The sequence below is a fragment of the Alnus glutinosa genome, chromosome 10, assembly GCF_958979055.1.
Source record: "Alnus glutinosa chromosome 10, dhAlnGlut1.1, whole genome shotgun sequence".
NCBI classification, from domain to species: domain Eukaryota; kingdom Viridiplantae; phylum Streptophyta; class Magnoliopsida; order Fagales; family Betulaceae; genus Alnus; species Alnus glutinosa.
Genome location: NC_084895.1, coordinates 1,905,690 through 1,977,778, shown reverse-complemented (window position 1 = coordinate 1,977,778; position 72,089 = coordinate 1,905,690). Strand labels below are relative to the sequence as shown.

General features: G+C 34.1%; 3 protein-coding genes, 1 long non-coding RNA gene and 1 pseudogene across 10 annotated transcripts; 2 read left to right on the top strand and 3 right to left on the bottom strand.

Annotated features, from left to right (window-relative positions):
• The first annotated feature begins 563 nt into the window (after positions 1 to 563).
• LOC133880772 (UPF0481 protein At3g47200-like) lies at positions 564 to 4,744 on the top strand. The gene is made up of 2 exons (XM_062319771.1): positions 564 to 860; positions 3,317 to 4,744. The coding sequence occupies exon 2, from the start codon at positions 3,372 to 3,374 to the stop codon at positions 4,671 to 4,673; it is 1,302 nt and encodes a 433-aa protein (XP_062175755.1). The 5' UTR covers positions 564 to 860; positions 3,317 to 3,371; the 3' UTR covers positions 4,674 to 4,744.
• An 8,992-nt stretch (positions 4,745 to 13,736) lies between these two features.
• On the bottom strand, positions 13,737 to 26,165 carry LOC133879834 (putative disease resistance RPP13-like protein 1; annotated as a pseudogene).
• Positions 26,166 to 32,308: 6,143 nt separating this feature from the next.
• On the bottom strand, positions 32,309 to 43,243 carry LOC133879757 (putative disease resistance RPP13-like protein 1). 7 transcript variants are annotated; one of them, XM_062318523.1, is made up of 9 exons: positions 39,379 to 43,243; positions 39,121 to 39,290; positions 37,292 to 37,794; positions 37,164 to 37,214; positions 36,234 to 36,353; positions 35,561 to 35,620; positions 33,516 to 33,997; positions 33,055 to 33,144; positions 32,309 to 32,972 (listed from the first exon to the last, which is right to left on the bottom strand). In XM_062318523.1, exon 1 carries the CDS (start codon positions 43,128 to 43,130, stop codon positions 39,411 to 39,413), a length of 3,720 nt encoding a protein of 1,239 aa, XP_062174507.1. In that variant the 5' UTR covers positions 43,131 to 43,243; the 3' UTR covers positions 32,309 to 32,972; positions 33,055 to 33,144; positions 33,516 to 33,997; positions 35,561 to 35,620; positions 36,234 to 36,353; positions 37,164 to 37,214; positions 37,292 to 37,794; positions 39,121 to 39,290; positions 39,379 to 39,410. The 7 variants fall into 7 exon arrangements, with proteins under 7 accessions (XP_062174507.1, XP_062174508.1, XP_062174511.1 ...); XM_062318524.1 differs by lacking the exon at positions 35,561 to 35,620 and having other exon boundaries at positions 33,516 to 33,779; positions 33,867 to 33,997; XM_062318527.1 differs by lacking the exon at positions 35,561 to 35,620 and having other exon boundaries at positions 33,055 to 33,149.
• A 12,424-nt stretch (positions 43,244 to 55,667) lies between these two features.
• Positions 55,668 to 56,969, top strand: LOC133879833 (UPF0481 protein At3g47200-like). The gene has a single exon (XM_062318604.1). It carries the CDS (start codon positions 55,668 to 55,670, stop codon positions 56,967 to 56,969), a length of 1,302 nt encoding a protein of 433 aa, XP_062174588.1.
• A 4,382-nt stretch (positions 56,970 to 61,351) lies between these two features.
• On the bottom strand, positions 61,352 to 67,696 carry LOC133880564 (uncharacterized). The gene is made up of 3 exons (XR_009902328.1): positions 67,564 to 67,696; positions 62,325 to 62,435; positions 61,352 to 61,673 (listed from the first exon to the last, which is right to left on the bottom strand). It is a non-coding gene; the product is annotated as an uncharacterized LOC133880564 (long non-coding RNA).
• Positions 67,697 to 72,089: the final 4,393 nt, after the last annotated feature.

Genomic DNA, 72,089 nt, shown 5'->3' with positions numbered 1-72,089 from the left:
CTGTCGGGGAGAGAGGAAATCTGTTGAAACGGGACACCGGACGCCTAGAGGGACGGGACTGTACAGAGGAGAAATTTGAGAGAGAAAGAGAGAGGGGATGCGTTGGAGGGGAAATGAAATTGAAAAAAAAAAAAATAGCCTTTCCACGTCAACTGTTGTGTGGTTGTTGTGAAAAATGAGTGTAGGAATCATTTTTCAAAACAAAAAGTACACACTGGAAAATGCTAAGGATCCGGAAGATTTTTTTAGGAGAAATGGTTCCAGACCTGGAGCCATGTCTGTTAAAAAACTGTCCCTATTTGTTATTTAATAATTAAAAAAATATATATAGTTTTTTTATTTATCTTTTATGTATTTTTTAATTTTTTAATAAAATACATTTTTTAATTATTAAACAACGGACAGGACTGTCTTTCATTTCTCTGTTTCGTGTTGCAGTGAAATGTCAGGAGAGAGATGGCTGGCTGACGTGATTGGAATGCATAGAAGATTGACTTTTGTTGTTAAAAATTCAAAAGAAAAAAAAAATTCTGGACGCCATTATTCTCTCCAAGTTGCAGACAAAAATTCAGAAGAAAAAACAAAAATTCTGGACGCCATTCTCTATAAGTTGCAGACCTGCAGAAGCACAAACCCACTCTTTCTTTCATTTCACCCCAAAAGTTTTCCCTCTCACCAAAGAGCTACTCCCTCCCTCCTTAACCTCCGCCTGCCGTCCACCCCGCAGCAGCAGCAGCCGCCCACCAGCGACACCACCACCGGCAGATGAGAGTGACGCCCGCCATCTACACCACCAACAGCCCAGCACCACCGTACTGAACGGTCCGAACACCACCACCCACGACCCACCATCTAGAGGGGTAAATTTTCTCAAGGGATTTTTCCTTTTGATTTTTAACTCAGATCGTTGCTATTTTATTGAATTGATGAATTTAATGGCTTTTAATTATTATTTTATATATATATTATGATGCAAAACTGCGTTCATATACTGCGAAAGAGTTTTTTATTTGCCCAGCACATAGCCATAACATGGTTTCACGTGGTGTAAGGGATAGCTCTTTAGGAGGATTACGATTCTTTACAATTTTAAAGAAATTTAAAAATTTTAAATTATGTGAATTTTTTTACGTGACGGGAAAAATGCTAAATATTATTAGCAACAAGCCAACTTTGCCTTAAGCGGCCCACTCACAATTTCTTCTTCTTCTCCTTTCTTTCTTTTTTTTTTTTTTTTTTTATATATATATATATATATAAATATTCAGCAACAACGCCCACTTTAATGAAATGAGTCCAAATTTATGTACAACCTCGTCTCAACTATTACACAATCCTAACAACCCATGAGACTCACACATAAAGAGGCTTTTATTTATTTATTTTTATTTTTAAAGAAACAACCAGCTTTAAACAAAGAGTAGGGACCTTAAAATAAAAAAAAAACATTTGAATAAATATTCGAGACTGTTAGCGATGAATACATCATGTAGCGATTATTCATCGCAATGATTTTAAGAGAAGATACAAAGATTTTTTGAGAACAACTGAATATATTGTAAGTTATATTTATATATTTTTAAAGATAATTAAATTTTATTGCTATTGTGTTAGTTATATTTTTTAATGTTTTTAATTAATTTTTTATGAGCTTTAGATTTTTCTTTTCTATCATAAAAGAATTGAAAAATTTATTAACCCCCTCTTAACCAAAATCCTAGCTCTCTCACTGATAACAGATAGCATGCTTCAAACAATTTTCTCCAACCAACTTTTTCTCGATCACTTTAGGAAGCTGCCATTCGATCACTTTCCTTCCAACAGGAAGGTTATGTAAGCAGTCTTAATCAATCCTTTATTCCTCAACAACCCTTTCAAAGTGGAACTAAATCTCTTTCTTCTATATAAAGGACTACCTGATCTACTCTCTTTTTATTTCTGTTCATCCAGTGGATAACACATGCTCGCTCTCTCTTCTCTCTCTCTCTCTCTCTCTCTCTCTCACGGCTTTCCTCCCCTCTTCACCGACGCTAGCCTTGCTTCCCTGTTAAAACAAACGTAATGTTTTTATTTTTTATTTTTTGGCATTTTTTATTTCTCTTTCTTAGTGTCTTCTCTTTCTTAAGATTTAATTTGTGTTTACTGTCATTCTTTCTGGAGCTTCAAACTTAAATCTTTGGTTGCTTTAGAATTACATCAAAGGCCTGTTGAAAATTGGAAACCACATGCACTAAGAGAGAATGAAAAGTAAGAGAGATAATAAATTGATAGATGACTTTGTATTCTTTTATTCAACTTGATTGAAATTAACTTGCTTACATAGGTATTTATAGGTTACAAATGACCATTCTAATTTTTTCACATTAATTTCATTCATTTACATCTCATATAATTCTCCATGTAACTCGTATGTAAAATAACTCTTAAAAGACCATAAGACAACATGTAACGACCCATCCCCAATGGCACAATATAGTCCGCTTTTGGCTTCCCCAAATCAGACTTCCCAGGAGGTCACCCATCCTAATAGGTTCATGGCTATCACTACTTTAAAACACGTTGTGTCATAAGGGTGCATTTATGCATATAAGCACATTCTCATTCTCATTCTCATTCCCAGGCGATATGGGATGTCACAATCACCCCCCTTGGGACCTTGCGTCCCTGCTGGCGACCTTCATGGGATCACCCCATCCTTGGCGTCCCAGCGAGTGTCCGCTGGCAACCATCATAGGCTTGTGCACATTCCCACCATCTCAGGCTGGGTAATGGCTCTGATACCATTTGTAACGACCCACCCCCAATGATACAATATTGTCCGCTTTTGGCTCTCCCAAACCAGACTTCCTAGGAGGTCACTCATCCTGGGATTACTCTCGTAGAAGCACGCTTAACTGCGAAGTTCTAATAGGTTCATGACCATCACAGTTTTAAAACGCGTTGTGTCATAAGGGTGCATTTATATATATAAGCACATCCCCATTCCCAAGCGATGTGGGATGTCACACAACATCTTCAAGTCACCTAGTAGCTTACAAGAATAATAAAGTATTCAAATAAATGTTATTAAAATTAAGTATACTATTCTACGAGGCCCAAGGCAAGCTCTATGCATGTGTGTGTGTGTGTGTTTTTTTTGTCATTTGTTTCCTGTTCTTTACTTAGTTACATTAACAAACCATTCATAAGACAAAATATTCATTAAAACACAAAAAGTATTTTTCATTTTTATATTCCATCAAAAAATTTGGAAAATTATAAATAAATTTCTTTCATACCCTTTTTGTTTTCTTCCTTTTACTTGCTATTAAAGCAGATCTCAAAGATATTGTTTGGCATTGGCAAGAAGAAAGAATACGAAAGAACAAATCATGGCAAAAACGAGTAGTAGCAATCAAACATCCATCACTATTGGAGATATTGTAACAGAAGTGACATCTTCCATTCAAGGAAAGCTTTGCCAAAAATCTCCAATACCATCTGAATGTTCCATATTTAGAGTCCCGGATAGACTACGCAGGCATAATGAAAAGGCTTTCGAGCCAGAGTTGGTTTCAATTGGCCCATTTCACCACGGGAAGGAGAAGCTGCAAGCAATGGAAAAAATTAAGTTATGGTATTTGCATTGCCTCATCGATCGAGCACCAACTACGAGAACTACTTTGAAGTGCTTTGTAGAAGCTATTGGAAGAATTGAGCAAGAGTGTCGTGCATGTTACGCAGAAGAAATTCTTGTTCCTAAAAAAGATTTCATAGAGATGCTTGTGGTTGATGGTTGTTTCATCCTTGAATTATACCGCAAAGGTTTGGGGCAGTTGCAACCAGACATTGAAGATCCGGTGTTCTGTATGCCATGGATGTATTGGAGATTAGCAGATGACGTGATGCTACTTGAGAATCAGCTTCCTTGGTGCGTGCTTGATTGCTTGTTCTACCTAACCAAATCACATGTTGAAGAGACATCCCTACCTAATCTTGTCCTTTCGTCTAATGGATTTATATGGCCCCTTAGTGATAACCTCAAACACGATCATATACTTGATTGCCTACGAAACTCCGCAATTGGAACATCCACAGTAAAACCGGCCCCTAAAACTTTGCAAAGATACCTCATCACGTCTATGGAGCAGATTCCATCTGTGATAGAACTTGAGCAAGCAGGAGTTAAATTCAAAGCTGGAGACAGAAATAACAGCCTTCTTGATGTAACTTTCAAAGATGGAGTCATGACAATCCCACCGTTATATGTTTGGGAGGATATAAGATCTGGATACAAAAATTTCATTGCATTTGAACAATGTGATCCAAGCAAAGACTTTGAAATCACCTGTTATGCTAAGCTCCTTGCTGACCTTATTAACAATAACCAAGATGTGGATTTTCTAAAAGAGAAAGGAATTCTACGTCTCTATTTGGGCATTGAGGACGTAGCAAGTATCTTCAAGAGGCTTTATAGTGATGCTTCAGTTGGTGCTTTCCTTTACTCAGACCTCTACCGTGAAGTGAATGCATATTGTAGGCGCCCTTGCAATAGATGGCGAGCAACGTTGAAGCGTGACTATTTTGGCAACCCATGGGCGATCATATCGCTCATGGCTGCATTCTTGATTCTAGTTTTCACTTTTTCACAAACCCTTTATTCTGTCCTTTCTTACTATAAACGCCCCTCCTAATATCAGTTAAGAAATTGTAAGCTAATCTCAACGTGTGTTTCTATCAATAATAAGTCAGATTAATTATGGATGCTATTGATTTTAGATGTTCTTTTTTGCAAACTCCAAGTACTATAGATTTGTAATTGTAAGATTAATTGATCTTGCTAAATTCCACGATTGTGTCGACCCAAATCTCATTATCTTAGTAATAAAAGTCAAGTAATCACAATAACTTGTACCGTTCATACATTGATCTTGTCTCATAATTTGTTGGTTCTAATTATTGTTTGTTATTATGGTTAATCTTTGGTGGATTTTTCTTCCTGTTGCTTTTTTGGTTTTGGGATTTGCGTTGATTGTATGTTTTTGGCATATGCACATTGATCAACTGATACAACAACTGAACCTCTCTATCAATCCTTCTGTGTAAAATAACATATGTTCTCTTAGGAATTTAAAAAGAAAACGAGAATTGGAAAATAAGAAATGGAATGAAATTCTATTGAAAAGAGGCAATTCGAAGAGCCACACCCTCCGATATTCAATCTGAACAATACAGAACAATTCGATAATTCTCTCTCTTCCTTTCATTTATGCAATTTCCTATGCCTATTGCCTATCAGTAATACATTCAGTTACAACTACCAAACATAACGACTATAACGAACATAATGACTTCAGTTATTTAATTGCGTTTTACACAAATGAAAATTAAATTCAAACACTTTCAGATTTTTCTATTATAGCAAGAAATACAAAAGTAACTGTCAATGATTATTTAATAATAACCATTAGATCGTTATTAATTAATCTCAACCGTTAGATCAAATGTGATTTAACTTTACAGTTATTTTAATGATGGTCCAGTAAATCTAACCACTGGATCTGCTTAAAAAAAATCATATGGTTTAGATCAAACCATCAAAGCACTACTAGCGCCCTATAGTCTACTGCCACAACACACGTGTGTTCGGTATGAACTAGAGTATACACGTAAGTGCATACATTCAAGTATTACTTTAAATGCTTAAAGTGTGTTGGGCCTTATAAATGCCAACTACTTTTCTCTTTTTTCCATGTGGGACTATCTTTATTTAATGTTCTTTGACACATTCATTTTTAAAACATTTCCAAGACACAAAATAAATATATATACATATAATTTTGAAAATGCTTTAACAGTTCATAATGAATGATGCCTTCCAAATTCACAGGGGGCAAAATTGGTAAAACATGTAAATTGGAACCTAGTTTAGGTTTGAGCTGAGAGACATGGAAAACACTCTATTTTGGTATGTAAAGCAAAAGAGCTAGAAGCAGCATATCTAAAATAGTAATTAGGAGAGATGGTTTTAGCTATTCTATCTCTGCAGAAGAAACTATCCATCATACTCATTGAAGGGTCATAACAAACAACTGATCATAAAATGACCATCCGGAAATTTATGAGAGAAAAGAAAATAAATCTAGACGGTAGATTGCCTATTACACAACATTTTGGCTTGGCAGGAGAGATCATAAGATACTAAATAGGGATCGTAAGATACTAAATAGGGGCCACACAACAGCAATTTGCAATCATCAAAACCAAAAGGTACAACAAAATAAGCCCACCTAATCTCTCTTATAATGATATTAATTTGATTTATATTGATTATAATGGGATGAGTTGCCCGAAGAATGAGGTTATAGTATTTTTTTCAATCGGATCTTACTTTTAATGATGTTAATCTTGATTCATTTTCGATTTATGTTGGGAAAGACAAGAGGAGGAGATTTGCAAATTGGGTATTGAAATGGAGTTAGATTCATTACGATAAATATGTAAGGATGTGCTAGAATTAAATTAATTGTTATCAATACAAATGAACAACACTCAAGTCGAAGTTACAAACAAATGAACAACATTCAAAAAGCTGCTCTATTTTTCTACATTTTCAAATTACTAAAATTTCTACTCTCTCATATCTATGCTACAAAAACAATATATCAAATTGTAAGTTGAGGTACTAATAGTTCCTTCTTTTATGGAGCGTGTGAGAAGCTGAATTTGCGAACACTACATCAAACAACCTTTTTTTATAAAGCCTAGAATAAGAATATAGGAAACAAAAGAAAAACTCTCTCTTCAACATTCTTATTCATAAAACTCAACAACAATAACAACTAGGCGGTCAAGCCAATCTTATTGTGCTTAAATAGGACTCAGGTTTCAATGCTGAAAGTAAAATTAAAAATAGTCTTTATTAAAAATTGTTGCAAGTTCACTCCAGCCAATGTCGCACGAGGGTCGCACGGATTTTCTGTCCTACGATTAGTCACATTCTTGCTTGAGCAAAGGTTACGCATGATTTGTCTCCTGCAGAATCGAAAATTCCGACTCCAGAAGCCTTTCTCCTTCACCCAAGATCCTCCATGAGGGCATTTCCAAGTTGGGCTACATCACTTTTCCATTTTCACAAAATTTTCGTTGTACTCCCAGCACCTGAGCACCAATAATTCAACATTCAGGGATTGACTTCCACACTGTTGTTCCTCGGAAGATCACCATATGGTAATGTTTCTTGTACTTTGTTAAGCTGAAAACGAATGTGGAAAGAACATGTACCTCATCTTGGTCTAATAAAACCAAATTTTGTCCATGTTGGCTCGGCTTCATCAGTTGCTGGAAGAACATGGTTCTCAATGCAAGTCAACAAGGATTGTAAGGAATCCTAAAACGTTCATCAATTTAGAATAGGTGCCAAAATCCAAAAAAGAAAAAGGAAGCATCCCATCAGTAGATGAAATTACCTGTCCATGACAATTCGTATCTGTTGCTACTATGTGAGAATATGCATATGTTGTACCCTGCACAATTAATGATGCAACGAGTTATCTCATCATTGTCAAAACTAACTTCATATGATTTGATCTTTTAGATGCTTGCTGTAATGTCTGGAACATTATTTAATAATTAAAGTGTAAAATTTGAGTAATTAATTGATTAAAAAAAATTAGTGCTATTAAAAATACAAAATAATATTTTTAAAGTTCAAATAAATAGAAAAGAATAGAAAATAGATAAAATAGTTAGAAAAGAAATACAAATAATAAAATAGTAGATGAGATAGAATGAATAATAAAAGAGAAGGAAATAATAAAAATAGAAAATAAGAAAAGAAATTGAAAATAGAAAATAAAAAGGAAAAAAAAATAATTAAGAAAAAATAAAAGCAAACTTGATGGCTGGCTATCAAAAGGTTGAACGACCATCATGTGACAAATTGGGCCGCAACTAGAATTCATTCTAGCTGCATTTCCATCATTTTCCCTCTATCCGTATCTTTTCCTCAATGTTTTAGAAAAGGCTTTCCCTCCACCTTCGTTATTCCATAAGTTTTTTTATTTTTTATTTTTGTTTCTTTTGGTTTCTTTGCAATGTACTCGAAAAAAAAGAAAAAAAAAAAAGAAAAAGAAAAAGAAAAAGAAAAAGAAAAAGAAAGAAAGAAGCTGAACGTCTATTTAGAAAAGCAATGGCCAAATGGCCATTTAAAATAATAATAAAAAGGGGCAAAATGGGAAAGACATAGAACATAAAATAGTAAAAGAAAAGGTGGATGAGTTGGTGCGTGGAAAGAAATCAAACAAAGAAAAACAATAAGGTAATGCTTGGGAGAAGGAAAATTTCCGGATGAAAGAATGCCACTGTAAAGCCAAATTTTCGGATGAAATCCAGAAATTTTCCTTCTCCGTAGCACTGCTCAAAACAATAAAGCAATGAATAAAAGACAAACAATATTAGTATGGGTGTTAAACAAGGAGCAGGTCTTGTCCTTTATGTAAGCACATGCCACGCATTAAAAGGAGGCAGAGCCTCTTTTCTCTCGGCTACTCTAGAAAAACGGTGATTTTCTCTCATTTTCTCTTCGGTTCTTCTTAGAAAAATGCCGATCTACAAAAATCTAACCGTTCAATTTTAAATCCGACTTCGGCAACGTGATCCTTGAAACTCGATCTACGTTTTGACCGAACGTTTTGAGGTAAATCGCTAAACTTGCATTTTTGGAAATTTTTTATAAATCTTGTAGAAATGAGTTTAACTTGGTGTTTTCTCTAGATTTTGTGTGGTTTAGAGTTGTTAGGAGCTTCCTGAGCATTTGATTTGCAAATTTTTAGTAAGTTTTTCATAGACATTAGTTTTGAGTGTTTTGTTAAAATGCTTTTTTAATGTGATTAACCTTTAATAAATGCTATGGGTTAATAATATTGTGTTTGGAGTAGTGATTTATAAATTATGGATAAGATTGGAAATCCTAATTTTTTGGGTTAAATTAATTTGATGGTTTTAAGTAATTAAAATCTAAATTGTTAAACTATGTTAAAAAGTTAGTAATTGTTGTAAAATGATTAATGAACATAATATTAGAGTTAATGATATTGAGAAAATGTTAGTGAGAAATAATCTAGAGATTAGTGAATATAATTTTGGGGCTAATATTATTATAAAAGTGTTAGTGAAAATAATGTATGGGTTAGTGGAATTAATTACGGGTTAGCAATTAATGTTATAGGTAAATAATTAAATAGTGATTCTAATATCTAACCCTTAGTGAATACTTTGGGTTAGTGTTAATTGAATTTAGCTAGTGTTTAGGACTATGGGTAAATATTTGAAAACCCTAGAAATATTATGGGTTTTCCATGGGTTAACTCTTAAGCAATTTAGAAACTGAATGTGAGTCCAATATTAGAAGTTGTCAATAATGTGCAATGTATTGTTTTTACAGTAATGCATGGCATGGTGGTGTCTAGGAAACCTAGTGCTTAATATCCGCGTAGCCAAGGTGAATATTCTACTCACTGAGTGGGTTAAGTTATGCAGACTGTTTAAGAAATGACATGTTGAATCGATTATGTTTTTATAAATAAAGCATGTGTCAAAAGCATGATTCATGAAATGAAATGTATATTGTTTTAAGGCATAAGACATAAGCATATGAACGCTAAACGTACATCAAAGTGAGGTTTACAACTCACGGGAAACGACAAGCCTTTAATCGGCAAGTAGTATCGAGTGCTACTTGGTCGATGTAAAACTCTAATCGACGGATAGTACTGGGTGCTATTTGGTGTAACGACCCACCCTTAATGACATAATATTGTCCGCTTTTGGCTCCCCCAAACCAGACTTCCCAGGAGGTCATCAATCCTGGTACTACTCTCACAAAAGCACGCTTAATTGCGAAGTTCTAATAGGTTCATTGCCATCACGGCTTTAAAACGTGTTGTGTAAAGAATGGTGTGTTTATACATATAAGCACATCTTCATTCCCAGGCGATGTGGGACGTCACATTCTGTTGATGTAAAACTTTAATCGGCAAAGAGTGCTACTTGGTCGATGTAAAACTCTAATCAGCGAGTAGTTCGCTATTCGGTCGATATAAAACTTTAATCGGCAAATAGTATCGGGTGCTACTTGGTCGATGTAAAACTCTAATTGGCGAGTAGTTCACTATTCGGTCGATGTAAAACTTTAATTGGTGGGTAGTTCACTATCCAGTCGATGTAAAACAAATAAACCTTGTATGAGGATGTATAACATTGTTTTTATGAGTGATGTTTTTATGTTGTGAGTGGTTTCGCCAAACGTATTAGTATGCATAAGAGTCTCAATGGAAAAGAACTTACGTATATTTGTATCAGATGGTTGCATCATTTAAATGCCATTGTTTTCTATAACGAAACTTCTACATATAATTTCAGCTACCTGGTATGTTTAAATGATTTCTAATAGTCGGCGTTTGCTGTATCAGCTATGAGAGTTTTCAAATAAAGGTTTATAAAATTGGTGGTTGTTATAGTGTATGCATGACTAAAAAGGAAAAGTTGGTTCTTTGGAAAAACTCAGTGAATAATATACCTCTAAGGTCTTAGTGTATTTACTTATGCTACCTGTGCGGATGCGGCAACCCCCACAATCGTGTAGACGTTCATACTTTGGTTGCAGGTTTTGCGGATATAGATATTGACAAGTCCACCTAGCGTATGAGATGCTATGATTGAAGCATATCGCGACAGTAATAAGTCACAGACTCATGGGTAATTTGTATTTTGGGGCATTTTATTTATGACTCGTCCTACGTGGCACATGTATTTGTTGAGCCTATATTTTGGTACGTAATTAGTATAATGTGTTTTATAAGCCTTAAAAAGATAGACTTGTAAATGACTCTGGTTGTTGATAACAGTTATGTATTAGATGTAATTCCGCTATTGATATGTGTTTCGCTGTACATTGATATTTATATTCCGCTGTGTTAGATGTAACTCTGAATATCAGGTACATGTTATGGAACATGTACATTATGTTGGCTGAGTGACAAGTAGCCGTGCCATTGTGAAGATTCGTTTATATGTTTTCCAAAAAAAAAAAAAAAAAAACTGGTCGTCATACTTACTATAATGGAAAATCATTTTTTTCTTTCACATGCAATGGAAAATCACCTGTATATATACTAACATAGCAATTACAATCTCTCATATGGAAAATGGCAACATACTCTAAAAGCAACTATCTTGTATCAACATTCAGGAACAATCTCTCATATAAAGAGGCTAATTCAATTCCAATATTTAAGACCCCTCCATCTTGTATCAACATTCAGGAACAAGTCTGGAAACTTTTGATCTCCACAAACTACAAAATTTAACAAAGTAGAATGAATTTTGTTGTAATCCATGCAACAAAACAACTTCTGTTTTGGCAATTCGTGGTAGATAAATCTAGTTAACATTTTCAGTTCAAATAAACAAAAAAAGTAATTCTTGTGGCAATAGAACTGCAAAATATAACAGGAAAAATTCTCACTGTAAGGTCTTCCATATGGTGATTCTACAAACAGCTAATGTGGTATTCTTTTGCACATTTTGGGAACAATACACGTGAATTAATTGAATATAAACTACCTGTAATAGAAAGTAATTGCGCGAGGACCGAAATTTATGTTGAAATTATGGACTAAGCAAGCATTTTCATATTAGTATGAGATTATACACAAAATGTGAAATTTTAATGAGCAAAGGTCATCATTTTCATAGGTAGACAATTGACAACCTTTAGACACAGAATATAAACAATTCATGGCGTGGCACTCTGTTAGAGTTATCATTCTATTGATGCTGACGTGGCACACTAACAGAATTCGTCAAGTGTTTTTGACGGAAATTGACTGCATGGACTAAATTATTATTTTGGCCTATCTCGAAAACCTTTGAATTATTTTTTATACTATAGAGAGCGATTTATAATTTAGGCCAACTACATGGACTAATTTTGCATTTATCCAAAAAAAAAATAGTTGTATTAATCCACCCCTTTGGATTTTTTTTTCTTTTTTTTTTTTTTTGTATAAAAAAATAGTTTAGTTTAGTTTATTTTATTTTATTAATTTTTTTATTTTAGTTTTTAAGAGAATAAGGGTATAATAAGAATATAATAAAAAATGGCATTTTTGACACACCTTGGTAGTTTGATGTATCACTTTAGCACATTTATCACTTCATGAGGTTATTTTAAAAATGGTTGTTCGTTCATGAGACTATTTTATATTTTTTTCCAAATAAAATCAATCTCTAGCATGATATTCAAACAGAACATCAGTTCCAATAGAAGCAAATTTACCTCACTGTTGAAGCAAGTAGAAAAGATTCTATTATTTCCATATCCCTTTTTGTAAGGGACTAACAATTTCTGCCCACAACATATCAGTACTCAGAAAAGCAAATCCAATTAATTAAATAAAACAATTGGCTTATTGATAATCTTATTTGTAAAGACAAAGAAAAATAAATTGGAAAATTTCGCATTTATAAATTATATTTATTAATTGGATAAGACTAATAATTATATTTTAGGTAATAATATTTATACTACGTAAATATAGAGAGTTAAGATAAAATAATTGAGTTAAAATAAATAAGGGTTAAGCACCTTTTTAATCCGTGAGTTTTGGAAACTTTATTTTTTAGTGCCTGAATTTCAATTTACATCACAGATGATACATAAGTTTTGGGAAATGACCAAATTAGTACCTCGATTAACTTCTCCGTTCAAAAATTAACGGCCCGCCACATCAATGACACTTAGCACCATTAGAAAGTCGACACCTATCCAGTCATTTGGGTGATTTGGAATTTAAGTGGATGCTGGCGTGTCTGACTGAACAGGTGTCGACTTTCTAGTGGTGCTAAGTGTCAGTGACATGGCGGGCCGTTAGTTTTTGGACGGAGAAGTTAACCGAAGTACTAATTTGGTGATTTTCCAAAACTTATGTATCATCTGTAATGCAAATTGAAACTCAGAGACTAAGAAATAAAGTTTCTAAAACTTAGGGACTAGAGGAATACTTAACCCAATAAATAATTACTTGTAAACCAAGAATATCACCATTGCCGCACTAGAATACCACCAAAACACTGTACCAGACCACTGACAGAAACCAGCCAGATCACAGGAAGCCACCAGATCGCCAACAGCACCTAACCAGAGCAACGAAACCACGCCGGCTACTCCACGTGCACCGCACCAGAATCGCTCAACACAATCGTCAGCCGCTCAGAACATCACAGAATCACGGGACAACACCTCACCAGAACCCCCGACTGCTCATTAGAACCGTCGATTGGAACCGCGCCTCACCACTCTTCTGCATTGCACCAGGACTGCTGACCGCTCACCAGGACCGCCGACCGCTCACCAGAAACACCAGGTCACTAGAAACCGCCGAATAGCAGTGTAGAACTCATCATAATTATCGATAACTTCCTCTGAAGTGACCGACCCCCAAAGAAATAATAGCCAAAAAAAAAAAAAAACTAGAACCCTAATTTAGATGATTTTGGCTCTGATACTATGTCAGTTTGACTGAATACCTCTCTTTGTGAGGGTTGTCATATTATATAGAAAAGAAACCGTAATTAAAATGCTGAATATCAACAATTACATGATTCTAGGAAATCAAATTAGGCAAGTATAATTACAAAATATATACAATATCAAATATATCAAATATCTGCTAATATGGTATGAAATATATATGCTAACAATGATCAATTGATGAATCCCATAATTCACTGTTTAATATCTTATCCCATTCATCAACATCTCGTTTAGAACTTAATAAAGCATCAATTGTCTTGATTGCTAATGGAAGGCCTCCACACTTTTTGATGATTTTTCTACCTATTACTTCTAACTCTCCATGTGCATTAGAGTTGCCATCATAGAATGCATGTGTTTGCAAATATTGACCAGCAATCTTCTTCTGGTAACTCCATTAGACGATGAAACATTGCTCTAACAACTCATACAACACAATCACTACGAGTTGTTACAATTACCTTACTTCCTTGTGCCACATATTTGAAGGGTTTGCATAGTGCCCCCCAGTAATCATAAGTCTCATTCCAAACATCATCTAAAACAAATAGAAACTTCTTTCTCATTAAACACTCATTTAGTTGAAGTTGAAGCTGATTTAGATCCTTAATATTAGAAATTGACGAAGTTATTGCCTCCACAATTGTTTTTGTTACCTTGAACACGTCAAATTGTTCTGAAACACAAACCCATGCATCAATGTTAAAGTGATCCTTCACCTTGTCGTTATTGCATACAGACTGAGTAAGGGTGGTCTTGCTAATTCCTCCCATGCTGACCATGGCAGTTACACACATCTCATTGTTGCTTACATCATCTGAGAGCAACATTTTAATGATTGTTTCCTTGTCATCATTCCTACCACAAATATCAGATTCTTCAACTAAAGAAGTTGTGGGAAATCTTTCAGATGATTTACCTCCAACACCTTCTTTCAGACCTATAAGATCATTTTGTTGTGCTAGAGATTCTAGTCTGCCAAGTATCTCTTTTATCTTTGGCTCTATTCGTTGGACAAAAGAATTACGAAAAGCAGAGATGGATTAGTTTCGTACCTTGCTTGCAGTGGTTTGAAATTTAGCATTCAACTCGCTCAGCAAGGCTTCAATAGCTATCTCATCCAAGACGTGTTTTGCATCATAGATTGCATCTTTCAGCTCATCAAGCCACGCTTTCACAGCAGGCTTCGTAACTTGCAACTCTTCCACATCTTTAAACACTGCATTGAGGGCCAGGAATGTTGTCTTCAACTCCTTTAGGAGTCTATCAGAGAGTTTTTGTCGCCGAAAGAAGTCAACAAACTCCCCAGATTGCAATCTTTCGAAACGCTTGGAGGAAAGGAGAGAGAAAAATGGTTGCAATTTCAGCCATGTTTTCTTCTTTGGAAATCAAAGGAGATGAATGAAGGGGAATGCAAAATGCAGAGCAAAAGCAGATACGAAGGTGTGTTTTGGTCTAACAAGGAAGAAGTGGAGTTATATTGATTGTACAGGGAAAAGGAAAGCCTATCGGAGACTAGAGTTATGGACCCACGTGGGCAAGGGCAGTGGCACGTGATGGTACCAGTAACGGTCCACTTTATTTCTTTTTTCCAGCCTGACAAACTTGACTTCTCTTTTAGATAACGAAAAGAGAGAGCATTGGCACTTGTGGTGGACTCCACACCATCTCAGTATCTCACTAATGAACAAATGGAAGAATGGGAGGCTCAAAGCTAGTAGTAGGAGTGGAACAGGGGCTATATGATAATAAGTTTGTTGATTAATCATATGTCTACTTGGTTAGTTTGAGTTTAGGATTTGAAAAGTTTTATCGTAAAATGTGTTATTTAGAAAAGTGATTTTTAAAAACGTAGTTAGATATTTAATAAAATTAAGGGTTTAATAGAAACTTGCCCCTTATGGTTTGCAAACTTTATTTTTTGCTCCCTAAGTTTTACTTTTTATCATAGGTGGTACCTGTGGTATGTGAAAAAACGGAAATGGTACCTCCGTCTAATTTTCCATCCAAAACTAACGTCTAGCCACATCATCCTACAGGTGTCGACGTGCATGCGCGACATCTGTCCCCGTGATACACTTCAACGTTGACGTGGCTATCATTTTTCTTTATTATTATTTTAATGATTTCTTTTATATATATATATATATATATATATATATATATATATATATATATATATATGTCTCAGCCACTCCTTTGGGCCATATGGGGGTGGCCGAAACCACCCCCAAGGGCCAAGGTTTTTCTCACTTTGGCCCTTGGGGGTGGCCGAACCACCCCCATGGGCCATATGGGGGTGGCCGAAACCACCCCCAAGGGCCAAGGTTTTTCTCACTTTGGCCCTTGGGGGTGGCCGAACCACCCCCATGGGCCACGGGGGTGGTTCGGCGACCCCCAGGCCAAATGGTAGTGGCCGGCCACCCCATGTGGCCCAAAGCCACCCCTACAATTATTATTTTTTTTAAAAAAAAAAAAATCTTTATATATATATATATATATATATATATATATATATATATATATATATATATGGTACAAAATATATTTATTTTATTTTATATTATTTTTTGACATATCCGCACAAGAGGAGGAGAGAAGATTCAAACTAGTAACCTCAATTTCATGTGGCATAGTCCCTAGTCAATTGAGCTACCCCTTGGGGACAAAAATATATTAATTGTGTACAAAGTACCATGTGTGATATATTTATAAAACCAAGGTACCATTTCTAGTAATTATTTAAACCACAAAGACCACATCATGAAATCTATAAAACCACAGGGGTATACATTGGGAAAAAAAATTGTGTTTAAGTAACAAACATTTGGTCATTTTTTGGGTTATATCAATTGGCCACGCAGATTATTTTATGTTTCCAATTGTTACACAGGTTTAATAGCATATTTTTTATTTTTATTTTTTTATGAAGGGTTCAATACTTGTCAACATATTTTTTTGATACACGACAGGCATATAGGTTGCTTTTGGTTCAAAATAGGTATACCAAATATACTAAATATTGTTTGTGTACAAAGTACCATTTATGATATAATTACAAAAACAAAGTATTATTTTTGGTACTTATTAAAACCATATGGGGCACATCGTGAAATTTATAAAACTACAGGGGATTTTTGTCCCACATGATACTTTGTACACAATTAATATATTTTTGCCTCAAACGGTAGCTCAATCGATTGGGGACCACACCACATGTACTAATTTGAATCCTCCCTCCTCTTCTTATGCGGATATGTTAAAAAATAAAATAAAATAAAATCATTATATTTTGTACCATATATATATATATATATATATATATATATTATTTTAAAGATTTTTTTAAAAAAAAAATTGTAGGAGTGGCTCGGGCCACATGGGGTGGCCGACCACCACCATTTGGCCTGGGGGTGGCTCGGCCACCTCCAGACCGGCCGAGCTACCCCCAAGGGCCAAAGTGAGAAAAACCTTGGCCCTTGGGGGTGGCTGAACCACCCCCACGGGCCACAGAGGTGGCCAAGCGCCCCCCAGGCCTAATGGGGGTGGCCGAGCCACCCCCAAGCCAAATGGGGGTGGTTTCGGCCACCCTCATTTTGGCCCTTGGGTGTGGCTGGCCAGTAAGGGGGTGGCAGAGCCACCCCCAGGCCTAATAAGCCACCCCCCAAAAATGGCCTTTAGCCACCCCCTTGGCCAAAATGGGGGTGGCCAGCCACCCCCATGTGGCCCAAAGGGGTGGCTGAGCCATCCAGAATTTATATATATATATAAAAGAAATCATTAAAATAATAATAATAAATAAAAATAAAGAAAATTGATAGCCATGTCAGTTCTGAAGTGTATCACGGGGACAGATGTCGCGCATGCACGCTGACACCTGTAGGATGACATGGCTAGACGTTAGTTTTGGATGGAAAATTAGACAGAGGTACTATTTTCGTCTTTTCACAAACCATAGGTACCCATATGATAACAAGTAAAACTCAGGGAGCAAAAAATAAAGTTTGCAAACCACAGGGGGCAAGTTTCTCTTTAACCCTAAAATTAAAGTTTGACTCTTAAAATTATAATTTAACCTTTAAAATTTTGCTTTTTCAAAAAAATACTTATTTGCCTGCTTGCAATTTGAAATAATAAATTTTCTGTGTTTTCGAATTATAATTTTTTAAAAACGTAATTATAAACGATTCATTTTTTTAATTAAATTTAAAATTATATTTTTTGTACGTCTATAAAATCACAATCTCAAACGCACACATTGATCCATTGATTTACTTGGAGAGAAAGGGAGGGAGTGCATGTTGTCATAATAACTATCATAAGGGTGTTCATGGCCTACCACTAAAAGTAGGAAAAAGAAGACAAAATAGAAAGAGACAAACTTCAATGGAGCCATTTCCTTTGAAAAAGAGAGATGACAATTTAGAAGTGCAAAATTACCAACATATCCTCAATCAATAATTGTGCAAGTGGACTATATTATCTTGTTCAAGTGGAAAATATCGCTTGCAATAATGTCATCATTGTCATGTAATAGGACTACATAATCGTGGGAGATACGAAGCTGTAACAACTGGAGTTTCAATTCGGTGGGAGAAATACCATTTATTTATTTATTAAATAACCTTTATGTTGTGGAAAGCTAATCTAACTACATCCACATTTTCATTATATATAAGATATATTTAATTAAATTCATTAGAACAACATCATTTTAAATTTGATAAATTTAGAGCCTTTTAGATTGTGTTAGGTTTTTTTTACCATCATCTCAAAGTCTTACCTCACTATATATATATATATTTTTTTTCTTTTATTTGGGTAATCCAAATCTCGATTACTCTATGGACAATGAACATTTTTGACTAATAATCGTGAATTGTATAACAAGTAAAATCTTAATTTATTTAAGCTTGCAAATAGTAATAAGCGCATTATTTAATATTGCATATAGATTTAGATAGTAATTTAAAACGTTCATTACCTTGTATGCAGATAGCGGATAATAACCATATTTAATAACTGCACAGATGATGATACAAATACCTAAAAAGTGATAACCATATTATGTAGATGCAGATATTACTAATAACCGCATTCACATTTTCACCCCTACTTGATACCTCATAAGCAATTTTCATTTCCAAAAAAAAAAAAATTGTTAAAAAGTTATTTGAGAGTAAGTATCATTAACAACTCTGCACCACTTGATTTCCTGAGAGAAATTGTTTGAATGTGCATATGGTAGATCAAGTATGAGGGGCGGATAAATAGTCATTGCTAAAAATGAGGTTATGGTAAGTTCTCAAAGGTAAATATTTGAACCAACTTTAGGTAAGGTGAAGGGATCATCTTAAAGTATCGATCCCACATGCTTTACTAAAAGAGGCACCGCCAATGAGATTTGATTTATAGGTCACCTTTTTTCTGACTTCTCCTGCAGGAATGACCTATTACTTGTCTGATCATAACCAAGAACTAATTTAGTCACCATAAGCTGTTACATTTTATGAATTTCAACCTTTACTTTGATTTGTTCTACTATAGTGGAATGCTGATAAATAAACTAGATTCAGAGATATTATGAAGTTGTGCTAGCTATATTATGAGTAGGGCTTTTTCTTTTTCTTTTTTCTTTTTAATATGAATTTGATGCCTTTTCTCTCCTATCTTCTTGGTGAATTTGAATTGGTTGTAGTTGCTACTGTCATAGAAGTTGTTACTGCTGTCTAAAGTTGATTAACACCTCCCGGCAAGCTCATGGGGGATGGAGGAAGCCTAATCATATTCAATTGCTTCGCAGATTAAATGGAAATAATTGCTACTAAGGGGGAAAATGTTAAATTGGTATTTGTTGTTTGGAGTTACGACAAATAGTTCTCTAAGTTTTAAAAAGTGACTAGACATTCTATGATATAAGCCAAAAAAACAAACAAGTTCAGTTCGGATTTTGTTAATTTTTATGACGGTAGTGATTTTTTTTTTCTTACCACGACGAGTGTTTATTCACACTTTAAACTCCAAATACCAATTTCATCAGGGCACACTACATGAACCAATTTAACAAAACAAAAGAAAGGTTCCTCACATGTGTGGATCAGTAATGCTAAGTTTTTTTTTTTTTTTTTTTTCTATTTTTTTGACAAGCCAAATGAATATATAATATAATGAATTCAGGCCTTGAAGTACACAATATATTCCTAATAACTACAGGGTATAATAGTGATTAAGAACCAAATGTTGCACTTGCCAAGAAAGAAGATAATTAATAAAGCGTTAACATTAAATTAGTCTAGAAAAAAGGAGAGGCATTAACATTCATCCAATTTATTGAATGTCAAAGTAGTCGGAAATGGCCAAGAAAGAAGTCGGTAAGTTCAGTCATGTTGTGTAGGTTGGGTGGGGGGGTTGAAGCCTTGAAGGAGAAGGGAGAGACTCAAAGAGGAAGGCTGCAGCCGAGTCGTCGAGGAAGAAATAGGCCCAGGGGCAATAGCAGTACTATTCCTCAAATCACGTGGCTTGGGACCTACCAGAATTGGCCACGTTCAATCAACCCACAAATTAAAGCTCTCTCTCTTTCAAAACCCTTTCTCTCTCTGGGACTTCTCTCTCTACCCTCTCCAGAGAACACCCCCAGGAAGGCTTGCTTGCCGGGGGAGGGAGGCTACCTTCCTCCCCCCGGCCCCTTTTGTGCCCCTTAGTCATCTTGGACTAAGGTGTCTTTTGTTCCCTCCCTGAGTTTTTTTCTCAGTGGAGGTTGATTTCTCCCAGCCTCTATGCTGTGGAGCTTTGTTCCCCCGGCAAGTCCGGTGGTGGCTGTTTTCCCCTAGCCTCTAGAGGCTATGGTGGCTTTGTTGTTTGTGTTGGTTTTTTCTTCCTTTCTTTTGTCTGGCAGTAAAGCTGAAAGCATGGTGCCCAGCGCGGGGATATGGTGGTGTTTCGTGTCTCCTAGCGGTGGTTTTTGGCCTGTATTTCAAGGGTTACTTCGATTTTTTGGAGCCAGATCTACTCCACCCCGCTGTTTTTCTCAAGACACGCGCCGCTCAGCCTTGTCCTCCGTCGCCGTCCGTTCCCGCTGCCGGAAGCACGTGTCACGTCGTTCGTCGGTGACCGGCGCATGGCCTGCACACGCCAGAGAGGCCTTTGCTCTTTGGTGCGCGTGAAGGCCACGTTCCACCATTTTTTGGCCGTGCTCGTTGGGGATGGGGGCTACGGTGGCGGATCTACGGCTGGGTGCAGCTAGTGATGGCGCGTGTTTCCCACGCGCCGCCATCTCCGGCGGATTCAGTCTCTGTCTCCTCTGCCGGTTGCTGTGTTTGTTGGTCTTTTCTGCATTGTGTTGTTATGTATCCTCTTGTTGCTATGTACAGTTTGACTGTGTATTACTCAGACTTTATTAGAATTTTTGATGGTTAGATGCTAGATCGGCCCTCTTTTATATGAGTGTGAGCGTTAATGTAAGAGAGGCCAAAATGTAATTCTAGTAGGGTTTGATAATTCTGCATAGGCAGCTGTTTTTTAAGTCAGATCCTTCTGACTTAGAGTGTAAAGGGGTCTTGTCCCTTTATTTCTCATGATGTATGTTCTGCAGCTTTTATAATAGCATATGCTATTTGTTTGTTCAAAAAAAAAAAAAAAAAAAAAAAAGCTCTCTCTCTTTCACCACGTAAAGGGCCAAAGGCAAGGAAAGAGGCAAAGAAAAAATGGACATGTGGATCCCGCAAAATAAGTAACGATCAATTTGAAAATTAGTTGTATTGGTAAGTGATGAATTTGTATTGTTTTTCAAGAAAAGTATTTTCAGTATCAAATAAAGTCTGAGTGGACTCTTTCCTATCTAATTAATATAACCCAGTTTTTTCAATTTTTTTTTTTTGGGTGTAAATGCAAAATATAGCTTTCAATATGATTGCAAAAGATAGATATCCATAACGTAGACAGAAATCACTAATGAATTAGAATACATTGTAAATTTCTAAAAATTTGAAATAAGATTGAAAAAGTAGTCAAATTTGTTCAAAGATCAACCTACTATCTTTGGTGGATCCGGCTTCCATGCCGTAAAAAAAAAGTAACGGTCCCGATTCATTTCAACATATTTTTACCCTCACATGACACGACGTCGTGGAAAAGCGTTCGATGAAAAACACCTTAATGCCGTTTCAAATGGAAGTAAAAAAACGCCACGCCACGCTCTTCCCGGTCTGCAAGTTCCTAGCGTGGTACACTTGGCAAAAATACTGTGACCCAGAAGCCGACAACTTTCAATGCATGTCTAAGCGTCAAGGTAGCTCTTTTAGTTATCCTTTAAAACTCACAAAAAACGTAGAAACAGACAATTGTGGTTGGCTCTCAGGCCTAAGCTCCCAAACCAAGTCTGAATGAATTTGCTCTCAATTCTTGTTACTCCACAATCTCACTTGTCTCCATAGAGATCCAAGAGATAGGAGTTGACCATGACCGGTCCAAGCCAAGCAGGATTCAAATCCAAGCTATCCCATTTCTTGAACCAGACCCTAAACCGAGTTCGCGGAATTAAAAGGCAAGCCCTGCTACCACTACCGGAGGAAGAGAGACCTGTGGTGCGTACATCTTTTACGTACCCGCATTGACAAGGGACGTGAAGCAGGAAGCTCCAGCTTCATGGGTGGCCTCTGTTTAGATTGTGAAGAACAGGGGAGAACAGAGTGAAGTTGTGGAAGGAGGCAACGTGGATGTGTTTTTTTTTATCCTCCTTTGAAATTGTGTTAAGGTGTTTTTCATCAAAACCTTTTTTTCCACGACGTTGTTTGAGTTAAAATATGTTAAGATTTAGTTTTTCTACTCTTGTGTTTTTTTATTTTATTGTGGAGACTTTCTTTTTGGCTCGGCTTCAGCCTTTTTCGGTATCTGCTCAGTTGCTGTGCTCTTTGCAATGGCTCCTTCTACTTCTAGAACCCTTTGCTTTCCCACTGTTAGCAGCCTCTGAAGCCACTTCTGTTCTCTTGATGGGCCGGGTCATGTAATTGACCCATTCTCGACTATTCTCTAATCTCTATCATTTCCTTGTTGCACCCGGTGGCGGAGCCAGGATTCTTGCCCAGGGGGGTCAAGATTTAATTTTTATTTTTATATAAGAAAAAAAGAATAAAGTTAAATATAAATTAATTTTTAAATAAATATAGCTAAAAAAAATTCAATTATTGCTTAAAACATATAAATGTAACATACAATTTATTCTATTACGTATTGCCTAGCCTGTAACTTTATTCAATTATCTTTGACGAGTCTTCATAATTGGTTGACAAACTGAAGAAAAAAAAAATACACTTTAGAATTTCTAAAAAGTTTAAATGGCAATTCTCAATTTGTAAATTTGTTTTTCACTGTCAATGACCTTATTTTTAGCTCAGCTTTTCCTTAATTTAGGCCTTAATATACTATTTGCTTCTTCTTCTTCTTTTTTTTCTTTTTTCTTTTTTCTTTTTTTTCTTTTTTTTTTTTTTTTTTTTTTTTTTTTTTTTTTTTTTTTAAGTCAGCTATACTTGAGGCTTTTTTTTAAAGTATATATTTAGAGTTTAGACACACCATTGTTTTCTGCCTTTTGTTTTTAAGCCAACACGACCCATTGGCCCACCCCACTGACGTTTTTTTTTTTTCCTAGCCCACTAACGCAATTTACAAAAGCAAAAATAAACTAAAGAAAGAAAGAAGTTAGTCAAGGCAGTGGCCCACAGGCCACAAGGCCACAAACAAAACAGTCCAACGAATTTATTAAAACGGTGTGTTTAAGGGGCATTGTCATTCTCATCATCTTCTTCCCCATTTTCATCTGGTTCTAACCTAAACGTAAAATTCAGAAAAATTTCAAGATCTAGACGTCCTCGTAGCTGGTTTGCCCCTAAAGTTTGATGACTGGGTTTCGATTGTCCCTGATTTTGCAGTTGAGGGTGGGCAAAAAGGGCATCTAGAAGATTTCTTACCATGAGTAAGAAATATTTTTGGAGGTTGAGGGGGGGCATGTGCCCCCCCTCGACCCCCCCTAGCTCCGCCCCTGGCCGTCACTACTTGCACCATCTTTGGATTGTTTACATGTTTTTGTTGGGGTTGCCCACCTTACCTGTGTTCCTTTAATGTTATATTTCCCCATTTTTCTTCTCCCCATATTGATTAGGAAAAAAAAAAAAGTCCACCCCCAATGTTGCAAATGACTGGGTCAAATTGTGGGCTGCACCATTTGTGGTACGAGGGATTTCAAGGACAAGTGGACAACCAAACTTTAAAAGGTAAAAGTATAAAATAAATCTATAAGCACGTAAATGCGTTATTTTAATCTATTCGATGTGTTTTTAAATCTTAGTTATTCGTGATTTTTAATTGGGTTCTTTCGTTCAAAATCGTCTAAAGATATTGACATGGCATTAACGTTAGCCCGTTCATACCCATTAATGCCACGCATATTATTGCCACATTAGATATTTTTACATGTGTCTGCCATTTCAGAGCTTCATCCAATCATTGAATTTGCAAAGGTAATAATGAACTCCAACCATGAAATGGAGAAAAATATCAGATCCCATGCTAAATCCAAGAATTGCAGCACTACTTGTTCCAGGTTCATGTCAATTTAATATATCAAAATTTCGCAAGTTCGTTTCTAAAAGCTGCTCTAGTTTTCTACATTTTTCAATTATTAGAAAAGACATACTATATGTACATCTCTTTTTATGATCAACCATTAGATTTGTGGTACCTAAATTCAATAATTTATTAGAAAAAGATATGTGGGTACTACATATTTAATAATTAATTAAAAAAAAAGAGATGTATTGAAGATATATAGAAGATGGAAAAAGATATTTCTCTTACTAAAATCTCTCCACTCTCATCTCTGTGCTAAAAAAGAATATATCAGCTTGTAAGGCCAAGTAATAATATCTAGTATTTGTATACCGCTAGACAAGAACATCACATACATTTTAATGGAAAAGGCTCTGCAAAATAGAAAAACTGAATTTGCTAACACTATATTAAACAACTCTTGTATAAAGCCTAAAAAAATTCTAGGAATATAGGAAAGCAGAAGAAAAAACTTCATTTGAAGTATTTTTATTGAAACTAAACAACAATAATAACTGGGCAGCCATATGATGCAAAAGAAACCTATGCAATTCACTTATGTTACAGAAAAAAACAAAAACATTATAAATTCCATCAGATTAAGCATTATAAAAACATGTTACTGAATTATAAGTAAGATCAGAACAATCTTCATCACATGCCCCATAACTACCAGTACAACAATAGCATTATGTAACACAAGCAAGTGCCAATGATTCCATATTGAAAAACAGGGCAAAAAATCACTAATATGAAAACAACAGCTTGGCCATTCTAATTTTATCTACACGTTCCTCATTTCATCAAGCAAAGTGCACTATAATCTGTTTTGAGTCAATACTATAATCCAATTTGATAGAGAAGCAATTCATGCACCTTGCCTAATATTATTAAATGTGGTGAACCCTAAACCACCCAAATTTAAGAAAGCATTAGACATACCATAGTCCATTTGACCCAACACCTTTCTCATCACCACTATACACTTAAGTATAAGACATCCTGTACTTGTAATCTCCAAATACAACCTCAACTCCATGATGGGCCTAAGGACAATGTTTGAACTCCATTCTTCCTATGTATGTGTAACCAGTAGCTTCATTTCATGAATATGTTAATTCATTATGTGATCAAATGTTACAAACTATGGTTATAACAAACTTTATAGTTCAAGATAATAGACCAACTTAGGTCATGTTATAAATAAATTCTACCAAGCAATGCTAGAAAAGTTCACTCAGGTGACAACACATATAACCACAATAGTAGGAAATAAAACCTAACCATGCGTACACATCATTAGCGTCAAGTATTTGAGCAAGGCTAACTTGAGACTCTTTTAAGCACTCCACCCATGGTTTACATAGCAGCATAAAACTCACATTGTCAGTTTCAGGAAGATGTCCTGTAATTCATTAAACAGCCAAAGCGTCACATTTTCTAGAAAAAAAACAACTTATGTAGATGAACTTTATAACATAACAAACATGATGCAGAAGATACCTCTCCAATTTAGACTGATGGTAGATTTCTTCGAAAAGGAACAACCATTGAATTTCAGACAAACTCTTATAGCGGTCCAACGAAGCATTTACACATGCAATTCATTCATGACAGTACAGATCGAGAATGTTTCCCTTCTCCAAGAAAATATACTCTGGTAAATGTTTATTTTCACTGTCCACACATAGCTCAAACACCAATAACAACCTACAACGAACATAAAAATAAGCACACATGCAATGATTCACAAACAAACTAATAGTTCTTTTAAAACCATAATCTAAAATAGCAACGGATACCCACTTCAACTCTTTTGCATTTGCCACAAAAACACAATATCCCAGTACTTTCAATCACACCTTGCATCCCGGTTTCTCCAAGGACTCTAGCCTACAATACAAAGAGACATAACCAATACTGATCAATATCTATGTATGCATACTAGTACCGATAAAGAAAATAACCACCATTAAAAAATTACCTGCATCTCTTAGTCAACAAATAATGTCACTGTCTAAACCCAGATTCAGTTTTTCATTTCAACAAGGTATCAGAAACAACACTAGCTTCCAATTGGTTCAATGCCAGCTAGATATCAAGCAAACTACCATTTTTTTTTTTTTTTTTTTTTTATCATAAATCAAGTCAGCCACAAGAAAATCTTTTTCTATCATTGATTACCTTTTCCCTTGTAGTAACTTTCAGGAGAAAAGGTATTGAATGGTAATTCAAAGCCTACACTTCAGACAAAATAGAAAGAAACCAAAATTTCCCCGTTATTCGATTTGGCACCACACTTTTACAAGGTCCATAGGTTCCCACAAAACTTTCGGTACCTATTCATGAGAAAATAGCTGAATGTCTAAATCAACAAAGAAATAACAAATGCATAATAGATTGAAATGAAAACCTTTCTAGAGCATCTCGAGTAGTATTTGTACACTAAAAATCAGCTGCAGGACATCTGAGTAAATCAAACAAATATGCAGAATAACTGGGTGTATAAGACCAGTCGTTGACTTACTTGTCTCGGGTGTGGTTCGGTCACCTCTAATTTGGCCAAATGGAGTGGCTCGACCACTCCTTCCATTTTTTTTTCTTTTCTTTTTTGTATATATATATATATATATATTTTATTGTAAGTAAAACGTGTCACAATAATATTATTACTAATGTGACACATTTTTTTCTTATCCGGACAAGTGTTTATTCACATTTTAAACTCCAAATACTAATTTGTCATCGGGGCAAAGTACACGGACCAATTTGACAAAACAAAAGAAAGGTTCCTCACTTTGTGTAGATCAGTAATGCCAAGCGTTTTATTTATTTATTTATTTTAAGTCAAATGAATTTATAATATAATGAATTCAGGCCTTGAGGTACACAATATATTCCTAACAACTACAGGGTATAATAGTCATTAAGAACATTTTCAAAAAAACAAAAAACAAAAAATAGTCATTAAGAACCAAAAGTTGCACTTGCCGAGAAAGAACATAGTCAACAAAGCATTAAGTGCGCTTTTGCAGCTTTGCGCGAGGGTAGCACATTAGTCCTATGATTAGTTGTATTCGCTGCAGAATGCAGATGAAATGAAACATATCATCTAATCAGTATCTGTTGATACTTGAGGGAGCTCTGCCACTTTCTGCCCACATATTATAGAACATTTCAATTGACACAATTGATTCGCAGCATTATGGCCTATGCAATCATCAAGATCAATAACAATTAAAAATCTGTCAAGCTGACAATGTAAATTTAAAGTTAATAAGACAAAATAAATACCAAGGAACATGATGCAAATTTGCAAAAGAAACCTATGCAATTCACTTATGTTACAGAAAACAACAAAAACATGTTACATAATAAATTCCATTTTCTTGTACAACTTCAGATTAAGCATTATAAAAACATTTTACTGAATTACGAGTAAGATCAAAACAATCTTCATCACATGCCCCATAACTACCAGTACAACAATAGCAATTATGTAACACAAGCAAGTGCCAATGATTCCATAGTGAAAAACAAGGCAAAAAATCACTAATATGAAAACAACAGCTTGACCATTCTAATTTTATCTACACGCTCCTCATTTCATCAAGCAAAGTTCAAAGCAATTCATGCGCCTTGTCTCTTATAGTGGTCCTACTGACAACCCCTTCTCTCTTTTGCAAATTTTAAAGAAGGCTCGGTTCGAACGTGCGAAGGTTGGATCTCTGGGACTACAAGTTGGAATCCCTTTGGTGAAAAATGGTTTAGCTGGTTACAAAACTTCAATTTTGTCATATGGACAGGTAATTTATAGAATATTGCTTGACATGTCCCTTGGAGCAAAATGAATTCAATAGTTTATTTGACAACCTAACTATTCAGCCATGTGAATTCTCACTAGACCGGAAGTGGAAAGACTTGTACGATGCTTCTTGAATCTTTCAAAAGAGAGATAAAAAGCTTTGTGATAAAAAAAAAAGTAGTATAATTTCTACAGCATGGTATGGATGTAACATGGTATTTCATCCCTAAATCTTAACATTTACCCGACTACTCCTGAATATGAAATTATGTGTTTTTCCTTAATTTAAAAGATGGAGCTGTTAGTGTTCATCCATAACCCACTGAATACCCTAAGGACCTGGTGTAAACAAGGTCCTTTACATCCTCCCAATAATAACCCACCAAATTAGCTTGGAACACCAAAACACGTTGAGACAAAAATACATAATCACACATATTCTCTAAAGAGAAAACCTGATCTGAAACCATCGACCAAAAGAACACCACTAGATTTGAAACATATTCTCCCCGTTCTTCTGCCATACGCCACCGTCTTGGTGTCGCATTTGCAATTCAAAAGTTATTCTCTTCTATTGAATTGTTTACTCATGTCAATTGAAAATAATATATCATCGTTTTATAAATGCTGGCATCTTTTAAATATATTGTTTTATTAGGGTTTGGAGCCAACGACATCGTTTGGAAATAATATACCACCTTTTTTTTTTTTTTTTTTTTTTAAAAACACTGTCGAAATACCGTCATTTTTCTTAAATTTATCGGGGTCTTTTGCAAAGACTCCAATAAATTATCGGGGCTTTAAGCATATGTTTTCTTCCAAAACACAATTGGAGAGAGAGAGGTGCGGTTGCCATCTCAGCCATGTTTTCTGAGCAAATTCAGGGAGCAAGCTGCGTTTTCCTTTAACAAGGAAGAAGTGGACTTAACTATTGGAGTGATGGATCCCCCAGGGGCAGGGCAGGGGCAGGGGAAGGGGCAGTACCACGTAATAGACCGTTACCAAACTTGACTTCTCTGTAGAGTGTTTGCTGTGGTGGACTCCACACCTTGTCATTATTAAATCAATTAAATCAATGAAAAAGGGAAGCAGGAAACTTGTTGGATGTTTGTTTTCTTTTTTTTTTCCTTGCTTGCGTCCTTTTTCAATTGGGGCAGAATTATGTTGGTGTATTTTTTTTCCCAAAAAAAAAAAAAAAAAAAAATTATAAAAAAAGAAAAGAAATAAAAAAGGTATAAAAAAAAAAAAAAAAAGGCTGTTGGGGGTGTTCTGGCCAACCACCCCAGTGCCTTTTTTTTTTTTTTTTTTTCCTTCTTTTTACTTTGTATAATTTCCCAATGACTTTGACGGAAAAATTGCCGGAATTTATAGGGAATGAATTATTTGTTACACACACAAGCCACATTACCACAATGAGTGATTTGTAACTTTTAAAATCTTAAAGGGCTATTTGTCAAACAATCAAACTTCAGAACCAATTTTACAATTTTTTCAAAAACATTAAACCGCGTGTGTGAGAGACTAATATGAGATCTGCATTATGTTCGTTAGAAATCATATATCATATCATATATATATATATATAATAGAGGAATCACTCAAAACATTGCATAATATTGTGACAAGTGGCCTTTTAAAATACAGCCAAATGTCCAATTTTAAGTAAACGATGAGTTTAAGTTGGTCAATCAAACGGTTATTCATGTGACAGTAAATTCAATCCCTATTTACATGCTAAATAAAAACTGAATCCCTATTTTTTCTCTAAAAAAAAAAAACTGAACCCTATTTTTGTGTTAAACATGGGTAACCAACTCATTTATGCATCAGTTATTTTTTCCTACAAACTAACTAAAACTAAAACGTAGTGTTTCATAATAACTGTAATTGTTTACTGCACTTTCAAAATCACAACCCTTTATAAAATCGTTCTTTGTACAAAATTCAAAACTATCTACTGCCCCTTAGAGTTCGTCTTCAAATCTGATCAATCAAAAGGTTATCTCTCTGTAGATTTGTAGGCATTATATGTATTTTATTGGAGTATATATATATTGATTTACGATTATATGTTTTTTTTTAATCTGTGTTTTGTTGTGTTCCTGCAAATGATGTCCTGCTTTTCTTTGCAGTGTTTAATATTATGCATCAACTTTGTAAACAATGTTTCAACTTCTACTATTCCTTTTATATATATAATAATCCTAACTATAATCATTAATGCATGTTCTACCTAATATTAATACATGCTTAAAGGCTAAAGCACTGCAAATAACAAATAAAACATCAATCACAAAATCAAACACATTTTACATATCACAGTGTACTCTGCTTCGTCACACAGGGGATAAGACAGAACAAAAAAAATAAATAAATAAAAATAAAAACCCCTAAGAGAGACTGAAATTATCCTTAGATTTTTTTAAAGTTAATTCCTGAAATTATGCTTAGAATACTCAGAATTTATGTTTATATTTTTTTAAGTTTGTAATTAGGTTTTTAAGTTTGATAATTTCATCATATTTAGAAGTACAATTTTCTTGAAACAAAAGAAAAAATACAGAAAATTGTATATAAGATAGCACAGTAAATGTTAAACAAATAAGTCGGTTTTTGGCTTAGAATATAATACTATTTCATATTAATTAAATATCAGACCATACACAAATAACTTTAAAGAAAACCCTTGCATTCTGTTAGGCGTCAAATTTATACATGATAATATTTGAAGAAACGTTTGATTAAAAGTGTTTTAAGGAACTATTTTCTTTGAAGTTCATAAATTAAAGTGTTATATAATTATACTTTATAATAATGGTAAAAATATGATGTTAAAAATAAATATTTATTATATTATAGGGGTATGTTTTCAGTTTCTGTTTATTGTTCATTTTCATATTTTGTCTTTATTTTCTGTTCTAATTTATATATTATTTTTATTTATGATATACAAGTAGTTTCTTTTAAACGTTATATATGCAAAGGATCATCGGAAAAAATAATCTTTGTTAGACATAACTTCTTCGTATACTTATGAGACTTTAAATTTATTATAATTTGAGAAAATATACAATAAAAGAAAAATAAATTATTTTTATACTATATGAGTATTTTCATTTTTTTTTTGTTCGTTTGTCATCTGTTTTCATTTTTGGTCTTTATTTGTATGAGTTACACTTCATTTCATATTGCCCTCAATTTTAAAGGTAATAAGAAAACAATATTTATAAAAATGACAACATAATATTTGGCTCCATGTATGATGGTTTATAATATTTTAATTATTCATTATTTGATAATGGTGAGAGTGCGATTTTTTTAGTTTAAATATGTTAGTTGTTAACAAAATTTTCTTTAGGGTTTCTTTTGTAAATATTGAATACAAGTAATAGCAATGATGTGAGTACACTATTTTTTTTTTTTTTTTGTGAATTACTATATTATGTAAAAGATGTCTTGAATTAACGTTTATAAAAATTGAATAATGTGATTATTAATAAAAAAATTTAATACATGTGATTTATTTTGATTCCTTACAAGATAATTTATAATATACATTTACGTATTTTCAATATTATTCCTAAAATTTTATTTTTTTATTAAATTAAATATAACGTTCTAATTTATTATTCAATTTTAAATAGTAAAAACCCGTGCATGACGCGGGTTACATGCTAGTGATTTTAAAAGACAAATATCAAAATTTAAAAAGATGAAAAATCTGGTAGATGTCCAAACTTGGGTTGGAAATGAGAGAGAGTTTTGAGAACAACAAAGTTGTTTATGATGGCTACATTAAACTGAATTATATTGTAGCTTGGGGGAAGGAACAAAGCCAAGTCTCTTGTTTCAGACTGGTAAACATATTTGTAAGTTGAGGTAATGATAGTGGCTTCTCGATGCGGCGTGGCGTATGGCAAGCTGAATCTGCGAACACTAGATCATACTTAACTCTTCTATAAAACATATAATTGGAATATAGGAAACAGAAGAAAAATTCTCTCTGAAGTATTCTTATTGAGAAAACAGAACAACAATAACAACTTGGCAGTCAAGTTGACCTTATTGTGATTAAATAGAATTTAGGATTCAATGCAAAAAGTAAAATTACAAAAGCAGTCTTGATTAAAAATTGTTGCACATTCGCTCATTTCAATGTCACGCGAAGTTTCTATCCTATGATTAGTCTCATTCTTGCTCGTGCCAAGGTCAAGCGAAGGTCACACAAGATTTTGTTAGGAAATATGTCTTGTTTCCCAATACTCGTGAGACACGAGAAAGAAGAAAGCGGAAGAAAGATAAACATGCAATCACAAAAGAACACAAAATTTACGTGGTTCACCTCTAAGGGCTACGTCTACAGAGTTGCGGCAGATTTCACTATAATGGAGAAAATAATACAAGAGACTTTTACAATTCATAAACATTGATTAAACTATTCAACTCTCTAACTCCTTTATACAAAACTTAGAAAAGACGTCTCACTGTTCCGACAATTTTTCCCATAACATTAGAGACTCATAACGAATCTTTAAATAGAAAACTAGAGTTTTTACGTGACAGTGTCCGGACGCTACTATGGTTTAGTAGCACAATGCCCCGTGTGTCCAGTCACACCAACATGCTGTCCAGACATGCCTCAACAAAAGTCGCTCTTTGGAGCTCCTGTCCGGATGAGCCGGGCTCTAGGTTGGTCCCTAGAGCTCTTGTCTGGACAGGGTTTGTAGCCTATCCGAACCCAGGCTCCATGCCCCAACAGATTTGTCTCTTGAAGAATTGCATTCCCACTCTTGAAGCCCTCCTCCACTCAAGATCCTCCATAAGGCCATTTCTAGGTTGGCTTGCATCACTTGTCTATTTGCGCAAATTTTTTGTGGTACTCCGAACAGCTAAGCACCAATAATTCAATGTGCAAGGACTGACTTGTAGGTTGTAGCACTGTTGTTCCTCAAAAGATGAGAGTATATGGTAATGTTTCTTGTACTGATTCAGCTGCAACATAGAAAGATGTACATATTAATCTAAACTTCTTTGCGCTTAGAAACCCCAAACAAAATGTTGAAAAGACGCCTACATCATCTTGCTCTAATAAAACCAAATTTTGTCCATATTGATTCAACTTCATCAGCCGCTGGCAGCACATGGTTTTCAATGCAAGTGAATCCTACACTAACAACACTGATCAATTTAGAATAGGTGGCATTGTCCCGAAAAGAAAAAAGAAAAAAAGAAAAAAAAAGCATCCCATCAATAGATGAAAATCACCTTTCCATGATAATCATTATTTGTTCACACAATGTACACTAACAAATGTGGAACATTTTAGCTGACATTGGTGTGTTATCAACAATTATTGAAAACTCGAAAAAATACTCAATAGGATCGAAAATGGCAGGAAGCAGTTTACAAGATTTGATTCCAAGCATATGACTCTAATTATTGACAATAAAAAATGAACATGTAAAAGAATCTACAAAGAATTAAGGACTGATAGCAAAATTGAGAGTTATAGAAATAAAAAAGATGAGAACATACCTTGTTGATTCGGAGCATCCCCAATTCTCTATGGAGTTCTCAACAATTTTTGGCGGTGACATGAGAGAGACTCAACTGCACAGTTATGGCATAGTGAGAGAGACTCAACTGCCCCGTTGATAACATACCAGTACCACATAGTCAACAGATGATGTCACCATCTAAATCCAGCTTCAGTTTCTCATCTCAACAATTTGATAATTGAAGGTATGAGAACCAGTACTAGCTTGCAATTGGTTTAGTGCTGGTTGGATATTAGACAGCCTGCCATTTTGTTGCCATAAATGAAGTCATCCACCTTAACAGGATCATACAATGGCCACAAGAAAATCCTCTGCTGCCATTGATTACCTTTTCCCATGTGAGGCTTTCAGGAGATCAGGTACACATCAAACAAAAGAAAAAGAAACCAAAATGCCCATGATGTCGATTTGGCACAAGACTTTCACAAGCTCCATAGGTTGCCATTGAACTTTTAGTACCTATTCATTAGAAAATAGCTAAACATCTAAATCAACTAAGAAATAACAGCACATGCATAATAAATTCAAACAGAAGATGTACACACAATAGTTTATGGTAGTGCTAATCTAGATTGCAATAAAATATTCAATGCAGTTGCTAACCTAGTTTCAAATCAATTAGAAATGTTTTGGTGTAGATTTCCAACTTGGAAGTAGATCTTCTGTTTTGGTGAATTTTCAAACTGACAGCATGGACCTTCTCTATTGTGGTTTTGTTGTCCACACTAGATTGTATTTTTAATGTGTCATCTAAAATTTCTAAATAAAAGAATGTAATGATAAAATTATAATCATGAGTATTGAGAACAATATCAATAACAATTGTAGAATATTAACTATTTTAGAGAAGCAATCCAAAATCATGAGGAAAAATCTGCCATATAGCTGTTATTAGAATTTTTGGATTAGTGAGTGTAAACAGAAGGCTTTGCATGAGTATGTAACCTTGGCTCAACTCCAAACCAGTTCACTGTCCTTAAGGAATTGAGCATTCTCACTAGAATAAAATTAAAGCAAAATAGCCAGCTCCTTAGACATGTCTTTATCAAATTATTGTGATCTTCCTTAAATTTATATACCACAACTCATTATCTAACATCAAGTGAAAAAGGTTCATACAAGGTTCCTGGAGCATAAAACAAAATAGCACCACAATTGTACAATTAACGCAACAGCCCTACTCATATTCTTATTCCCGTGACATTAAATTAAAGCATGGTAGCTAAAATAGCTCAAGTGTGAGAATAAATCTTAGGCAGCAAAAATTCCCTCCAAGTTGATAGTTTTTCTAAATTCAACTAATTTGAGTTCTATGAAATCACATGTTAAATATAACTTTCTTTTCAAGTAGAGAAGAGTTTAGTTTCTTGTTACCACTTTACTGTACATAAAGCTTAATTTTTGTTCATTGATAGTCATCAACCTAGCGGATGTTGGACAGCAGACATCATATTTCTACAATTGATTAGGAAATTTTAGGTTAAAGATTTTAGCTTTGAACTTATAAAGGATGGAAAAAATGAAATACTAGGTTTATGCTTCCAATCAGGGTGGGCAAGATTGAAATTTGAATGATTTGAATATGTATGAGCAACCATAGAAAAATATAGAGCAAACTGAGAAGTTGTGCAATAAAAATCAACTAAAGAATTGATCAAATAACATGTAAGTCATCAAACACATATGTTGAGTAACTAGGTGTATGAGGCCAATCATTCACTTACTTGACTGTCTTTCTATTCTAACAGAAAGTTAAAACTCAAAAAAAGTGGGGAATTTACAACTCAAGTCCCCATGCTTTATTATTATTATTATTGGAAGTTGCACACCTAGAGGGACATGAACTCACAACCTTATCCCCCCCACCTTTCTACAAACGAAGTACCATTTGAACTAAAGCTCATTGCTGCAAGTCCAAATGCTCTAGCGACAAATTCAGGACAGAACTCTTCAAAAGAGAAAAATCCCCAATGGGAGTGAATACAATGAATATTAATAAAAACACAAATCATGGGAGCAAACCTTGTTGATTCAAAGCATCCCCAATTTCATATGGAGTTCTCAATCATTTTTTGTGGTAACCTGAGACAGAGATAGACTCAACTGCTTATGTCCAGAATGGTGAAGCAAATGAAGAAGTAACAAGTGGGCAAAGCATTCTGTTTTATCAAACATCAAAAACTCCGACTCACTCAAATCCAGCACTGATTTAACTGAATGAAACTATTTTTTTTTTATAAATAATTGAAATATCATTAAAAGTGCAAAGCGCAACCCAAGTACACATGAAGTATACAAGAAAAACTTCTAAATAGAAGTAAACAAAAGTACAATAAAATCATTAAAACTAATCACCAAGGGAGCTAAAAACGCAATGGTCAAAGTAACTGAATGAAACTTCGAAAAACAACTAAATAACCAAATTTCGAAAAACAAAATATATGGCAACACGACTTATGAGCAACACTGAAACATCATAAAACCAGAAGTTACATCCAACAACATTCACTAATTTCTTCCAACTAACCTATCTTTCAAGCAAATTCAGGCCAACACATGAGTTAAATTTTATCAGTAGCTAGATCTAAAACCAATGCAAAGGTTATAGACAAGAATAAGCCAAGTACTAATTCTCTGGTCATAGGATATGCCATAAGCAATGATTATTAACTCTTCCTTGTCTGCTAAGAGGTACCTTGACCCGCAAAAGATTGGACGGTGATGGCAATGACCACGACCAATTATCCTTGTTAGCACAAAGCCCAACTCCTTCCCTCCATTGCAAAAGAGGATCAATTGCCCACATCAGCTGTACCTACAGCATATACACACTAACTTCAATACCCAAAAGGCCAATTAAAGGCAAGTAAAGAATCTCCTTTGGGTGCCCAGAAAACAGATTAAAATAAAAGACAACACCTAGAGATTAACGTAAATTGAAACAGAAGATCTACACTCATGTGCATCAGGTGATTTCAATAGTTTATGCATAGTGTTTTTCACACATCCTGGCACAAAAGTGCAGCAATACAAGTTTGTGGTAGTGCTAATGCAGATTCCAATAAAATATTCAATGCAGTTGCTAACCTAGTTTCAAATCAATTAGAAATGTTTTTGGGTACAAATAAAACCATGCTTTAAAAATAGCAGATTAGGCTTCATCCGCCCCTTAGTTCCAACTCACAGATTAGGTGAAATTCAACTAATTTGAGTTCTATGGTAGTCATCAAACTCGCCAATGTAGGACAGCAGCACATCATGTTTCGGCAATTAATTAGGAAATTTTAGGGGAAAGATTGTGGCTTTGAACTTATAAAGGATGGAAAAAAAGAAGAAGAAGAAAGTACTAGGTTTATGTTTCAAATCAGGTTAGGAAAGATTTCATTTTTACGGGGTTGAATATGTATGAGCAACCATAAAGAAATACAGAGGAAACCGAAAAGTACAATAAAAATCCATTAAAAGAATGATTAAAAAACAAGTTAGCCATCAAACATATATGCAAATTAACTGGGTGCATAAGGCCAATTGTTCACTTACTTGTCTCTATCTTTCTATTTGAACAAAAATTTAAAACTTGAAAAAAAATATTCAATAGAAGTGAAAGTGGCAGGAAGCAGTTTACAAGATTTGATTCCAAGCATATGACTCTTGCGATTGACAATGAAAACTGGCCCTGTAAAAGAATCCACATAGAATTAAGAATTGACAGCAAAATAGAGAGTTATATAAATACAAATGATGGGAACATACCTTCTATAGAGTTCTCAATCATTAGATGAGCAATGCTTGAAAAACACTTAGGTGTTGAAGCCCCTTCTTTACCAACCACTTCAAATTTGGAAAGCAACAATCATGCCTCTAGGAGGGACTCCGCATCTTTTGAATTGCCATTGATTGTCAAATGTCCAAGAATTGCCCCTCCCATTCAACCCGCAAAGCCTTTGTCACAAGCGTAGATGTTAATTGATTTCAAATTGGAAAGCAAACTCCTTCAGGAAACCACTCAACTTCTGGACAAATAATTACATCTACTTCAATAAGAGATGAAAGGAGTATGTGCATCTTGTCAGGAAGTGATCTTAGACTCGTTTAACTCTAATAATGCATAGCCATCACTAGCAATCTAGAAACATCTGTTTGAGCAAGGCTAGCTTGAGACTCCTTTAACTCAACACATGATTTAATAGTGGTATCGAATTCCCAATGCCAGCTTTAGGAAGATGTCTTGTAACCCATTAAACAGCTCAAACATCCTGCAATGCAAAACCAAACAATTTCTCGGTCAATCAATACCAAAGTTTAGGGGAAAGATTATATTTTGAACCGTTTGAATATGTATGAGTAGTCATTGAAGATACAGAGCAAACTAGGAAGTTTTGCAATAAAAATCAACTAAAAGCATCGATCAGATAACATTTTAGTCATCAAGCACATATGCAGAAAAATTGGGTGTATAAGGCCAATCATTCACTTGTATTTGTCTTTCTATTCTAACAATTTTTTTTTTTTTTTGATGAGTATTCTAACAAAAATTTAAAACAATAAAAAAGGAATTCACCATGCAAGTTTGCATGCTCCAGTGACAAATATGTAATATGCATAATATTAATACAATATCCATGATGTGTGCAGGTCTTGGTAGTCAAAAAGTTTGAAGTAGATTTACGCAATTTACCACTAGAAGAGTAAGCTTTGGATCAAACAAGTGCCGCACTAAGTGGATCAAATAAAAAAAATCTTATTATCATCACATTTATTATTCCTGATGCTGTTGTTGTTGTTATAAAGTCTAAAATCAGTAAATTAATATCTGCTACGCACCTCTGCACAGGGAATCGAAAGTATGTATAAATCAACAATTTCGTAGCATCTGAATAGATAAATACAAATCTATTCATGGATAGGACAGCAGCACAACATGTTTCTATGCTTAATCGGAACCAAAGTTTAGGGGATAGATTGTGGCTTTGAAGTTATTATGGAATGGAAAAAGGAAGGAGGTTGTTTATGCTTCAAATCATAAAAAAAAAATAAAAATGGAGCAAACCGAGTTGTTGTACACTAAAAATCAACATCTCAGTAAATCAAACAAATATGCAAAATAACAGGGTATATAAGGCCAATCATTGGCTTACTTGTCTTAGTCTTTCTATTCTAATAAAAAGTTAAAATCTAAAAAAAAAAAAAAAAAAAAATAGACAATTTACAGTGCAACAGCAAGTCTGCAAGCTCTGTTTGTTTACATGATTTGATTCAAAGCATATGACACTTGTTTTGCACAACAAAAAGTGATCCTATAAACAAGGAATTAAGAATTTATAGTAATATCAAGATTTATAGAAAGACAAATCATGGGAACATACCCAATTCTCTATCAATATAAGAGAACAGTTTGAAACTCACACAACCAGCAAAATGATAACTTTTTTACTGTAATGCATCTACCAATGCATAGAATGGTCTCCAATCTCCATATTTTTTTATAAATATAGTCATTTATTTATGTAAGAAAATTCACTATAATGCGAATCTAACCAAGCCAACAAAAAGAAAAGAAATCAGAACAAATCTTTTTTTACCTTTTCCAATTCCATATTGCGGCCTCGGTGGGTCCGGCAAGAGAGATTGGCTTTGTGACGCCATACTTCGCCACCGTCTGTAGCGAAGAACCGTTTGGACTCTCAGAATCCACCATTTCAGCCCAACACCAAAACAAATGAATCTAAAAGCAACGATAGACGGCGAAGTTCTGTTTTTATTAAAGATAGCAACTAAGCAAATTAGAAGAGATCGGGTAAATATATTGATAAAATTAGATGGTTGAAAAGTGCACGTACTGAAATTGGAGAAATCTTCCTTGACTTGTAGCTTATTCAATCAATTCATCATCAATCCATATTTGTTCGACGTGAGCAATCTTGCGCCATTTTTTTCCTTTTTTACTTTGCCTCTCTTTCTTCAACAAAGGACAGTTGCGGATTCGTAGAATTGAAAGGGAGGCAGGTAACCCCTGTTCTGGCATGAACTTGAGCTTAGGGCAGCTCCAGATATGCAATTCTTCAAGAGCAATGAGGTGTTGAAGTCCCTTCTTGTCCAAACATTTCAAATTTGGAAAGTCCTCGACTGAAAGAGAGGTCAGACTGGTGGGCAGCAATTGTGCCTCTGGGAAAGACTCCAAATCTTCATTTTTGCCACCGATTGACAAATGTTTAAGAATGGGCAGGTTCTGCAAACCCCATCCCATCCAACTTGCAATGAGTTTATCACAACCCATGATGTCAATTGAATTCAGATTGGAAGGCAAGCCCCCTTCAGGAAATGACTCAACTTCTAGACAGTATTTTATACGCAAATGCTGAAGAGATAGAAGGAGTATGTGCATTTTTTCAGGAAGAGATTTCAGATTCTTACAATAATTGATCGATAACGATGTAAGGTCGGGGGCACACAATCCTCCTCTTGGAAAAGATTCAAAATTAGGGCAAGAAGAGATATCAATATGCAAGGTGACTAAATCATGTTCATAATGTTTTGGAACTGTAAGAGATTCTAGATTAGTACACCTATAGATTTCGATGTGATAAAGCTTTGGGAATAAATCTAATGGAAAGGACTTGAGAGAACCACAATTCCACAAGCACAATTTTTCAAGGGATGAATAGTCCAGGTGTGTTGAGAGCTCTAGCTTCTTACATTCGAAAATACAAAGGGTTTTTAATGCAGAGCGAAGACCGCAGTCGGAGTCTATCATTCCTTTCGGTAAGGACTCCAGGGCATTAAATCCTTTAATTACGAGCTTCTCCATTCCAGTTGGCAATTCATTTAACAGCATCTCATTACAATTGCTGAGCTCCAATTCACGAATAGTAGGAGTCAATGGGAGTGGAGACACCAGCTGCGGACATTTAATAATATTAAGTTTGGATAAAGAATATAGATGTATCGGCAACTCTCCTGTTAGCTTAGGACATTCCCTAATATTAAGCTTCTCAAGTTGAGGAAAAGCTCCACCTCCATTTTTGTCACCAAAAGAAACCCATTCCTCCCACTTTGGCATGATCTCCAAACTAAGAACTTTAAGGGCAGCAAATGGCTTAACTGAAGAAGAACCGCTGCCACAAAACTCATGACCCACTCTAACAACTTCGTCAAACCCAACAATAGAGAGGTTTTGCAGAGAGGGTAGTTGCCCAAGCGGTGGCAAGCTGCTGCAATATTTACAGTTTAGATAAATAAATGATACATTAAAGAATGAAGGATGCCCTACCCAACCTGAAAAGCTTTTACCACCGTAGTATTGGATAGTGAGACTTTTCAAGTTTGTATGAGGTTGAAGACTATCGAGTACACTTCTTTGACTTTCTGAAAAATTATTTTCATATTTCCATCTCAATACCAACTTTTCGAGATACTTTTTAACCCTTAAGCTTGATGCATTCAGAACATCAGTAGGAGATTCAACATTTTGGAGCTCAAATATTGAAAGCGATCCTCGGATATTTGTAAGTTTTCCTAACTCTCCAATGCACAACCCAGTACCTTTGCCGACGATAAATTTAGTCAACGTCTGGAGGCATTTTAATCTACCGAGTTGTATTGGCATCTCTTTTATGCCAGTTTCGGTAATATCAAGATGACGTAAACTAATAAGTTTCCACATATCTCTTGGCAATGCAACGAGCTTTACACACCTTGTCAAAATCAATGTTTGCAAATTGTACAACTTACATATGGAATCAGGCAATTTTTTAACACCCGTAAAAGAAAGGTCCAAGTAACGTAGATATTTAAATTTACCAATTGAATCTGGCAATTCAGTAATGTTTTGATAGTTCGATAGAGAAAGCACCCGTAAGCATCTTAATATCGGCAACAAATCATGTACAACTTTTTTAGTCAAGTAGTAGTAGGGCCAATTGAAACTAATCATATCTAAATGTAGGAAAGTGCGCAACCTCTTAGCCTTCTGAAGGGTCTCAAAATTCTTCAAGCTATGAAACTCTTGTTTGGAAAAATAGGACATATGGCGAGTATTGTTTACAATGTCGTGAGAACAATCACCCTCAAACCTTATAATAAAATTTCCAGAAATAGATTTTGCTAAATCGCTCACAAGATCATGCATTACAAAACATAACTTGTCGTCACTTGATTTTTGGAATAATGATCTTGATTCTAGAGTGACAAAATACTCATTACCAACTTCTTCCATTGTTTTGTTTTCAGATTGCTGGAGGAAACCTTCTGCCGTCCATAACATGATTAATTGATCTTTTTTGAAAGCATAATCCTTTGGAAAGATTGAGCTGTAAGCAAAGCATCGCTTTAGATATGATGGTAGATATTTGTAGCTTAATCTTAGAGCAGGAAGAATGCCTATCTCATCAATTGACAAATCCCATAATTTACTCTTCAATATCTTATCCCATTCATCAACATCTGGTTTAGATCTTAATAGAGCACCAATTGTCTTGACTGCTAATGGAAGGCCTCCACACTTTTCGATGATTTTCCTACCTATTACTTCCAACTCTCCATGTGCATTAGAGTTGCCATCATGGAATGCATGTTTTGCAAATAGTGACCAACAATCTTCTTCAGATAACTCCTTTAGAGGATGAATTGAACTAGCACGCATAACTAATGCAACATTATGATTGCGTGTTGTTACGATGATCCGACTTCCTTGCTCTCCAAATTTAAAAGGTTTGCTTAGCTCCTCCCAGTGAACATAATTCTCATTCCAAACATCATCTAATACAAGTAGAAATTTCTTCCCCATTAAACACTCCTTTAGTCTAAGTTGAAGCTGATTTAGATCAGTGACATAACAGGGTGACGAAGTTACTGTCTCCAAAATTATTTTCGTTACCTTGAACACGTCAAATTCTTCTGAAACACAAACCCATGCATCAATGTTAAAGTGGTCATTCACCTTGTTGTTATTGAATATAGACTGAGCAAGGGTGGTCTTGCCAATTCCCCCCATGCCGACTATGGCAATTACACACATCTCATCGCTCCTTACATCATTTGAGAGCAACATTTTAATGATTGCTTCCTTTTCATCATTCCTACCACAAATTCCAGATTCTTCAACTAAAGACGTTGTGGGCAATCTTTCAGATGATTTACCTCCAACACCTTCTTTCAGACCTATAAGATCCTTTTGTTGTGCTAGAGATTCTAGTCTGTCAAGTATCTCTTTTATCTTTGGCTCTATTTGTTGGACAAAAGAATTACGAAAAGCAGAGATGGATAACTTTCGTACCTTGCTTGCAGTGGTTTGAAATTCAGCATCCAACTCGCTTATCAAGGCTTCAGTAGCAATCTCATCCAAGACGTGCTCTGCATCATAGATTGCATCTTTCAGCTCCTCAAGCCACTCTTTCACAGCAGGCTTCGTAACTTGCAACTCTTCCGCATCTTCAAACACTGCATTGAGGGTAAGGAATGTTGTCTTCAACTTTTTTAGGAGTCCAACGGAGAGTTTTTGTCGCCGAAAGAAGTCAATGAACTCCCCAGATGCCAATCTTTCGAAAAACACTTTGATTAAGGGAGAGAGTATTATGCTTGCAATCTCAGTCATGTTTCCTAGCTTCTTTGATCAAAGGAAATGAAGGAAGGCGATTGTAAACAGCGGAGCAAAATCAAAAGCAAGCTGTGTTTTGCCTTAACAAGGAACAATGGAGTTATACAAGATACATAAACAAATTTGATGAAGTAATGAGAGGTAGGGTAATAATTTATATATATATATATAAGCCCAGTAGAAGCATATTATTGATTATATTATTAATTAGTATCAACGATATCAGCATCTTCTTGCTTATAATATAATAATATCATGAGTCTCACATAGCACAAGCATCTTCTCACCTAATATCCGCATCTTCTTTCTAATAATATAGGTAAGTTATCTGATTGAGTCAATTTACTCGGCTAAGTCGACAAAAATGAGTAAATAATTGTGCAAGTGGAAACCTATTTTAATTTTTTTTTGGATGAATGAGAATTGCTTTCTTTTGAAATGCTTCATATAGCCTCATCCATATCTCCAATTCTCATCAAAGACAATTTGCTTTGAATCTTCACAATATGTCAATACCAGTGCCTATATATATCCAATGACAGAAGATAGCCGAGCATTAATTTAGCCGAGCTTTGAATCTTCACAATATGCCAATAACTCCACGAGCATTAACCTTGAGGAATGTTAACTTTTCTTTTATATATGCAATTCTAACGTTGGTCGGCCGGATGTGTTATTTTAGCTTCTGCTAATTACTTTGAATTACTAATTACGATCAAGGTCATACATTTACCATCTAATATTGTAGTAATGAAAAGGCTCAAAAACGGCAACAGCTCTCAAATAGTGTCCTAAATTTCTAATTGTTGGGTGACTTGAGCCAAGTGGTCCATGTGTCTTTGGGTATCATCACAAATACGGCCTAAAATCTTACACGTTTCATAAACTCTACAGTCTATATACATGTTCTCGATACACAAATCAACACACACTGAAATATTATTGATCGCAAAAACTATCTCTTATAGTGAAATTCTGAAGTTACAAAAGGTAATAAAATCTACTAGGAGGGAGAATAAAACAAAACAAAACAAAGAAAATTATAATAACTATGGAAAGACTTAGCCCTCAACCAATCTAACGATGAGAATCATCTAGACTGAAAAATTAGGGAAAGAGTAATGTTTCTTGGATAAATTTTTACACAAAACAATTTTTTTTTAAGATAAACCATTGATTATTTAGGGTCCACATATAAAAAAATAAATCTAATGGTTAATCATAAAAACCCTTGGAGGAAGGGAGAGAGAAAGATGCTTGCAATCTCAGCCATGTTTTCTTCTTTGGAAATCAAAGGAAATGAAGGAAGACGATTGCAAATTAGATCAGATTCCAAGCTGTGTTTTGCTTTAACAAGGAAGAAGTGGACTTATTTTGATCGTGCAGGAAACATAAAAATTAATTTGATAGAGTAATATCAGCATTATCAGCATCCATCTTCTTGCTTATAATAATAATACGATGAGTCTCACTTAAGATAAGCATCTTCTTGATTATAATATGATCCTTAATTACCTAATTTCTCACTTAATATCACCATCTTCTTGCTTATAATATAGTCATGGGGATCCGGACGAAAAAAATGTAGGGTCCAAATTTAGTCATTGGGTTTTTGTTTTTGGGAAAAATCAGATTTAGCCCTTATGTTTTTGTTTGATTTGAATTTAGTTATTGGGTTTCTAATTTTAAGAATATAGTCTTTAGGTTTTGTCCAGATTTTAAATAGGTCACTCTATCCAGGTTTTGTCTAGAATCCGTTAAAATGAATGGTTTGTTATATGTCCCGTGTATCTCAATTGACACGTTAGCGTTCATATCAACACCTAATATCAATGTCATATCATTAAGCATCAAACTATTCATATGTTAAAAAAAAAAAAAAAAAAAAAAAAAAAAAAAAAAAAAAAAGAAGCCCTAAATTCAAAACAAAAATCATAATCTTTTCTATTTTAATCTTGGGAAAAGTATACATAATTCCCTCAAACTACTGCATCATTGTCAATGTACTTCCCAAACTACCAATTGTGTCAATCTCCCCCCTTAAACTATCAGAAAATGTCAATGTTCCCCTAATGACAAAAATGTCTTTCATAAAATTATTAAAATAAAATAAAAACTAAAAAAAATTATTTAAAAAAAATATAAAATAACAAAAATTTATTCCCAAAAAAAAATTAATTTTTTTTTATTTTATTTTTTAAAAAAACAATTTTCAGTTTTTTTTTTCGTTTTTTTTTTCTTTTAAAAAAATTGTTCTTTTTTTTTTAATTTAATAAAAACAGGTTTTTTTTTTCATTTGTTTTATTTTTTTTAAAAAAAAAATCTGTTACTTTTTGTTTTTTTTTTCTTTAAAAAATTTTCGTTTTTTAATTTAATAAAAACTGGTTTTTTTTTTCATTTGTTTTATTTATTTTTTAAATAAATAAATAAATTTCAGTTATTTTTTGTTTGCTTTTTTTTTAAAAAAATATATCTTTTTTTATTTAATTTTTTTTAAATATTTCTTTTTTAATTTTTTATTTATTTTTATTATTTTTTTAAAGTTTTTTCTGTTTTTGTTTTAATTTTTTAAATTTATGAGGACATTTTTGTCTTTTTGTTGGTTGTAGGGGGACACTGACATTTTTTTGTAGTTTAGGGGTGGATATTGATATAATTGATAGTTTATGGAGTATATTGACAATTGAATGATAGTTTGAGGAGCTTATGTGTAGTTTTCCTTTTAATCTTTTAGATTTGTAGCATTAAAAAAAAAAAAAAAAAAAAAAAAAACCTTTGTCAATGAAACAGACCTTGTCGTGCCAAAAAAAAAAAAAAACACATTTAGTGTTGTGACTTGATTTCTATCTAGCCTTACCGTGAGTCCCACATCTATTAACTTACTTTTCTCTCTGCACGTGTATGAATGTCGTGGAAACTTTGGAAAGCTTCCTTCAGAAGCTTGGAAAAAGAAAAAAAGGGGCCTTTTGTTTGCTGGCTATAAAGAAGGCTGAAGGTTTTCAGTCGGTGCCCTTTATACAGTGGCCTTTTTGGTCCTGAAGAGAGTGTGCGAGCAATGGCGTTTTTTGAAGACAAGAAGAAGTAGCCGAGCTGCAGTGATACAGCAGCGTATATATAGAGAGATAAGTTCTTTTTCTTTTTTTTCTTTTTTTTTTTCTCATTTTGTATTCTCACTAAATCTATTTTATGTAAGCATGAAATAAAGGTACACTTTGTACTCCACATTTTTTTGATAGTGAAGTTCTCTCATATCGTCTCTGCCACTAGATGTATGCTTGTTAAGCGGAACCACTTAAATTTTAGTGTCCCTTATTTTGTGTTGTGATTATTTGTTATTCTGTTATTTTTCTACTTTTTTGGTGATCCTATAATATTAGTTTTGCCACAATAACACACGTGATAAATAGAAAATCGTTAACTTTGAAGGTAAAGTGATAAAGAAACCTATTTAAAATTTAGACAAAACTTAAAAGGACTATATTCTCAAAAACGAAAACCCAAAAATTAAATTCAAATCATATGAAAACTTAAGAATTAAATATTAGTTTTCCCTATAATTTTTTAAAAAAGGCACGTGTGTTGTAGTTAAAACAAGTTCAGATTAGCCGGATCCATACACATGGACAGTTGCGGATTCCGTTGGTCTGCCCCTTGTGTTGGACTTCTCACAAATCACAATGCCATCGAGCAAAGTAAGGAAAAAAAAAAAATAGTAGGAAAAAACTTCGCTTATCTATAATTTATGGATTATTAACATGTTGAAGCAACTTGAAAAGATGAAATTGACAAATATATATATATATATATATATATATATATATATATATATATATATAATGTTGAGAATGATTTCTGATTATGTCAAGAAGAAAAAATAAATTACCCGAGATGTGAGTAGCAAGATGATTGTGAGATGCACCTACTTGATTGACCGAATAAATCACATCAGATTGTGAATTTTGCTGTAACAAGGCAAATAATTGTTGAATCTATTCTTGTATGATTGACAATGTGACAAATGGAGATTCTAAGTTCTGAAACTTGATTAGCAGCATGACTTTCAACGGCAGATTTCCTCTAGTGAACTTTGAAACCACGAGGAAGATAATGTAGCTTATAACACTTTTTAATGGTGTGTCCATACACACCACAATAAGTGCATATAAGATGATCTTTACGAATTACATTCGGTTTAACATATTGAGGATTTGCAGCAACAGATCGAAATGAAGAAGATAGAGAAGAAACTTTAGCCATCAAAGTGGTTGTTGTGACAACTTTATATATATATAACAGAATTATTATAGTAGCATGATGATTAGTTATTAAGCTAATAGCAACGTAATACATTTCATAACATATGCATAATATATTAGAGATAAACATGTAGCAAAGAAACCAAATTAATTAACTCAGGAATATAAATATAACATCAGAGTCATACATCTGTTTATCTGTTTAAGGCTTAAATCAAATATTATTTACATTAGAAATGACTATATAAAATAAATATCATATACAAAATATCTGTAAAAATTAGGGACTATTTGAGTCCCACAGACATTTAAAACAACATCAGATTAGCTGATTTTTTTTTTTTTTTTTTTAAGAATAAAAAAGGAAAAAAGAAAAACAAAGAAAAAAAGAAAAATAGAGATTAGCCGGATCCATACACATGGACAGGACAGGTTAATCTAATCGAGTTACCCCTAAAAAAATGAGTAAATAATTGTACAAGTGGAAACCAACTATTTAACGTTGGCCATTGGTTTGTCATTTGTGGATTCCGTTTGTCTGCCACTTGTGTTGGACTCCTCACAAATCACAATGCCATTGAACAAATTAAGGAACAAAAAAATAATAAAAGAAAGGAATGGAATCAAATTATATATAGTTTTGTTTGTTGTTGTTCTATCCCATCAAATTACCAAACGCCAACAATATTTTATTGTGTCATGGATGTCGTCTATTTAAAAGAGAAAGCGTTTTAGCTTCTGTCAAATTAACAACATAACAACGTAAAATGCATGATATATCTTACCAAAGGATTAACTGCGTGTTGAACAATTATATTTTTGTTAATTTTACTATTTTTTCAAGAAAAATGTTTGGAATATTTAAATTTTTATTATAACTTCTTTAAAAACTCACATGGTATCCCACACATGGGTGCCACAAACGCAATATGGATAGAAAATTAAGTAATAAAATTTGATAGTCCACATGCAAGATAAAACTACATACAAACTAGGGACTATGACCCCCTCGGCTTTCAAACTTTCTTTTGAAAATTTTTATTAAGTTAAATAAATATGTATTTTTAGACTCAAAAATCTAGGTTTGACCTTTTATTTATTCTCTCTCATCTCCCCCACAATATGAAAAAAAGAAAAAAAAGAAAAAAAAAAAGAAGATAAATTAAGTCATGCATTTCCTCACATGCATTTTTTTGCTTTATAAACTGAAGAATTAAGAGGGCTATGGCAGGAGCTATAATCCTGACAGATGAAATTTTCTGCCACTATTACCCAAAGCTGGGAATAATAACAGAAAAAGAAAAGGCATTAATTTTACCTTAAATCATGGTAAAATCTACATTCTTAAATAAATACTCACATGGTACAACATATTTACACCTCAACAACAAAATATAGCTAGGACTCTCACCATATGTTTGACATATTTGAAATTGTCATAAAGAACACGTAATATAGAAATAATACGTACAATAAATTCCAAAACAAATACTTCGTAATTCAAATTTCTCCAATTTAATTCAAATTTCCCCCTACCTCAGATTCGTTTTTTTGAAGCATTAGAACACTAAATTTGACACCTCAATTTCGTATATAAACCATCAATTTAAAAACATGTATTTAACTCTACAAATTAGTAATTAGTAATGCTTTTTCACTTCAAACTCAAGGAACACGCCATTTGCCTTTTCTGAAATGAAAGTGTCTCTTAATTTAAGCGAAAGGGCCAAGCTCAGCCATAATCCACATCAACCACGGATTTTTCTTTAAGTTAAACAATCTCAAACTATCATTTTTCCGGTCACAGATCAACGACTTGATGAATTGTTTGGGGCTAAAGTGTTCTCTAGGTTGTATCTGTAGTCTGTTTATCATTGGATTGGAGTCAAATCTGAATTGATTTTGATAAGAGAAAGTGATTTGTAATTAGGCGAATTTTAAAGACCAATAATACAATTTTCCCTTGCTTTTATAATGAAGAACTGGGCTTAATTATTTCGATAGTAAAGGAAACATAAATTAATTTGATATAGTAATGAGAGGTAGGGTTAGTGGAGGCCAACAACTCATTAATATTAATTAATATAATGAGTCTCACCTAACACAAGCATCTTCTTGATTATAATATGATCCTTAATTACCTAATTTCTCACCTAATATCACAATCTTCTTGCTTATAATATATATAGACGTACATAGACAGGTTATCTAATTGAGTCAATTTAATTGGTTAACTCAAAAAGAAGAAATAGAAAAAAGAATAAATAATTATGCAAGCGGAAACCAATTAACTTTGTAACGTACGTTGTATATATGCAATTCTAACGGTTGTGATTAGTTTGTGAGTTTTGGAATTGAATTGGTGTTATTTGAATTCTAGCTCACAAACTCGACTTCAAATGTGGTGGTAGCATGGTGAGGAGTTGATCTGATTGTGCATGGTGGAGACGCCAACAATACTGGACACCGACGAAGACGAAGCAATTGATCTGCAATTCTCCTCAACAAAGATAATACAACTGGAATAAAAATCAAGGGTTTCGTGATTGTGAAATCAATCTGAAACAAATAATATGAGAAAAAAAAAATCCTGCAATCCAAGGTTGAAACAATTGGCGTTAGCTTATAGTTCTAATACCATGAAAGAAATCTAAAACCTAAAAGAAATAAAATGCGGAATAATAAAATAAGAAAGATAAGAGATTTTACGTAGTTCGATTTATGACTTACGTCTACATAGTAAAGTCCAAAGGGTTACATTATTGCTCTTACTGCTTGATTAATTTACAATAAAAATGATACATATTTATTAGAATATTGAGAGAATACAAAATAATATGTTAAAAATATAATATAATCAAATCAGAATTGAATGTATTCAAATCTCATTTGATTATAATCAATTACAATTAATAAGGATTAAATCAAATCCTTTAATATATGGAGACTACCGTAATATACGATATCAATATATTCTCTAACATAATAAAAGAATGGAAAGGAATCAAATTAGGAAAATGGTAGAAACACTCCTAGTCTACAACATCAAATTATTATGTAAGTCTTGTTTGTTGTATCCCATCAAAGCCATCCATATTTTATTGGGGGAGTGTTAAAAAAACATTCTTCACACATCCACTTTTTTATATGGTGTGGAATTCATATCATATGGACTCTATTTTATAAAAGAATGGGTGCGTTTTTTTTTTTTTTTTTTTTTTTTTTTTTTTTTTTTTTTTTTAATCTTTTGGATGTCTATCTAAAAGAGAAGAGCATTTTAGCTTCCACCAAATTACTTTGAATTATTAATGCTTTTTTACTTCAAACTCAAGGAACGTACCATCTGCCTTTTCTGAAAAACAAGTGTCTTAGTTTATGTTTTGTGCCAAGAGCTAATCTGATTTTGGTTTTTCATTTTTTGGGTGATTTCACGGGTAAAAATGTTAAATTCTTGAACTACTTGATTAATTGTTTGAGGTTAAAGTATTCTCTATGTTGGATCTACGGTCTGATTATCATTAGATTAGGGTCAAATTTGAAGATGTGCCTAAAACTGCTTTCAAAACTCTTAAGGGCCACTACGAGTTTTTAATGTTGTCGTTTGACCTCACCAATACTCCATCAACTTTTCAGGAGTTAATGAATGCCATCTTCAACCCTTTCTTACGAATTTGTAATAGCTTTTTTAACGACATCCCAGTCTACAGTAGGACTATGGGAGATCACATACTGCATTTAAGGGAATTTTAACATACTCTCAAGCATCATCAGTTGTATGCTAAGCAATCTAAATGTCATTTTAGGGTGAAGGACATTGATTATCTCGGGCATTTGATTTCACATGAAGGAGTCAAGGTCCTTTAAAAATTGATTATATGGTTAATTAATGGTCAGTACCAACAACCATTAAATCATTGAGGGGATTTATGGGGTTGACAAGCTATTATAGTTAATTTATCAGAAGTTATGGTATGATTGCTGCCCCACTCTTTGAGTTACTAAAAAAGAATTCTTTCTAGTGGTCCGAGAAAGTAACTGAAGTTTTTCATAAGCTCAAGGAGGTAAAGACTCACCCACCAGTATTGCGACTACCCAATTTTTCAATACCCTTTGTTATTGAGTGTGATGCCAAGAGCACTAGTCTAGGTGCTTTTCGATGCAATAGGGACAACCAATTGCCTTCTCTAGTCAGGCATTGAAAGGAAGGAAGGGCTCTGTTCTTATCTACCTACGAAAAAGAATTGTTTTCTTTAGTCACAATAGTACAAAGATGGAGACCTAACTTATTGGGCCTGTCTTTCAAGGTTAGAAGAGACCACCAATCATTGAAATTCTTACTAGAACATAAGGCAAGGACAGTTCTACTGCAAAGATGGGTTTTGAAACTACTGGAGTATGACTTTGTTATAGAATGCAAAAAAGGAAAAGAAAATAGGGTAGCAAATGCTCTGTCAAGAAAGTTTGAAGAGTCTACCGAGGACACTCACCTCACCTTATCCCTAATTTCTTTTCCTATACCAACTTCGGTAGAAGAACTGAAAGATAGTTACTTGGCTGACCCAATTACTAAAGCTATTCTGATTAAACTCCAACAAGGTCAGGGATTTCCTAAAGGATATACATTACCGCAGAGATTGATACTTAAGAAAGGAAGGCTATACATTGTGAAAGATTGAGATTCAAAGTCTTGGAATACATTCAAAATCTTGTAAACAATTAAGTTATTGAGCATAATGTAATCATTTGAGTTTTACTTTCTGAACGTAAGTCATAGACTGAACGACGTAAATTCTGTCTCTTTTCTCTTTCTTGCTTCTATTATATATTATTTCAGTTTTATTCTATTTTAGATTTATACACAAATCTCAACAACCATGAGGTTCCTCCAGTCGTGTATTATGATAATATTAGAGCTACGTACTCAACTTCGAATCCAGTCTTTCATTCTCTTATAAAACATATAGCAATTGATTATGATTTTGTTCTCTTCTCAATTTCTTGTCCTATGGCTTTTATCAAGATTTATTTCACCAAGTACAAGCTCAACGTTGGTAATGGACCTATCCTCCGGAAGGTATTTATAAATGCAATTGGAATGTGTCGGTTAATGTCACAGAAGGATGGGTTGCTTTGGACATAGTGGTTAGAAACTGCCATGGTTTGATTTTGGGAGCAAAATGTATAACGATGGAGATGGTGGCAGATTCTAGTTTGGCAGAGGTAATGGGTGCGTTATATGCAGTGCAATTTTGCAAAGAGGTTGGTTTTTTTGATGTTTTGTTTGAAGGGGATGCCAATACAGTAGTAAAGGAAATTAATTCCCCCCCCCCCCCCCCCCCCCTCCTCCTTTTTTTATTTTTATCTAAAATTGTGATGAGATGCAAAGCTTTAGATTGGTGAAATTCTCTTTTACGCCTAGAGAATGTAATATGGCGGTGTACACTTTAGCAAAAGAAGCAACCCTAATAACGTTGAGCAGATTTGGTTAGAAGACTTTTTGTTGAGTATTTTATCTATTGTAACTAAGGAACAACACTGTCCCTAAATCCTTTTTGTGGAATCAATTGTTTTTTCTAAGTATTGATTTTATGATATTAGAATTTTCGTTAAAAAAAAAAACGTTGGTAATGGACCAAATACAAACCTCAACGTTGGTAATCAATTGTTGGGTTTGCAAGAGCGTATTGAAACATAATTACAATAACTCAAGACATCAAACAATTCCCCTGTAATCCCTTTCCTTCATTCAGAAGATAAAAAATAAAAAACATCAAACAATAAAGCAACGTTGGAAAAGGAATTGTTGTTGATAATTAAGGTTGGAAAGGCAGAGATCGAAGTAGAAGGCGTGTAACATTAGTTAATAGACTTTTCAATATAAATAAAACGTGCACTTACGATCAAGTCCGGCCATTCCAGAGAGAGATGGGTCCATGTTCATGTGCTGTAGGTAGGAAGTTAAATTTGTTAGGTCGAAAAAAAAAAAGAAAAAGTGCACACTGGAAAATGCTACAGAACTTTGGCAAGAGAATATGGACCTTATTTGGCAAAAATTCAAAAGAAAAAAAATTCTGGACGCCATTATTCTCTCCAAGTTGCAGACCTGCAGAAGTACAAACCCACTCTTTCTTTCATTTCACCCCAAAAGTTTTCCCTCTAACCAAAGAGCTACTCCCTCCCTCCATAACCTCCGCCTGCCGTCCACCCCGTAGCAGCAGCCGCCGCCCACCAGCGACACCACCGCCGGTAGATGAGAGCGACACTCGCCATCTACCCCACCAACAGCCCAGCACCACCGTACTGAACGGTCCGAATGCCACCCCCCACGACCCACCATCTAGAGGGGTAAATTTTCTCAAGGGATTTTTCCTTTTGATTTTTAACTCAGATCATTGCTATTTTATTGAATTGATGAATTTAATGGCTTTTAATTATTATATATATATGATGCAAAACTGCTTTCATATACTGTGACAGAATTTTTAGTTGCCCAGCACATAGCCATATTGCCATAACTTTGAGTTTCACGTGGCGTAAGGGATAGCTTTTTAGGAGGATTACAATTCTCTACAATTTTAAACAAATTTGAGATTTTCAAATTATGTCATTATGTGAAAAATGCTAAATATTATTAACAACAAGCCAACTTTGCCTTATGCGGCCCACTCACCTTTTCTTCTTCTTCTTCTTCTTCTTCTTTCTTACTTTTTTCTTTTCTACTCGGGTTTTTCCAAAACCCGCCCACCTGGTCTCAACCTGTACTCAACCTTAATTCATGCCCGAATTTAAAGCCAATTTAGGAGAAAAACGGCTGACACATATCCGCAACCCACGCATGAGAAAAAGGTCTCCAAAAAATCAAAAAATGTGTGGGTCCCACTTTTAAATAATTGAATAATTATTATTTAAATCAAATAATATTTTTTTAATATTTATTTATAATAAATAATTATTATTTTACACTACTTTTTTTCACTTGGGGTGTGCAGAACCCACTCGTACCCGCAAACCCGTCCTGCCCCATCAATAACGGATATAAGACATTTCTAGAAAAGTGTGGACCCTAAATATGCCAACTTGTGATTTATGGGGCGGGTTGCAGTATTAAATTTGTTCCCACCCGCCCCACCCCGCAGTCCCTTTATACTCATACCATCAAATTTTTTTCAAAAAAATTATAAGAGTCACGACTAGGGTGTGCCTTTGATTTCATGATCAAATTTTTTCCAAAAAATTATAAGAGTCACGACTAGAGTCATGAATTGCCCAGATTGTGTACCTTTGTTTCATTCAATACAGTTCTGCACTATCTATTTCATCTCTATTCTTATTTCATTCTCATATACACTTCCATCTCTACATTCTCTTATACACATATTCATTCAATCTATAATCACAGAAAAGAATAAAAAAGTTCTTTACAGTTGGGTTTATTGGTAATTCTGGTTCTTTCTTCTCGTTCTTGTTTGCTGGTGAAGTTGATTCAATTGGGATTTTCAAATTTTGAATTGGGTTAGCAAAATTGTGAATTATTTTTCTGGTTTTGAGCCCATGAAAAAAGAAAAAGAAAAAGGAATACCCGAACCCGCATGAACCCGTCCCGATCTGTGCTACCCGAGGCCCAGCCCATTCACTATGCAGGTTGCGAATCTCAATTTTCAAACCCATTCACTGACAGGCGGGTTGTGGGAAACATGCAAAGCCGGCCCGCGCCCACCCCTACTTTTCACAACATCAATAATTATACACAACTTTTCAAACCTCCAATCATTTCCTACCATTAAAAAATAATATTTATCTCAAAAATGCAACACCCAAACACAAATTCAAAAAAGAATCTAAATTCTACTCATCATCTAAACACATTTTTTGCGTCGAAATCTGGAAACAGAATAAGAATTCAATTTTGATTTAAAAAATTCAACACTCAAACAAACCATAAAAGATTCAAATAAATGTTATTAAAATTAAGTATACTATTCAACGAGGCCCGAGGCAAGCTATATGCATGTATTTGTTTAATTTTAATTATTTTTTTTTCCGTCATTTGTTTCCTGTTCTTTACTTTGGTACATTAACAAACCATTCATAAGACAAAATACTCATTAAAACACAAAAGTATTTTTCATTTTTATGTTCCATCAAAAAATTTGGAAAATTATAAATAAATTTCTTTCATACCTTTTTTTCTTTTTTCTTCCTTTTACTTGTTATTAAAGCAGGATCTCAAAGATATTTTTTGGCATTGGCAAGAAGAAAGAATATGAAAGAACAAATCATGGCAAAAACGAGTAGTAGCAATCAAACATCCATCACTATTAGAGATATTGTAACAGAAGTGACATCTTCGATTCAAGGAAAGCTTTGCCAAAAATCTCCAATACCATCTAAATGTTCCATATTTAGAGTTCCGGATAGACTACGCAGGCATAGTGAAAAGGCTTTCGAGCCAAAGTTGGTTTCAATTGGCCCATTTCACCACGGGAAGGAGAAGATGCAAGCAATGGAAAAAATTAAGTTATGGTATTTGCATTGCCTCCTCGATCGAGCACCAACTACGAGAACTACTTTGAAGTGCTTTGTAGAAGCTATTGGAAGAATTGAGCAAGAGTGTCGTGCATGTTACGCTGAAGAAATTCTTGTTCCTAAAAAAGATTTCATAGAGATGCTTCTGGTTGATGGTTGTTTTATCCTTGAATTTTTACGCAAAGGTTTGGGGGAGGTGCAACCAGACATTGAAGATCCAGTGTTCCATATGCCATGGATGCGTTTGAGAATAGCAGATGACTTGAGGCTACTTGAGAATCAGCTTCCTTGGCGCGTGCTTGATTGCTTGTTCTACCTAACCAAATCACATGCTGAAGAGACATCCCTACATAATCTTGTCCTTTGGTCTAATGGAAATGTACGGCCCACTCGTGATAACCTCAAACACGATCATATACTTGATTGCCTACGAAACTCCGCAATTGGAACATCCACAATAACACCGGCCCCTAAAACTTTGCAAAGACACCTCATCACGTCTATGGAGCAGATTCCATCTGTGATAGAACTTGTGCAAGCTGGAGTTAAATTCAAAGCTGGAGACAGAAATAACAGCCTTCTTGATGTAACTTTCAAAGATGGAGTGATGACAATCCCACCGTTAAAGGTTTGGGAGGATGCAAGATCTGTATACAGAAATTTCATTGCATTTGAACAATGTGATCCAAGCAAAGACTTTGAAGTCACCTCTTATGGTAAGCTCTTTGCTGACCTTATTACCAATAACCAAGATGTAGATTTTCTAAAAGACAAAGGAATTCTAAGTCTCTATTTGGGCACTGAGGACGTAGCAAGTATCTTCAACAGGCTTTATAGTGATGCTTCAGTCGGTGCTTTCCTTTACTCAGACCTCTACCGTGAAGTGAATGCATTTTGTAGGCGTCGTTGCAATAGATGGCGAGCAACGTTGAAGCGTGACTATTTTGGCAACCCATGGGCGATCATATCGCTCATGGCTGCATTCTTGATTCTAGTTTTCACTTTTTCACAAACCCTTTATTCTGTCATTTCTTACTATAAACGCCCCTCCTAATATCAGTTAAGAAATTGTAAGCTAATCTCAACGTGTGTTTCTCTCAATAATAAGTCAATAATTATGGATCCTATTGATTTTAGATGTTCTTTTTGCAAACTCCAAGTACTACATATTTGTAATTGAAAGAATAATTGATCTTGATAAATATCACGACTTTTCCCAGATCTCATTATGTTAGTAATAAAAGGCAAATAATCACAATAACTTGTACCATACATACATCTTGTCTCATAATTTGTTGGTTCCAATTATTGTTTGTTATTATGGTTAATCTTTGGTGGGTTTTCCTTCCTGGATTTGCGTTGATTGTATGTTTTTGGCATATGCACATTGATCAACTAATACAACAACTGAACCTCTCTATCAATCCTTCTGTGTAAAAGAACACGTGTTCTCTTAGGAATTTAAGAAGAAAACGAGAATTGGAAAAAAAAAAGAAATGGAATGAAATTCTATTGAAAAGAGGCAATTCGAAGAGCCACACCCTCCGATGTTCAATTCGAACAATTCGATAACTCTCTCTTCCTCTTCCTCTCATTTATGCAATTTTCTACACCTACGCCTATCAACTGAATCAGTAAATACATTCAGTTACAACTATCTTCTTTCCTTATGTTGCGACATATCAACCCTCTCAAAAGAGCTCCTTACAATTCTCCCCTCTTTAGAGCACCTTGCTCACAAGGTGGGACCATGGGGGTAGGCATGTGTTAGAGAGTGGTACTCCTCCCAAGTTGCATCATCTTTGGATTGACCAGCCATTGCACCAGCAATTCAGTGATGGAACAATTGTTCTTTGGCCAAGATCGATGAGTTAAAATCTCTATTGGTTCAGGCTAAATGATGCCTACCAAATTCACAGATGGCAAAATTGGTAAAACAGATAAATTGGAGCCTAGTTTAGGTTTGATTTGAGAGACATAGAAAACACTCTGTTTTGGTATGTAAAGCAAAAAAGGTAGAACTCATAGAAGTGGCATATCTGAAATAGTAATTAGGGGAGATGGCTTTAGCTATCCTATCTCTGCAGAAGAAACTACCAATCATGCTCATTCATAGGGTTACAACAAGCAACTGATCATAAAATGATTGGGAAAGAAACGTGACAAAGAGATGATTTGGTGCAAATAAATACAAAATGACCATCTGGAAATTTATGAGAAAGATAAGAAAATAAATCTAAACGGTAGATTGCCCATTACACAACATTTTGGCTTGGTAGAGGAAATTTTTTAATCTCCCAACGGGCAAAAATAAAAAAGAAAGAACATGAATCATAAGATACCAAACAGGGGCCACAAAACAGCAATTTGCAATCATAAAAACCAAAAGGCACAACAGAATGAGCCCACCTAATCTCCCTTATAATGATATTAATTTGATTTATATCGATTATAATGAGATGAGTTGTCCGAAGAACAAGGTTATAGTATGTTTTTCAATCTGATCTCTCTTTTAATGCTGTTAATCTTGATTCATTTTCAATTATGTTGGAAAAGACAAGAGGAGGAGATTTGCAAATTGGGTATTGAAATGGAGTTAGATTCATTATGATAAATATGTAAGGATGTGCTAGAATTAAATTAATTGTTGTCAATACAAATGAACAACACTCAAGTCGAAGGTACAAACAAATGAACAACATTCATAAAGCTGCTCTATTTTTCTACATTTTCCAATTACTAAAATCTCTACTCTCTCATATCTATGCTACAAAAACAATATATCAACTTGTAAGTTGAGGTACTAATAGTTGCTTCTTTTATAGAATGGGGAGCGTGAGAAACTGAATCTGCAAACACTACATCAAACAATCATTTTTTTATAAAGCATAAAATAGGAATATAAGAAACAAAAGAGAAAAAACTCTCTCTTCAACATTCTTATTCATAAAACTCAACAACAATAACAACCAAGTGGTCAAGCCGATCCTATTGTGCTTAAATAGAACTTAGGGTTCGACGCTAAAAGTAAAATTATAAAAATAGTCTTTATAAAAAATTGTTGCAACTTCACTCCAGCTAATGTCACATGAGGGTCTCACGGAGTTTCTGTCCTATGATTAGTCGCATTCTTGCTCGAGCAGAGGTTACGCATGATTTGTCTCCTGCAGAATCGAAAATTCCCACTCGAGAAGCCTTTCCTCCTTCACTCAAGATCCTCCATGAGGGCATTTTCAAGTTGGGCTGCATCACTTTTCCATTTTCACAAAATTTCCGCGGTACTCCCAACACCTGAGCACTAATAATTCAACATTCAGGGATTGACTTCCACACTGTTGCTCCTCGGAAGATCACCATATGGTAATGTTTCTTGTACTTATTAAGCTGAAAACAGAGTGTGGAAAGAACATGTACCTCATCTTGGTCTAATAAAACCAAATTTTGTCCATAGTGGCTCAGCCTCATCAGTCGTTGGAAGCACATGGTTCTCAATGCAAGTCAACAAGGATTGAAAGGAATCCTAAAACGCTCATCAATTTAGAATAGGTGCCAAAATCCAAAAAAGAAAAAGAAAACATCCCATCAATAGATGAAATTACCTGTCCATGGCAATTCGTATCTGTTGCTACTAGAGAGAGCTCTGCCACTTCCAACCCAAATATATGGAACAATGCATCCATACTATGTGAGAATATGCATATGTTATACCCTGCACAATAAATGACGTGACGAGTTATCTCATTGTCAAAACTGACTTCATATGATTTGATCTTCTAGATGCTTCGTATAATGGAAAACCATTTTTTTCTTTCACATGCAATGGAAAATCACCTGTATATATACTAACATAGCAATTAACAGTCTCTCATATGGAAAATGGCAACATACTCTAAAAGAAACTATCTAGTTTCATATAAAGAGGCCAATTCCAATATTTAAGAACCCTCCATCTTGTATCAACATTCAGGAGCAAGTCTGGAAACTTTTGATCTCCACAAACTACAAAATTTTACAAAGTAGAAAGAATAAAATTCTTGACACATGGAAGAAGCAAATATGGCCCCCAGTTATATTACTAGAAACTAGTCAATCACAAAACATTCGACAAGGAGTAATCATTGAAAGACCCTTAAGTTTCAAATTACAGATTGGTGAGATGGCATACAATCATTAGGTATAGCTACCATTTGGTCTTTAGATGTATAGCAACATTTTTTTTATTTTTTATTTTTGAAGGATTGATATATAGAAAGTTAAGGGCAGATGTAAATAATGAAGCATCTATGGTATAGAAACTAATGATGGAAAGAAAAAAGATTATAGAACTCACATAATGCATATCCACCAAAGTCGAACTTTGGAGTTTTGACTGTAAAAATGCTTCGCTTTGTTATCTAGTCTCCAAAAATTACATAGACAACAGGACAAGCAGATAAATAGAGAAACAGTTCGTAAGGCAATAAGTTAACAATTTCCTGACAAGTTTCAACTTTTGAATTTTTTTTTAGTCTCCCAAATATCAAGGAGTTGGAAGTAAATGAGCCTAGCCCAATTGTTACAGAGAATGTTCCCCATCCCCAGGAAAATATACTCTGGTATATTTTAAATAATGACAATTCATGACAATTCACTACAAAATATACTCTGGTAAATGTTTATTTGCACTGCCCACATGTAGCTCAAACAATTTATAACAACCTACAACCAACATAAAAACAAGCACACATGTAATGTTTCACAAACAAACGACTGGGTCTTTTAAAACCATAATCTAAAATAGCATCGAATACCCACTTAAACTCCTTTTTCATTTTCTCATTTCAACATTTTGGTAATTGAATGAATCAAAAATTACATTAGCTTCCAATCAACTCAGTGCCACTTAGATATCAAGCAAACTGCCATTTTATTTTACTTTAAATCAAGTCAGTCACCTTAACAATGATCACACATTACCGTATTGGTAAGAATATGGTTTCAAATAAGTTAGAAATTCTTTTTGGCACAAATAAAAGCATGCATAAAAAAATAAAATAGCAAATTAGGCTTTGTGGGCTAGGTTATTGTTACTAAACAGTTGGAATCAATTACAACAGTTGGGTTGTATTTAACCCAAAGCCTAGCGTCCGAATTGGGTATCAAAAGAATTATTGGATGAAGGAATCTTGGAGTATTGCTCACTCGAATTAGCCTAGAGAAATGGGTTTCTCTGATTGCCCAAACCCATTTCATATTATTTAAACACAATTTAACAGTCTTTTCCCCCAAAAGTAGACATACGTTACCCATTTCAAATACAGGAAAAATCTAATCGATTAAGGTCATACATTTACCATCTACAGTAAAAATGAAAAAAGCTCAAAAACAGCAACTCTCATAAACTATCCATAAATTTGTGATTTCCAACATCGGAAAGAACATAACAAACATTGTCAATAAAAACAACAATTGAAACTAAATTCACAACATAAAATTACACCAGAGGTAGACTAACATATATGTATACAGTAGTGATGACAAGTATAAAACCCAAGTTCCAACAGATACATAACCCGAGTTCCAAAACATCCAAATTGTTTCTCAGACATACATAAATTATACTTGATCATTCATTCCAAGAGATCAAAAGCAAATTTGTCTGGAATGATGAGTATGTTTTGTTAAGCCTGGTTCTTCTGCTGCTGCTAATGGTTCAAAAGTCTTTTGAAGAGCATGATGTCTAGCTCAGAGAGATGAATTGCAAGGGACCCTATTCATTCTGCAAATAAAATTTATGAAAAAAAAAAAAAAACATAAATATAAAGAAATTCAATTCCTACATCCAATCCATATATATACCATATGATTACTGAAAGCTCTGATGAAATAAGAGAAAAAGAAATGCATATATACATCAAACACTTCAATTTGCTTATAGGGAATAGACAAACTCAAATAAAATCAAATCAAATAATTGTAGTTAGTTAAACTTAATTTCTTCAAAGTATCATACACCAAGAATAAAAAATCAATTATTCTTAGATCACTAACATTTCAAAAAATGTGAAAAAAATGTCACAAACCCTAATTACTTACTTCATAAAGGAGCTGATTCTTGGGGAGCGGCTTCACCATTTCTGGAAAAAGCAAAACTTGTAGGCGTAATCGAATAACTGGATCTGACCCCATTTCTCACTGTGAAAAGTAACACAAATTCAATGACGAGGAAATGATCAAATGTGATCAAAGTCCAAGTATCCAAATGATCTAATGATTGAACAAAGAAAGATAAATATAATAAAAAACACAGAGCACGAGAAATCAAAAATGTGAGTCAGAGTGAGATAATGGGAACATAAATGCAAAAAAATAAATAAATAAATAAACTTTCTTGTAAAACAGAATGTGGAAGAAAAAGAAAAGCAAGCACCTCATCTTCGTTTAATTTATTAAAACCAAGCTTTTTGTTTTGTCCATATCGATTCAGTTTCATCACCGGCCAGTAGACATAACTCTTGCTTCACTATTAGTACTCTTTCTTCTGCAAAACCAGTTAATACTTTATAAAGATCAAGAAAATAAATAGGAAGTTTAACGTTTAATAAAATTATATTTATTAAATTGATGGGACTAATAATAAATCCTAAGTAGATAAATTTATATGATCGGAATAAAATGGGTTTAAGACCAAATAATATAATTGAATTATAAAATACTAATAAGTCATTAGGTAATAAATAATTAATTGTATGGGTATAATATGGTTAAATTAAATATTAGGGTTGGATATTAATTCTTAAATGATAGAAATATTATATGGTGGAGGTCCTGATGTAATTAATGAAAGTTGGGAGTCTTTTAATAAAAAGAATCCAATCTCTGCCACGTGGCTTTACCCAATTGGCTGAATTGGATTTCACTATCCCCTCACAACCACTCACAAGATGCCACGTGTCCCTTGTCATTTTCTTTTCTTTCTTTTCCTCTCTCTTCCTCCCTCACGCACGGATCCCTTTCCTTCTTCCTTTTCTTTTCCTTCTTTCTTCTCTTTTCTTCTTCTTTCTTCGTTCTTCCTTCTTTTGCCCGAGCACAGTCAGAGAGGCGAGAGAGAGAGAGATGCTGAGACAGAGAGTGAGATAGAGAGAGACGAGAGAGAGAGTGAAATTGAGAGACAAAGGGATTGGAAAGGAGAGATTTGGAGGATCCGAGAGAGAGACCCAGCGAAGCAAGGGGAAATGATCGTTGGTGGGTCACCACCGGTGAATGCCGGCGAGGCAGAGGCGACTTCCAGCTTGTGGGGTACGTTTTCCGGTGAAACCCGTGGAGCCCGAGACCCGCCAGACCCGAGAGAGAGAACCCGGGCGGTTTGTGGACCCGTGAGCGAACCCGATCCTTCCGGAGGTCCGATCCTCCATGTCCGGCAGTTCCTGTGGATTTCCGGCGGAACCCAGGAGCCGAACAACGAAGACCCGTAACCCAAAACCCATGCAACCCACAACCCGTGACCCGTGACCCGCCAACCCGTGAGGAAGACCCGGTCCTCCAGGAGCGATTTTCCGGCGAGTTTTCCAGCGGTCCAGTAGCGATTTCCGGTGGATTTTCTAGGAAAAATCCTCTAGGTAATTTCTTGTTAATTCCCAGTTGCTAATTTTGTTGAATATATGTTTTGGGGGTTCTTGATTTCCAGTGTGTGTCTCGGCTGAGCCGTGTGTGTGTGCTGTGAGTGATGGGTTCGGCTGTGTCCTTTGTTGTGGCCGGTTGTGAGTTGGCAGAAACTATGTGGGTGTTTTCTGGACTGTTGGCAGATTGGGAATTTGATGGGTTCACTGTAGTTGGCTGATTTGGGCTGAACATATGTATATGAAATTGGTGATTTTGGTAGTGCTATTTTATGTTAAAATTCTAGAATAGGTGCTGAAATTTGGATTGGGTTCCAAGGAGATTGGAACCAATTGGGTTGAGTTATGCAAGGGTTTGGTTAACCTTTTGTTGTGGCCGTGTGTGTGTTGAAATAGCGGAATTGTGGTGTACTTTGTTGATTGGCCTAATATAGAGGAAAGGTACTTGTTGAAAGGGTAGTTGATGGGTGGTTATTTAGGTGCTTGGCCGAAAGGTGTTGGTGATAAATTGTTGAGTATTGTTGAAGTGTTAGCTTGTTGGTGTAGAATTAAAGTTTTAATCCTAAAGTTAATGTATATAGGTCCTTTGTTATACAACCAACTATGGATAGAAGTTAAAATTAGGGTTGTATGATATTGGTAAGACCAAGTGAGATGAGGGCTAAAATGAAATAAATAGTTTCACATAAATTGCAATAAGAGTGGTTGAATTAATAGGTTAAATCAGATCAAGGCCTTATAGTCTAATCACCTAAGTATTTGTATATAATAAAAGAGGTCAACTATTAAGTGTAACGGTTAAGACTTGAAGAACAAGAGTTGTAAAATTATCAAAATAATTTATGTATAAGTGAAGGAAATACATAAACATGATCCGAATTCAGTTAGTAATATAATTACATAACTAGGGTGTTTGTCTATGTATTGTAAAATACCTAAGTGGGTTATGAGGCTATGTTTAGCTTAATAAACATCGTACGTATAAACGTATACACATGAATATACATATGCATGTATATGAGTTAAGTATATATGATTAACTTAGTAAATAAGTAATAGGCCATCAAAAGATTAATAATGATAATGAGACCTAATAATCGTAAATAGGTAAAATAACCTCTAGAATATATATATATGACAAGAAGTTTAAGAAAAGATTAGGTATTAAATATAAGGTTAAAATATCAATGCTATAAAATAGTAAATAGTCTAGATAATCTTATGACAACAAATATAAAATAGTGATATTATGTAAATACCTAAATAGACTCTAGTCAATTAGTAATTGAGTGACTTAGTATCTAATTCATCTATCTATGTATATGGTATTTGTGTATACCATCGGATTAGGTTCAAGTGTATATATATATATACGTATGCATAAAGTCGAGTTAAATATATATTGTTAAGTTAGTAAATAATCAACAAGCTAATTAAATGATTATCAATGATAATATGATATAATAATAAAGAGTAGGCAAATAAATAGTAAACGCATATTAAAGATAATAAGCGAAATAAAATATGAACCTAAACTTAAATGATAACCTAATAATAGTTTAAGATACTTAGCTAGATTTAAAAGCGGGTAACGCGATGTGGGAGCACACGGGTAGTTGAGATGTCATAGAGTATGGGATTCAATAGTATAGCCTAACGATACTAATGTTTGCAGGATAATGTCTGGATTTGAGACTTCAACTTGTTCTCCAATGTAGAGTTCAAGTAAATAGAATACGGGGAGTGTTCGAGTCATGAGTTTAATGCAGTCAAGGTGAGTATTCTACTCACTGAGAAGTATTATTTTCTTAAATGATGAATTGCAAAGTATATGTTGTTTTACAAACTTGAGCCAACTGTATGTTGATTATGATTTGTTTGGATGATTTAAGTACTTTTGAGTATATTGAACTTATGATGATGTTTTGAAGTATGAATATGATATGTAGAGTTTAAATGAATAGAGTTACCGTATTTTATGGTTTGGAGTTTTGAAAACTATGATTGCAATGGAACATGAATATGATTTTAGAGTGAGTTAAGCGATGCAAATTGTTTAAGAAATGACACGTTAAATGGTTTATGTTTTTATAAAGAAAACATGTGCTAAAGGCATGATTCATATGCATATAAACGCTAAACGTGCATCGAAGTGGGGTTTATAACCCACGGGAAACAATGCTTGGGGTAATTCCCATGATGCTTGGATTAATTTCCATGATGCTTAGGATAACCCATGATGCTTAGATTAATTTCCATGATGCTTGGATTAATTTCCATGATGTGCATTGCATGATCATTTATAGAATGGTTTTGATGAGTGTGATGTTTTATACTACGAGTAGTTTTGCTAGACGTATGAGTATGCATAAGAGTCTCAATGGGAAAGAACTTATGTATATTTCTATCGGATGGTTGCATGATTTAAATGCTCTTGTTTTTAAGCCTCACTAAATCAAAAGTAATATAGTAGGTGAGGATGTATGTAGATGTTTCCAACAATGGAACTTCTACGTATAAGCTCAGCTGCGTAGTATGCTTTAAATGCTTTTTAGTAGTCAGTGTTTGCTATATCAGCTATGGGGGTTTTCAAATAAAAAGTTTATAAATTGGTGGCTGTTATAGTGTACGCATGACTAGAAAATGAAAGTTGGTTCCTTGCGAAAACTTAGTGAATAGTATACCTTTGAGGTCTTAGTGTATTATTTTATGCTAAGACGGTGGGCTCATAATTTCACCTATACGGATGTGACAAACCCCCACAACCGTATAGATGTTCCTTTGGCTGTAGGTACTCCGGTCGTAGGGGAGAGTGTAGTAGATGCGCACTTGGGATAATATGACCGAAGCTCGCCGCGACGGTCGTAATGGCTGGACCACAATTGTCCACTATTTTTAGGTTTTGTTTATGGCTTGTGACGCTTTGGTCACTTGTTATTGTATAAGCCATTCCTGTTGTTTAAATATTATGTTGATAAGACTTAAACATATAGATGTTAAATGGCTCTGTATTGTAAATAATTTGTAATAGATGTATAAGCTATGCTTTCCGCTGATTAGGTTTATGTTTTCCCTGCATAGTTAATTATATGTTATACTCTGATTTACCAGGTGTATATATTATGGGATATATACCATATGTTGGCTGTGCGACACATCGTCGTGCCACTGTGAGGACTCGTTTATGTTTGTATATAATAATAATAATAATAAAAAAAAAAAAAAAAAAAAAAAAACGGGTCGTCACATACTTAGAACACAAAACAAGCATCAATGTATGTATGATTGAGAGAGAATTGCTCACCCATAAAGCATTGGTGGAATGAAGTCAAGGCTGAAGTAGAATCAACTACGGGATCAAAATGTTCCTAGAGCACAAAAATGAAATAGAAACCAAACAAGAATTTTAAATAATGGCATTTCATTTAATTTAAGAGAAAATATCAAACAGTATAGAACTGCAAAATATAATTTGGCATGAAAAAAACCCTCACTATTGTAATCCTTCAAACAGTCAACATGATAAGTAATCTTTTTCACACCGAGGGAATGTTATAGTATATTACAGAGTCCAAGAATCTAAGGTATAGTTGGAGACTATCACCTAGTCACAATCGAACTTAGCTACAGTTGAAATCTATTACCTAGTTGTAGTTGAAGTCTATTTGCATTATTCTCATCTACCCTAATTATCCTATAAGTAGGAGCATGTAATATTGTAAACATCACCAAAGAAATAAGAGCAAAATGTAACCCTTTAGGCTTTATCCTGTAGATGTAGGTCATATACCGAACCATGTAATTATATGTCTTTATTTATATTCTGCTTTATATTTATTTGTACATTGCATTATATTATCTTTCATAGTATCAGAGCATATAATGCAATGTACAAATAAATATACAAAAAAGTTCAGATGCATATGAACATTTTATATTTGGATTCACATACAAAAAAGTTCATGCTAGAAGAAAACAATGGAGCATCTCATGTCTAGAAACTTTAATGGCAAAAATGGTGACTATAGAACCTGGATGATGCATGCACACCAAAGTCAACCTCTGGAGTTCTGACAATACAAATGCCTCATTGGGTTATCTGTTCTACAAGATCAACTCCAGCAACCCTTCCAGATGCCACAACATTAGCATTACATTCTTGGAATATGTACAGTACCACAGGGAACACTTGGAAAAGGAAAACACTCTGCAATTGGCCAAAATAACTAACATCACAAATGCAACTCAAGTAGATCATTGGAAGCTGAAAAGAAAGAGGAATACTAGGCATCCAAACACTTATTTCCAGAATTTGGTTCCAAACTGATGTGTCACAATCCTATGAGATTGTGGCACACTTTTCAAAATGATAGATTTCATGAGATTGTGACACATCAGTTTGGAACTAAATTCTGGAAACAATTGTTTGGATGCCTAGCATTCCTCGAAAAGAAAATTTAACCCAGCTTGTGTGGACCAATGATAAAAAAAAGGCCAATCTGCTTCTTTCATTGCAATATCTCTACAACCTAACTTCCATCTTTATTTTTTATTTTTATTTCTTTACAATACATAACCTCTATTCTTACAATCTGCCATGAAATACCCCGAGTTTCATAAGATAATTCACTAAAAATGTCTGAGTAATTAGATCTTCACCACTAAGAAAAAAAGGTTTCTAGAACACTACTTATTCAAGAAAAACAAAAACTTACCTATATGAAAAGCCCATGGATATCCATCACAGCAAAATGATCCCCTCCATCTTGACAGATAGAGCAGAGTTCATCATTTACATTACTTGACAATTTACAACCTTTTGACAGGGATATAGACAATTCATGAAGAGAAACTTGGTCGGATGTGTAAATCTGTAGGTAACTACAAAAACAAATGAAAAAAAATAAAATAAAATTGAGGAAAGCTAATACAATTTACAACCTTTTGACAGGGATTAAAATGTTCCAAGAGCACAAAAATGAAATAGAAACCAAACAAATATTTTAAATAATGACATTTCCTTTAATTTAAGAGAAAATATCAAACAGTTTAAAGCATAAGGCATGTGTTGAACCCCGCACAATTAATGATGTAACAAGTGATCTCATTGTCAAAACGGAGTACTTCATATTATTCATCCAAAAAAAAAAAAAAAATCACTCACATGGAAAATGGCAACATAACCACCAAATACTTGAAAGCACAATGAATTCTGTAGCAATCTCTGCAACATAACCACTTCTCTTTTGGCAATAGAACTGCAAAATATAATTTGGCATGAAAAAAACCCTCACTATTGTAATCCTTCAAACAGTCAACATGATACGTAGTCTTTTTGAAAAAAACTCTCAAAAACTATCCCTGAATTTGTGATTCCAACATCGAAAAGAACATAACCAACATTATCAATAAAAACAACCGTTGAAACTAATTTCACAACATAAAATTACACCAGAGGTAGACTAACAAATCACAATGCCATTCAACAAATTAAGGAAAAAATAATAATAAAAGAAAGGAAAGGAATCAAATTATATATAGTCTTGTTTGTTGTTGTTGTATCCCATCAAATTACCAAACGCCAACAATATTTTATTGTGTCATGGATGTCATCTATTTAAAAGATAAAGCGTTTTAGCTTCTGCCAAATTAAAAACGTAACAACATAAAACACATTATATACCTTACCAAAGGAATAACTATGTGTTGAACGTCCACAAGGGGTAGTTGATCGATCAATCGGCTGGAGACCACGTCTCATGAAGCGGAAGCCACTAGTTCGAATTTTCTTTTCCCTTTTTGTGTGGACATGTCAAAAAAAAAAAAAAAAAAAACTGCGTGTTGAACAATTATATTTTTTTTAATTTTACTATTTTTTCAAGAAAAATGTTTGGGATATTTAAATTTTTATTAGAACTTCCTTAAAAACTCACATGGTATCCCACACATGAATGTCACACGGCACAATATGGGTAGAAAATTAAGTAATTAAATTTGATAGTCCACCTGCAAGATGAAGCTACATAAAAACTAGGGGCCTTGACCCCCCTTGGCTTTCAAACTTTCTTTTGAAAATTTTTATTAAGTTAAATAAATATGTTTTTTTAGACTCAAAAATCTAGGTTTGACCTTTTATTTATTCTCTGTCATCTCCCCACAAATGAGCAAGAATAGGTTGAAATGAAGATGATTCATTTTATGAAAAAAAAAAAAAAAAAAAAAAAAAAAAAAAAGAAGAAGAAGATAAGTCATGCATGTCCTCACATGCATTTTTTTGCTTTATAAACTGAAGCAGAGGGCTATGGCAGGAGCTATAATCCTGACAGATGAAATTTTCTGCCACTATTATTACCCAAAGCTGGGAATAATAACAGAAAAGAAAAGGCATTAATTTTACCTCAAATCATGTGATAAAATCTACGTTCTTAAGTAAATACTCACATGGTACAACATATTTGCACCTCAACAACAAAATATAGCTAGGACTCTCACCATATGTTTGACATATTTGAAATTGTCATAAAGAACACGTAATATAGAAATAATACAATAAATTCCAAAACAAATACTTCGTAATTCAAATTTCTCCAATTTAATTCAAATTCCCCCCTACCTCATATTCGTTTTTTGAAGCATTAGAATACTAAATTTGACACCCTCAATTTCGTATATAAACCATCAATTTAAAAACATGTATTTAACTCTACAAATTAGAAATTAGTAATGCCTTTTCCCTTCAAACTCAAGGAACACACCATCTACCTTTTCTGAAAAGAAAGTGTTTCTTAGTTTAAGCGAAAGGGCCAAGCTAAGTCATAATCCACATCAACCACGAATTTTTCTATAAGTTAATACAATCTCAAACTATCATTTTTCCAAGTCATAGATGAACTACTTGATGAATTGTTTGGGGCTAAAGTGTTCTCTAAGTTGTATCTGCAGTTTGTTTATCATAAGATTAGGGTCAAATCTAAACTAATATTGATCTTAGAGAAAGTGATTTGAAATTTAGGTTAATCACAAAGACCAATAGTGCAATTTTTCCTTGCTTTTATAACGAAAAATTGGGCTTAATTATATTGATAGTAAAGGAAACATAAATTAATTTGATATAGTAATGAGAGGTAGGGTTAGTGGAGACCAACTCATTAATATTAATTAATATAATGAATCTCACTTAACACAAGCTCTTCTTGATTACAATATGATCCTTAATTACCTAATTTCTCACCTAATGTCACCATCTTCTTGCTTATAATATATATAGACGTACATAGACAGGTTATCTGATTGAGTTAATTTACTCAGCTAACTTACAAAAAAAAAAAAGAAAAGGGAAAGAAAAGAAAAGAAAAGAAAAAAGTACATAATTGTGCAAGTGGATACCGGCCAATTAACTTTTTAACGTCATATATATGCAATTCTAACGATTGTGATAAATTTGTGAGATTTCGGATTCAGATGGTTGGCATTTGAACCGGAGAAGATCTGATTAGTGTTATTTGAAGGGCAAAATTGTTTTCACAAATATAAAATGACAATTTTACCCTTCAAATAAAACTAACCGGTTCCCCTCCCGTTCATTTGAACCGAAGAGGATGTGTTGGGATTCTCACAATGCCATTGAACCAAATTACAAGTCCGGTTTGATGTGTACTTTGTTTATTTATTTTTTATATTCTAGTACTTTTGTTTATTGGAGTATGTTATTGCTTGAAATAATCAAATTTATCGTATTTCCTACTGCCTCCAGAATTTTAGTGTTTCTTTATGACTGCCATTTAAATCTGGATCTGTATCTTCTAAATTCTCTGTCATGGATGTGTCTAATGAGTGAACAAAGAAAAATAGACATAATAAAGAACAAAGAGCAACAGAAATCAAATGGGAGGTAACTCGTTTGCTCTGATATATCCCACCAGAGGGAAATATTCAAATTTATAACGACGGTGAATCATTTGTCAACATTTAATTCAACTGCCGATGAATACTTAAAAACGACGTTAAAATAGTGGGCATTCTATGAATTGAAATTTATCAACGTTTTGTAAACGTCAAATAATAATAATAATAATAATAAATAAATAAATAAATTATTTTTTATTATTTTTTTTTTAAAAAAAAAATCCATATATAGAAAAAAATCCATATATAAAAAAAAATCCAGATATACTTGCATCCTAGAAACCCCCGCATCTTCTAAATATATCGTTTTACATGGGCGTGGAGCCAATGATATCGTTTGGGAATAATATATCGTTGTTTTTTATAGGAAAAATTTCATAACAAACTGTCAAACTACCATTTAATTGATGTCTACCTTCAAACTATCAAAAAATTGTCAATGTCCCTCCAAAATACCCTTAAAAAGCCTTGAAATTGAGACAGGGAACAAACCACGTCTCGGCCATTTTTGGTGGTTTGGCCAATGGGGTGGCTTAGACACCTTTTGATTTTTTGATTTTTCTATTTCTTTTTTTTTTTTTAATTTGAAATTTTTAGTTTTTAATTTTTGATTTAAATACACTTCTAGTCTTTGAGTTTTGGAAACTTTATTTTTTTGTTATTGAGTTTTA

Coding starts and splice junctions, on each gene's coding strand:
- LOC133880772 (XM_062319771.1), top strand. CDS start 3,372: ATGGCAAAAACGAGTAGTAGCAATCAAACATCCATCACTATTGGAGAT.
- LOC133879757 (XM_062318523.1), bottom strand. CDS start 43,130: ATGACTGAGATTGCAAGCATAATACTCTCTCCCTTAATCAAAGTGTTT.
- LOC133879833 (XM_062318604.1), top strand. CDS start 55,668: ATGGCAAAAACGAGTAGTAGCAATCAAACATCCATCACTATTAGAGAT.